At 40.7% G+C, this 54,431-nt stretch overlaps 1 protein-coding gene across 1 annotated transcript; it reads right to left on the bottom strand.

Moving 5' to 3' along the window:
• Positions 1-10,414: 10,414 nt before the first annotated feature.
• On the bottom strand, positions 10,415-54,135 carry LOC309817275 (cytochrome P450 3A28-like). Its single transcript, XM_082645438.1, has 13 exons — positions 54,007-54,135; positions 51,482-51,575; positions 49,578-49,630; positions 46,873-46,972; positions 40,884-40,997; positions 40,534-40,622; positions 39,066-39,214; positions 33,323-33,450; positions 29,329-29,395; positions 26,353-26,513; positions 23,454-23,680; positions 14,489-14,651; positions 10,415-11,379 (listed from the first exon to the last, which is right to left on the bottom strand). Exons 1-13 carry the CDS (start codon positions 54,075-54,077, stop codon positions 11,284-11,286), a joined length of 1,512 nt encoding a protein of 503 aa, XP_082501564.1. The 5' UTR covers positions 54,078-54,135; the 3' UTR covers positions 10,415-11,283.
• Positions 54,136-54,431: the final 296 nt, after the last annotated feature.

The raw sequence follows: 54,431 nt of genomic DNA, 5'->3' as shown, positions 1-54,431 counted from the left end.
AAAACCTTTTATAGAAACTATATGATTTCATCTTCCTCCAAAACACATACTTGGCTATGATGATTTTCTCACTAAGCCTTATATGACCGTCACCTGCCCTATTCACCTCAGGGCTCGTCCAGCTGGTTGGAATCTATCCCAATGGCAATAGGATAGTCATTTTCTGGGAATAAAATGTAGCCAGTACCATGTCCTAACCAATGCAAATAGCCTTGCTCTGCAAGGGGAAATAATAGAAGGCATGATCTTTGTACCCCTTCATTCACAGCCGGGAAGACCTAACAGGAAGCGATGTATATACTAAGATTGTGAAGGAAGACATGTGTGCCTGAAGATCACCCCACACCCCACGTCTCTCATCTAGTCATTTGTGTACTAATGGGCTCGTTACGTACTTTCGAAGCTCTTTTCTCAATGCCTAGGGCACAAATATGACTAAAATCCAGACAGTATTCAGGTTGAAGACAGAGACAAATAGGTAGTTATAGTACAGCCAAGGTAAACTAATTATACAAGTTTCAGAAACACAGTGTCTTCATCAACTATAAATGGCTTATCTTCTCAGCCCTTAGCAGTGAGTCGGAGTTGAAAATCAAATAACACTCAGGGAGGCGTTAGGCTCACTAATAGGTGAACAGGGTGTGAGGGGCTCAGTGATGCAAGAGGCACTGTCAGTCTGCTATTCCTGTCCTTTTATATTGTTTGCCCAGGTGGCTCCTCTTCTGGGAAGCCTGTCCTGACGTCCACTGGCTGAAAGAATTGCCCACCATATAGGGAGGCAGTGCTGCTGTGGAGTGATTTGTGTGTTAGACTCAAATTTCACATGTCACAATCTGGAGTGTACAAACAATGAAAGCAAGATTATGTGTTTGTATTATATCTCTGCTCCCATGCCCTCATTCTTCTCAGTAGGGCAAAACTTGAGCATGCCATTTCAGGGTAACAGGTGATAACTAAGTTTTGGTGGCTTGGGGAGGTGAGTAGACAACTTTTCAGGGTCTCCTAGTATCAAGGGTGGGGAGATAGTGACAGGACATTCTGTCCTGGCCTTAGAGGAGGTGGACACCTCACTCTAGTGTCACTGTATGTTGGTTGGGATCCATGCCTGCTGTGTTCAGGCCACATGTCAAGCCCTGATTATAAAAAAGTCAAAATCTTTGCTCTCATGAAGCCTACACTTAAAGGGGAGAGAGACATAAACAAACAACTTCTCAAATAAGTATTGAGTTACATACCAGGACATGTATTATGAAGTAGAAGAACCCCTTACTTAAGCTCCCTTATCATTGATATAGTTGACTTTTCTTTCTTTCCTTAAACTCTGTTCTCCTTGAAAGATATGAAGGCAACAGAATAAGCAGGACTTGATGCATTGGGAGTGTGTGACCTTGGGCATCCCTGGGTCTGTTTCCTCATCTGTCCGTGATGGAATTTGACCAGAATTCATCTAAAAGGAACTTATTTCAACCAGGTGGTCCCTTCACTGCCTGCCTCTCTCAGCCTCTGTGTCTGTGGAGGATTTTCTAAACATTCCCTCCATTATTCTTCTTCCCTTATATGTCATTGAGGGTCCCCATGTCCCCCAGCCCAGTCAGGAACCAAGGGTTCTTGAGGGCAAGATGGAGAGCCAAGATGGAATAGGATGGACCTGGGAGAATACAACCAACCATTTAGGTCTTGAGCTCTAAATTCTAGAGTGGTTTCTCAACTGGGGCTGCAGAGAGGGGCATATACCACACACACACACACACACACACACACCACACCCACTCATAGAGCAAGACCTAACCTCAGGCAAGGAAAGCTAACAATTCTTTTTTTTTTAAAACATCTTTATTGGAGTATAATTGCTTTACAAAGGTGTGTTAGTTTCTGCTTTATAACAAAGTGAATCAGTTATACATATACATATGTTCCCATATCTCTTCCCTCTTGCATGTTGTAAATACTCAGCCTTCATTAAGTGACTCAATTCCCCGACAAGCCCATGAGGTAGGTGTTGTTATGATCCCTCTTTTACAAAAGAGCAAGCTGGGATGCAGAAAGGTGAAGTGACCACTCAAGGATGCATCACTAATTACTCACAGAGTTGGGATTCTAATTTAGATTATCTAGCTTTAGAGCCCAAGGTCTTAAATTAAACCAGGCTCAGCCTTGCCCAAGAATTTAATGGGCAGCTATCACGAAAGCCCGGATCTTCCAAGAGGGTGGTGACCAGTGCTCTGACCCAAACCAGAGGCAAGGTGACGTCCCCTTGCAAACCCATCGATGAGAGCTGGGGTGAGGTAGGAGAAAATTTTTTCAGACCCACACACATTGCACCATAGAGAAAGCCCCTCCCCCATGCCCCGAAGCAGAAGCACTTCCACAGACTTCACAGCAAAGGGAAGAGGAAGAGGAGGACATCCTCAGGGCTGCTCACTTTCTACTCCATCCTGGAGGGTCTGTTTCCTGATAAACTAGCCACTAACATCTCTACCACCCTGTACACCATATAAAGTTCTTTCATGTCTCTCTTAATTGATCGTCGTGAAAACTCTGTGAGATAAGCAGTATTGGGATAATTTAATTCCCACTTGACAGATGTGGAAATAGAAGCTCAGGGTGGAGAAAAGTCCTGCCCAAGCAATTAAACCATGAATCCAGATCACAGAGCCAGATCTTGCGATTCTAAATTGTGCTTATGGCTTGTTTGCTTAGATTCAAGGGGCCTCCTGAAATAACTTTGCAGGTTATGTCATCTTCCCATGGGATAAATATTTCCTTCCACACATCCCATCATGCTTCCACTCTTATTCCAAATGCTGCACAGCTGGTTGTGACTACAAAAACGATATGCACATCCTTCTACCTGTTACTAAGTTGGGTATTCACTGCAATTTTGGTGTCAGCAGTTAGAGGATGTAGCAAATGGTTCAGACATGTCACAATCAGAATCATTTGGGTTTCCAGGAGAGCAGAAAGTAAAAAGTGATGAAAAGGAGTAAAAAAGGAATCAGAGAATAGAGGCAAATATCGGACAACCATATGGAAAGGAATCAATGAAACAGGAAGTGTAAGATGAAGGAAAAAGACGAGGGTCTTGGGGCATGTTGGAAAAGAAAGGAAAAGCATTGGTCTCTCCTCATTGCTGCAGTAACTTCCTAACAAGTTTGGCTTGACTCTGTGCTGGCCTCATCCAGGGAATTCCCTTCTTAAGCCACCAGACTGGAGCCTGGTAAAACAGATCTTGTAACATTCCTCTGTGGTTCAAATCCCTACAACCACTCCCATCATCCCCAAGATAAAATCTAAGTGCCTCAGGGTAGTATCTGAAGACTCTTCTTCATCTGGCCAAGAGTGGCTCCTTCAGACTTGTCTTGATCCTATCTCCTCATGCATTTGGCCAGAAGGAGAGAAGGGGAGAGGGCATTTCAGGATGTGAGAGTGGCCCACCTCATTATCATTGTTGAGTATGCTTCTCATTTCTTGGTTGAAAAAGACAGGCTCTAAATCAAGCCAGCTTTCTTACTGCTAATAAAGGAGTGATCAGATCCCAGGCCAAGATAGGGATCCTCTGTTTCTAGGGCCAATGTCTCACCCTGGTCTGGTCAACAGGGGGCTGGAGAGCGTGCAAGGCCTCTGGAAAGAGCTATTGGGCTTTGCAGGCACCGTAGTGACCTGTCTTGTACTTGTTAGGGTACATTCCTGGGATTTGAAATTTTTAACTGAGGTAAAACTCATATGGCACAAAATTAACCATTTTCAAGTGAACAATTTAGTATCATTTAGCACATTCACAATGTTCTGCTACCGACACCGCTATCTAGTTCCAAACTATTTCCATTACACCAAAGTAAAATTTGTGCCCATTAAGTGCATACTCTCCACTCTCCTCTTCCCAGGCCCTGATAACCACCAATGTACATTCTCTCTTTATGGATTTGTTTATTCTAGATGTTTCATATAAATGGATTCATGTAATATGTGGCCTTTTGTGTCTGGATTCTTTCATTCACGTTTTCAAGGTTCATCCCTCTTGCACCATGCATCAGTACTTCACTCTTTTGATGGCTGAATACTATTCTATTTATTTATGAAAAAATTAATTAACAGTCAATCTAGGGCTTCCCTGGTGGCGCAGTGGTTAAGAATCCGCCTGCCAATGCAGGGGACATGGGTTCGAGCCCTGGTCTGGAAGATCCCACGTGCCACAGAGCAACTAAGCCCATGCGCCAAAACTACTGAGCCTGCGCTCTAGAGCCCGCGAGCCACAACTACTGAAGTCCCCGCACCTAGAGCCCGTGCTCCGCAACAAGAGAAGCCACCGCAATGAGAAGCCTGCACACTGCAAGGAAGAGTAGCTCCCACTCACTGCAACTAAAGAACACCAGTGCAGCAAGGAAGACCCAAGCAGCCAAAAATAAACAAATAAATAAATAAAAATTAAAAGTTCCCTTAAAAAAATAGTCAATCTAAGAAAGAAATAGAAAATTTTATTCGAGCCAATCTGAGGATTATAACCTGGGAGACAATCTTTCAGAAAGCTTTGAGGACCATTCCAACCATTAGAGGTCAAAGCACAGTTATGTAAGTTTTTGAGTCAAAGGGTTATACATCAAATGACATACTGACAGTTTACACAAGCTAGATCTGCACATTGCAACCCCTTACAAGACTAAAAGGATTGTTATCTCTAAGGGGTTATCTTGCTGGCACCAGAGAAAATTGCTCTTGACCATGAAGCAGGCATTCCTGTGTCTTCTAAGGAGGTCTGGTTAATGCACGTGCACAATGCACTGTAAAGGGGGAGTGTGGCCCAAATGGCAGAGAGGGAATTTTTTTTTTAAAGATTTTTTTCTTTTGATGTGGACCATTTTTAAAGTCTTTATTGAATTTGTTACAATATTGCTTCGCTTTCTGTTTTGGTTTTTTAGCCACGAGGCATGTGGGATCTTAGCTCCCCAGCAGGGATGCAACCCACACCCCTTACATTGGAAGGCAAAGTCTTAACCACTGGACCACCAGGGAAGTCCCGGCAGAGAGGGAATTTAATGTGTGAAAAATTTTTTTCTTGTCTTGCCTTAAAAATAAGTTTGTTTCATCGTATTGTATATAACATATACAACCATTTGTTTATCCATTCATCCATGGATTTTCCTTGTTTCCAACCTTTTGCTTTTGTGGATAGTGTGGCAACGAACATAAAGATACATGTACTGGTTTTGAGAAACTGTTTCCAATTCTGTTATCTCCCCAGGAGTGCAGTTGCTGGGTCATATGGTAATTCTATGCTTACCTTGCTGAGAAGTGGCCAAACATTTTCCATGATTGTTGCACCACTTTACAACCCCACGAGCAATGAATGAGCCATCCCATTTCTACACATTCTCACCAACACTTGCTTTTTACCTTATTTTTTATAGCCGTCCTAGTGGCTGTGATGCAGTAACATTTCTGAAATTTTGACTTTTTGTAACCACAAAATCAAAACATCCAAATGGTTAAGAATCTGTAAGAATTTGCCAAGGATAGAGGGGGAAAGCGGGGAGGAAAGGGTATGGATGGGAACCTGCCCCAGGAGGTCCCTTAGCTTTCTATGGACTCCAGGGACATCTGTGCTCCTGTTGTGTAGACAGCTGGCTAGTAGGGATCCACAAAATGTGGCTGATATGCAGGCGCTGGGTGAGTTATTTAAACCTTCTCAACCTCAGTTGCCTAATCTATAAAATGAGCATTCATAATTATGTCTCTCCCTCCTAAAGGAGCCCAGATCAGACCAGACCCTGGTCTGTGACCTTGAAGGTTTTGGGGCCTGATCTGCAAGTCGGCCTCCTGGTGGCTTTGAGTGAAGAGAACATGTGACCTTGTCCAGCAGATACCTGACCCTCAGCAGACCCTCTAGAAATGTTCACTCTTATGAGCTCATAAACTGTTCAACTAGTGCTAAAAAGGACAAGAATTATAGCGTAATCACAAATTATGGAATGTATCTTCTGTCAGCAAGAGGAGGAGACGAGCTCAAGCTGTAGTGAAAAATCATTAAAATGTTGGGAGTTTGCTGAACGTGAACTCTTCATTTCTTTCCTCCTTATTGTGTTTAAATGGCTCTTTTTACTACTTGGTATGTGTGGAGCCACTGAGTCATAAATGTTCAGGACATTATTTCCTGGATTCTAACTGGGGCTGGAGGTGTCTGTCCAGCTGTGTGAGCTCGGGGCCCTGAGCAGGCCCTCCAGCCCCACTTCGCCCCACCCCTGTAGGACCTCAAAGTCCCCTGGGGTGATGTCCCTCCCACTCTCCTGCTCCTACCCTAGGGCAAAAATTGTTTCTGAAAAGTTTCCAAACTTGAGTTCATTGTTGGCTGAGAAAAGACAGATCCCAAGGGAAAAAAACAAACAAACAAGAAGAATCAAGAGAGTTCATTCCCTCCTTACAGACAAGGTGTATTCAGGAAATTCAGCCAGGACTTCCAGGCAGTTACCAGATCCCTCACCCTGAGCTGCACGTTCCTCCCCCAGTTACTGGGAGTATTGGCTGCTACTGATTAAAGGCTGTCCTGTTCTCTAGAGAATCTCCCCCCGGGCCAAATTGAAGCCACTTCACCTGGGACCTTGTGCCTCCTGGGGGATAAGAAGAGCAGTCTATGATGGGGTACAAAAGGCTGGCCTGTGCCTCCAAGTGGGATCTACTCTGTATTACAAATCTCTTTCAGGCTTCCTGTGGAATCAGTCTCCACAGAGAGCACATCTTCACCCAGCTTTTCCCCTTGCCCACCCAGCTCTCCTCATTCCCTTCCTCTGAGATCACTCTCTCAGTAAACTATTTGTGCCAGAGCCCTCAGGCCCTGCTTTTAGGGAACCAGACCTAAGACAGTGGCTGAGCCCGAGCTAATGTGTGCACAGTGGAATTCACCTGAGGGGCATAGAAGCACTGATATTCAGCCCAAACTCTGTGGGCCAAGCAATGCAAAGAATGGAGGGGCTCATCTGATTTGCCCAAAGCCACTGATTAGTCTAGACTCAGTCCTGGACAGACGGTCCTGGGATTTTAAACTCAGGAGCTCCAGCTTCAGAGCCACTCCTCGGTCACGGTCACGGTCACGGTGTAGTGCTACCTCCTTAGAAAAAAACAAGACAAAGAAAACTAAGGTGAGAGAGGGGGAGAGCTGTATAAGCCAAAAGGTACCCTTGTGACCACCAACCTAAACAATCACAAACTTACCGAAGTGTCTGTTGAAAGAACCATTTTCCTGACCCTTCTCAGAGTGAGTGGCCAACCTCATATTTCACACCCCCTGAGTCTCCCACAGACGACGACATCTCTACATGACCACAATATGACCTCCAAGTCAGGAAGTTAACGCTGACACATCACTGCCGTCTAACCTCAGAGCCCCCAGTTCCCCACCTGTCCCAACAATGTCCCTGTAGCAGAAGGACCCAGCCCTCGAGTTGTGTTTAGATGTCACCCCTCTGTAGTCTCCTTTGTCTGGAACATTTTCAGTCTATCTTTGGTTTTCATGACATTGACTCTTTCGAAGATTCCAAACCAGTTACAGACAAGGAGGAGAATGTTCCTCCGTTTGGGTTTGACTCTTTTCAGGATTTCCTTCAGGTTTGCCTCCTCGGCAGGAATATCACACAGGTGAGATGCGTTCTTCTCACTGAGTCCCATCAGGTGAAGCACGATCAAGTCATCCCATCCCTGATGCTGCTCTCTGATGAGGAAAGGGCTGCCTGCCAGGTTCCTCCACTCTGAAGTTACCCCTTCTGCTCTATGATTAATGGGTATTTTGAGCAGCACTACTCTGAAGCTATGTAAGTTTCCTTGTCAAATTGCAATTTATCCATTAACTTATTTACATATATCTGTATGTACTCATGTTTTCCTATTTTCTTGAATGGCTTAATAGCTCTTACTCTCCTTATTTATTATGATGCTCAAATGGTCTCTGATTTGGGCAGTGGAAGCCCCTCAGGCTGGCTTCTGGGTCCTTTGGACACATCCCCCTCAATGTTTACATTTCCTTGCTTTCTAGCCCAAGACGGTCCATTGTCATCATGTACTTTCCCAGCCCTGGAATCAGCCATTTCTCTAAGGAGCCCAATTCCTTTCAGTGGAAAGTGATATTTATAATCCAAGATCTGAGCACAAGGTATGCTTATTGTTATTAGGGTGTTACTGTTTCTACACTATATCAGTGGAAAGCAGTAGGTGTTATGTGTTTTTGTAGCTACACAAACACACACACGTACCTATCTATCTATATCTGTAACTCTCTCTCTGTCATCTATCTATCATCAATCTATCTATCTATCTATCTGTCTGTCTATATCATCCAGCCTGCTATCATCTATCTGCATAGAAAAGCATGGATTTAATATGACCCTGCAATCCCACCTCTAGGCATATATCTGGAGAAAAACATGGCCCCAAAGGATACATACACCCCAGTGCTCATTGCAGCACTATTTACAATAGCCAGGACATGGAAGCAACCTATTTCCATCGACAGAGGAATGGATAAAAAAGATGTGGTACATATATACAATGGAATATTACTCGGTCATGAAAAAGAATGAAATAATGCCATTTGCAGCAACATGGATGGACCTAGAAATTGTCATACTGAGTGAAGTAAGTCAGAGAAAGAGAAATATCGTATGATAACCCTTATATGCAGACTCTAAAAAGAAATGATACAAATGAACCTATTTACAAAACAGAAACAGACTCACAGACTTAGAGAACAAGCTTATCATTACGGGGCGGGGGGGATAGTCAGGGAGTTTGGGATTGACATGTACACACTGCTATGTTTAAAATGGATAACAGGGCTTCCCTGCTGGTGCAGTGGTTGAGAGTCCGCCTGCCGATGCAGGGGACACGGGTTCGCACCCCAGTCCGGGAGGATCCCACATGCCACGGAGTGGCTGGGCCCGTTGAGCCATGGCCGCTGAGCCTGCGCGTCCGGAGCCTGTGCTCCGCAACGGGAGAGGCCACAACAGTGAGAGGTCCACGTACCGAAAAAACAACAACAACAACAAAAAAAAACAGATAACAAACAAGGACCTACTGTATAGCACAGGGAACTCTGCTCAATGTTATGTGGCAGCCTGGATGGGAGGGGAGTTTGGGGGAGAATGGATACATTATATATATGGCTGAGTCCCTTTGCTGTGCACCTGAAACTATCACAACATTGTTTTGTTTTGTTTTTATAAATTTATTTACTTAATTATTATTTTTTTTTTATTTTTGGCTGCGTTGGGTCTTCGTTGCTGCGTGGGCTTTCTCTAGTTGTGGCGAGCGGGGGCTACTCTTTGTTGCCATGTGTGGGCTTCTCATTGTGGTGGCTTCTCTTGTTGCAGAGCACGGGGTCTAGGTGCACGGGCTTCAGTAGTTGTGGCTTGTGGGCTCTAGAGCGCAGGCTCAGTAGTTGTGGCACACAGGCTTAGTTGTCCTGTGGCATGTGGGATCTTCCCGGACCAGGGCTCGAACCCATGTCCCCTGCATTGGCAGATGGATTCTTAACCACTGCATCACCAGGGAAGCCCTCACAACATCGTTGATCAGCTATACTCCAATATAAAATAAAAAGTTAAAAAAGAAAAGCATGGATTTACACTGATACATTCCGTTTCAATCGCTGACTCCACAGGGTTTATTCTGGTTTTCTCCCTCTCTGAATCAGTGACTCTCTTCTCCAACAGTGAGAATTCTGCCTTCCACCATCCTTTATATATTTACTTACTTGATCACCCCTCCTTTATGTACCCGAATCCATGTTCCATCCCTTTCCACTCATGATACCCCCTCCCCTTACCCTACTTTGGTTCTCCACACCCTATTTAGGCTCTGGATGCTGTTACAGGCCACCCCTATGAGTGGGTATTTTGGGTTCCCACACCCATGCCGGCTGCCATCCCTGTGGATACCCTCTATTCCCTACTTTGTCTCTGACTTGGAGTCACTGTGCCCCCTTCTCTGTTCCTGCCCTGCAGTGTGAGGCTGCCCACGTTCTGTGTCCCACTTACTGGTTTAGGGCTGGATTATCCAGGAGGGCAAGGCAGGGGAAGGAAAAGGGAGGGAAGGGGCAGAAAAGGGAAAGGAAGAGCCCTGGACCGCTTCTGATACCAAATGAAACTGACCAGTGCTTGTAGCCTTTCTGCCCAATCAACTGACCAATCAGCCACCTTTATTCCATGTTCATTGCATTAAGACAGTTGGGAGTCAAGGATGGAATACAAAGAGGTATGAAAACATACATGCTCCGGGACTTCCCTGGTGGCGCAGTGGTTAAGAACCCGCCTGCCAATGCAGGGTCTGCGGGTTCGAGCCCTGGGTCCGGGAAGATCCCACATGACATGGAGCAACTAAGCCCGTGTGCCACAACTACTGAGCCTGCATTCTGCAACTACTGAGCCCGCATTCTGCAACTACTGAAGCCCGTGCACCTAGAGCCCGTGCTCTGCAACAAGAGAAGCCAACGCAATGAGAAGCCTGTGCACTGCAGTGAAGAGTAGCCCCCGCTCGCCACTACTAGAGAAAGCCCGCATGCAGCAAAGATCGAACGCAACCAAAAATAAATAAATAAATAAATAAATAAATTTTTAAAAAGAAAGAAACAAGACATATGTGCTCCAAAAAAGGTAGATTTAAACTATAAAGGTAGATTTAAAAGGCAGATTTCTAAGCACTGGGCAAAGTCACAGTCAATGAACTCTTACCTATTTAATATGTCAACCTGTAGTTTTTAAAAGGCCCCACCCACCAGGGATTGTGATGGTCAAAAGCATTTAGTCCCTGAGTCTCTCTGATTCTGCTGTATACATTCCCCCTAATGTGCACAAAGGCATCAGATAATACTTTGTAAAGAGATATTTATTGACTTGCTCAATGTAATATTTAATTTAGAATATTCAAAATAAAATCTGTGACATAAATGTCACTACTTCAGTCACCACAATCATTCTTATTTTCATTAGAGTTTGTGAGAAATTTTCATTCTGATCAGTGCTCAGGAGGAGTAGATGGTACTAACTGCAGGTGGATGGAGATGGTCCTAGGAGAACCCATGAAGTTGAGTATCCGGCACTTACTTGTCACCTCCTTTATATGACGCAATATATAACACTCCACATAGACAGTGAGAAAGCTAAATGATTGGGCAGAATACCTAATCATCCATCAAGGGCAGTAGGTGAAGCCTATCTTCATTTAATGGTTTTATCACAAAGTAAATAAAGTCTCAGGTGATACAGCTTCCTTGAAGATCAAAGCCCATGTCCTTCGAGAAAGTCAGGCTCCACTTATGTTTGCATCTCTTGACACAACCTTTAGAACAACAGGTTTTTCCAATTGTGTAAGTCCTTGAGTGAGAAATTTCAGGGGGATCTGCAACATTTAAACAAACACATGAGAACCGATTAATGGAGCCCCATCAACAAAAAAAAAAGCAAAGTAGACGAGATACATTATGGACAATAATGCTTTACAAACATGTAAAAGCTACTTTTAGCATCATGTATATTTGATTTTTTTAAACTACCGATTCAATATGTTTGATAGATAGAGGGACAGATATAGGGACAGCCAGGATGTCTATATTCTCTTGATTGAATGTTAATAGTTTGTGTCTTTCAGAGAATTGGTCTATTTAACATATATTATAAAACATATGGGAAAACAGTTGTTCACGGTATTCCCTTTTCATGTCCTATCAGAATTTAACTTCCATTTTTATTGCAATATAGTTGACTTACAGCAGTGCATAAATTTAAGGTGTACAGCATAATGATTTGACTTACATATATCATAAAATTATTACCACAGTTTTGTTAACATTCATCATCCCATATAGATAGGAAAGGAAAAGAGAAAGAAATATTAGTTTCCCTTTGTGAGAACTCTTAGGACCTACTCTCTTATACCATATAGAAATATTAACAATAGTCATCATGTTTTGCATTATAGCCCTAGTACTTATTTATAACTGGAAGTTTGTACCTTTTGCACACCTCCATTCAATTTTCCCTACCTATCTTTGATTCTTTATATTTATTCTATAAGCTGTGTCAAGAGGGATAGTGAAAGAATTCATCCATCATTCATTCAGCAAAATATCTATTGAGCACCTATTCTGTACCAGGCTTGATACAAAATCAGGTTGGCCTGTGTTCTTTATTGATTTAAATTTTAAGCAAAAATACTGTTTTAAAAACATATCAGAGGGGATCCCTGGTGGCGCAGTGGTTGAGAGTCCGCCTGCCGATGCAGGGGAAGCGGGTTCGTGCCCTGGTCCGGGAGGATCCCACGTGCCGCGGAGCAGCTGGGCCCATGAGCCATGGCCGCTGGGCCTGCGCATCCGGAGCCTGTGCTCCGCGGCGGGAGGGGCTGCGGCAGTGAGAGGCCCGCGTACCGCAAAACAAACAAACAAAAAACATATCAGATTCTTAGGCATTATGGCAAAATTTCTCGGAAAAGGATATAGAGGTAATTTTGTGTATGTTGGAACTTACAAGGTAATCCTGCGTAGGTATTACAATTTTAATTGTAAGCACATTCCTCAACTTCTAAAGCTTCCAATCACCTCTCCCAGTAGAATCCACCCAGTTTCATGATGGGAAGAGGTCGTTGTGAAGCATTATGTCTGTTTCTTAACACCTCCTGGCTCCAAGTGTAGCGCAAATGGTGAACTTCTGATGGTCACAGTGTTTGGTCTGAGACTTTTAGCCCCTTTTCACCCAGTTGCTCCTTCAGAGTTGGGGGAACCAACAGTGACCTCCTAATCTCAGTTGACTGAAGGGCAAGCAAATTGTCATGGAGGAGAGAAGCCCCAGCCTGTGGATGCCTGGGTGGAGCTTCAGGGAGCATCTGCCCTTCCCAGGTGTGCCAGAAGCCCTCTTTCTCTCAGGGCTAAGTCCCCTGTCTGTACACACCTACACTATGGACACACAGACGCCCACAAGTAAAATGGAAACCGTCTCTATCCTCCTCTTCCCTGAGAAAGCCTACTCAAGTGGGGTAGCTGCTTACTAAATGTGTGACTCCTAGAAAAAAGCCTTATTACAGGGCCGTGCTTGATATGAATGAACAACGGCAACTGTTCTTTGTGCTCCTCAGAGGAGAGATTCCAGATCTTTCTATATATGTAACACCTTGTATTTTAAAATTTCATATGACATACATATATTTCCCCTGCAGACAAATAGACACACACACACACTAAGCATGAACTTACATGTCATTTTTTTTTTTTTTTTTTTGCGGTACACGGGCCTCTCACCGCTGTGGCCTCTCCCGTCGTGGAGCACAGGCTCCGGACACGCAGGCTCAGCGGCCATGGCTCACGGACCCAGCCGCCCCGCGGCACGTGGGATCCTCCCGGACCGGGGCACGAATTCGCGTCCCCTGCACTGGCAGGCGGACTCCCAACCACTGCGCCACCAGGGAAGCCCTACATGTCATTTTTTTTATATTTTAAAAGTTCAAACTGAACATAATTTGTGTCCCAGAACTCTAAATCAACTGAAAGTCACTCTTCAAGCATTTACCGGATGACTGCAAGGCAGCACTGGGAGTTTATTAAAGGAATAAAATGAGAAGCTAGAGTTAAGGGTATTCTTAGGGGCAAAGAAAACGTAAGAACCAAACTGGATGGTTCCATGGCAAAGTGTTAAGTTAGGTGGTAGGATCCATGATGCCAGCCTGTGGTAACTGATAACAGAGCAGAGGGGAGAGTGGGCTGTGGACTGGGTGGGGAAGGCTCCATGGAAGGGCTTGGGGTTGAACTAGAACTTGAAGGGGGAAGAACAGAATGGGGGCGGGGAAGAGAACACATAGAGTTATTATTAGAAGGTAAAGGGAGCCCATCTTGATGGCAGCAGGACCCCTGGAAGGTGAGGGGGCTGTGGGAGTCCTTCACATCTGGCAGAAATGCTTTCCAGCAGGGGTTCTCACTGTGGCTACACAGGAGAATCAGTGGGGCCGCTTTGAATGCCACACTCCGGGTGAATTATTTTAGAAAGTCTGAGATGACTTAGGCGTCAGGGCTTTTTTAAAGCTCCCCGTCAATTTCATTATACAAGCAGAGGCTGAGAACCAGGTCAGGAGAGCTGCTGTAAGTTCTGGTGGAGAAGGGCATCACTGGAGAGCCATGACTTTTCAGCGTGTGCTCTCATGACTGTGCACACACTTCCCTTCATTCCAGTGGACTTGAAACCAAATTTAAGATGTTTCTGAAGTTCAACACACCGTGTATAATCATCTCATGCTAACTGCATTGACTCTAGATGATCTTTATAGTTGGGGCTTTATAAAGCCACAGACTTAGCCCTCCATGGATGATTGACAATGAAAGATTTCAGATGGCTCCAAACAGATTCTCTGGCTAATAGAATAAATTATTCTTTGAATTGATAACATGCTTAGGTATATAGAGACCCATCAGTTAAAAAAAAAACTCCCAATAAAATGTTATTCATGCAGAAAATTAACTACTGACCTGTGTTTCTTTACAAGGTTTGAAGGAGAAGTTCTGCAGGATTCTGACGAGAGCAAGTTTCATGTTCATGATAACAAATCTCATGCCAATGCAGTTTCGGGGTCCAATTCCAAAAGGCAGGTATGTGTAAGGATTTATGCTGTCCTTGTTCTTCTTACTGAACCTATAACCATAAAAGTAGATGAAAAAAGTTAATGAAACAGAAAAACCACAAGAGCTCCAGATCTGAGGTTTTAACTTAACTCTTGGACCAGTAGCATAAGAGATACCTGTGTGGTCTAGTCATTGAATCCTGCTGTGGTTATTTTGTGTGAGAATGGATCCTTCCCATTCCCCTGACTCTACAGGGGTGAGATAAATGCTGTTTAAAGAAAATTTACCTTTAAACACTAAAATTACATTCAGGGTGGTGAGATGTTCACACTCTGAATGGCAGTTAGGAAATGAGACTGGCTGAAGGAAACATGGGTTCCCATCTCCACGCACACTTATGTAGGTCATGTGCTCATGGGGGAAGGAAGCTGGGGAAACGTCTCTGAGTATTTAAATTGTTATTTTTCAATTGTTTTCCTCTCCTATCCCTTCCAATTCCTTTGTGTCATTCTCTGTCTGTCTCTCTCTCTCCCCCACACAGGGGATGCTTAGGTCAGAATATGTACATGGGCATATGACTCTACTCCAGAATAACCACTGATTTCCTTGTCTATCTGTTCCACTAGCCTATAAATTCCTTGATGGTTAGACCTCTGTTCTATTCAAACTTGACTCCTCGATATTTGAATATGTCAAGGAAAAAATGTATATTTGGGGAAAGTGATAATGGCATTGCAGTTATGTATATTTTAAAGAGGCCCTATTTTTCAAAACATTTTGTAATATTTACAGACACTGTGGCTTAAAATAACATGGAGAAGGGCAGCAGTGGCATGTGAATGGGACAGAGACGTGGGCTGATGGTTGTTAAGCAGGGAATGTGCACATACAGGTACACTGAAAGTATTTCAGGTGGTTCCACCCCTGTTTCTCATGCTTCAGCTAGGCCTGTGCTTTTTGTGCATCACCTCAGGGAGCGCTCGCCTAGTGAAGAAGCTCAGGGTAAAGGCACAGCCGCCAAAGCAGGAGTGAGAGCGAGCTGACGCCGGGAAGGAGACCGCAAAGAGGCCCCAGCTACAGGAGGCCAGAGGCTGGGCCGATGTCGGCCTTCCCCGAGGGCTTCGACCGCGTACCAGCTGAGCGCCGCCCGCCTCATGGACCCCACCCTGCCTCACTGATCCAGTCGCCCTCTTGCCAGAATGAGCTGAAGTCTGAAAATTGCTCAGCAGGACCAGGCACAGCACGGGCCTCTTCTCTTGTGGTTTCACTTGCCAGTGACCACTATCTTGATAATTCCGTGTGGCTGACAGGGTCTTGGTGCTCTGGCCAGGTGTCAGGCCTGTGCCTCTGAGGTGGATGGGCCAAGTTCAGGACACTGGTCTACCAGAGACCTCCCGGCTCCACGTAATATCAAACGCTGAAAGCTCTCCCAGAGATCTCCATCTCAACGCTAAGACCAAGCTCCACTCAATGACCAGAAAGCTACAGTGCTGGACACCCTATGCCAAACAACTAACAAAACAGGAACACAACCCCACCCATTAGCAGAGAGGCTGCCTAAAATCATACTAAGGTCACAGACACCCCAAAACACACCACCAGACGCAGTCCTGCTCACCAGAAAGACAAGATCCAGCCTCATCCACCAGAACACAGGCACTAGTCCCCTCCACGAGGAAGCCTACACAACCCACTGAACCAACCATAGCCACTGGGGGCAGACACCAAAAACAATGGGAACTATGAACCTGCAGCCTACAAAAAGGAGATCCCAATCACAGTAAGTTAAGCAAAATGAGAAGACAGAGAAACACACAGCAGATGAAGGAGCAAGGTAAAAACCCACCAGACCAAACAAATGAAGAGGAAATAGGCAGTCTACCTGAAACATAATTCGAGTAATGACAGTAAAGATGATGCAAAATCGTGGAAATAGAATGGAGAAAATACAAGAAATGTTTAACAAGGACCTAGAAGACCTAAAGAGCAAACAAACAATGATGAACAACACAATAAATGAAATTAAAGATTCTCTAGAAGGAATCAATAGCAGAATAACTGAGGCAGAAGAACAGATAAGTGACCTGGAAGATAAAATAGTGGAAATAACTAATGCAGAGCAGAATAAAGAAAAAAGAATGAAAAGAATTGAGGACAGTCTCAGAGACCTCTGGGACAACATTAAACACACCAACATTCGAATTATAGGGGTCCCAGAAGAAGAAGAGAAAAAGAAAGGGACTGAAAAAATATTTGAAGAGATTATAGTCGAAAACTTCCCTAATATGGGAAAGGAAATACTTAATCAAGTCCAGGAAGCGCAGAGAGTCCCATATAGGATAAATCCAAGGAGAAACACATCAAGACATATATTAATCAAACTATCAAATATTAAATACAAAGAAAAAATATTAAAAGCAGCAAGGGAAACACAACAAATAACATACAAGGGAATCACCATAAGGTTAACAGTTGATCTTTCAGCAGAAACTCTACAAACCAGAAGGGAGTGGCAGGACATATTTAAAGTGATGAAAGGGAAAAACCTACAACCAAGATTACTCTACCCAGCAAGGATCTCATACAGATTCGATGGAGAAATTAAAACCTTTACAGACAAGCAAAAGCTAAGAGAATTCAGCACCACCAAACCAGCTTTACAACAAATGCTAAAGTAACTTCTCCAGGCAGGAAACACAACAGAAGGAAAAGACCTACAATAACAAACCCAAAACAATTAAGAAAATGGTAATAGGAACATACATATTGATAATTACCTTAAATGTAAATGGATTAAATGTTCCAACCAAAAGACACAAACTGGTTGAATGGATACAAAAACAAGAACCATATATATGCTGTCTACAAGGGACCCATTTCAGACCTAGGGACACATACAGACTGAAAGTGAGGGGATGGAAAAAGATATTCCATGCAACTGGAAACCAAAAGAAATCTGGAGTAGCAATTCTCATATTAGACAAAATAGACTTTAAAATAAAGACTATAATAAGAGACAAAGAAGGACACTACATAATGATCAAGGGATCAATCCAAGAGGAAGATATAACAATTGTAAATATTTATGCACCCAACATAGGAGCACCTCAATACATAAGGCAAATGCTAACAGCCACAAAAGGGGAAATCGACAGTAACACAATCAGAGTAGGGGACTTAAACACCCCACTTTCACCAATGGACAGATCATCCAAAATGAAAATAAATAAGGAAACACAAGCTTTAAATGATACATTAAGCAAAATGGACTTAATTGATATTTATAGGACATTCCATCCCAAAACAACAGAATACACTTTCTTCTCAAGTGCTCATGGAACATTCTCCAGGATAGATCATATCTTGGGTCACAAATCAAGCCTTGGTAAATTTAAGAAAATTGAAATTGTATCAGGTATCTTTTCTGACCAAAACACTATGAGACTAGATATCAATTACAGGAAAATATCTGTAGAAATTACAAATACATGGAGGATAAACAATACACTACTTACTAACCAAGAGATCACAGAACAAATCAAAGAGGAAATCAAAAAATACCTAGAAACAAATGAAAATGAAACCTAGAGTCTGTCATACAGAGTGAAGTAAGTCAGAAAGAGAAAGACAAATACCGTATGCTAACACATATATATGGAATTTAAAAAAATGTCATGAAGAACCTAGGGGTAAAACGGGAATAAAGACACAGACCTACTTGAGAATGGACTTGAGGATATGGGGAGGGGGAAGGGTAAGCTGTGAAAAAGCGAAAGAGAGGCATGGACATATATACACTACCAAACGTAAGGTAGATAGATAGTGGGAAGCAGCCGCAGAGCACAGGGAGATCAGCTCGGTGCTTTGTGACCGCCTGGAGGGGTGGGATGGGGAGGGTGGGAGGGAGGGAGATGCATGAGGGAAGGGATGTGGGAACAGATGTATATGTATGACTGATTCACTTTGTTATAAAGCAGAAACTAATAAAAAATAAACAATATTAAGTTTTCCAATCCAAAAAAAAAAAAAGAAAACACGATGACCCAAAACCTATGGGATGCAGCAAAAGCAGCTCTAAGAGGGAAGTTTATAGCTATACAAGCCTACCTCAAGAAACAAGAAACATCTCGAATAAACAACCTAACCTTACACCTAAAGCAATTAGAGAAAGAAGAACAAAAAACCCCAAAGTTAGCAGAAGGAAAGAAATCATAAAGATCTGATCAGAAATAAATGAAAAAGAGCTGAAGGAAACAATAGCAAAGACCAATAAAACTAAAAGCTGGTTCTTTGAGAAGATAAAATTGATAAACCATTAGCCAGATTCATCAAGAAAAAAAGGGAGAAGACTCAAATCAATAGAATTAGAAATGAAAAAGGAGAAGTAACAACTGACACTGCAGAAATACAAAGGATCGTGAGAGATTACTACAAGCAACTATATGCCAATAAAACAGACAACCTGGAATAAATGGACAAATTCTTAGAAAAGCACAACTTTCCGAGACTGAACCAGGAAGAAATAGAAAATATAAACATACCAATCACAAGCACTGAAATTGAGACTGTGATTAAAAATCTTCCAACAAACAAGCCCAGGACCAGATGGCTTCACAGGTGAATTCTATCAAACATTTAGAGAAGAGTTAATACCTATCCTTCTCAAACTCTTCCAAAATATAGCAGAGGGAGGTTGACTCCCAAACTCATTCTACAAGGCCACCATCACCCTGATACCAAAACCAGACAAAGATTTCACAAAGAAAGAAAACTATAGGCCAATATCACTGATGAACATAGATGCAAAAATGTTCAACAAAATACTAGCAAACAGAATCCAATAGCACATTAAAAGTATCACACACACATGATCAAGTGGGGTTTATCTCAGGAATGCCAGGATTCTTCAATATATGCAAATCAATCAATGTGATACACCATATTAACAAATTGATGGAGAAAAACCATATGATCATCTCAATAGATGCAGAAAAAGCTTTTGACAAAATTCAACACCCGTTTATGATAAAAACCCTCCAGAAGGTAGGCATAGAGAGAACTTACCTCAACATAATAAAGGCCATATATGACAAACCCACAGCCAACATCGTTCTCAATGGTGAAAAACTGCAACCATTTCAACTAAGATCAGGAACAAGACAAGGTTGCCCACTCTCACCACTATTATTCAATGTAGTTTTGGAAGTTTTAGCCACAGCAATCAGAGAACAAAAAGAAATAAAAGGAGTCCAAATCGGAAAAGAAGAAGTAAAGCTGTCACTGTTTGCAGATGACATGATACTATACATAGAGAATCCTATAGATGCCACCAGAAAACTACTAGAGCCAATCAATGAATTTGGTAAAGTAGCAGGATACAAAATTAATGAACAGAAATCTCTTGCATTCCTATACACTAATGATGAAAAATCTGAAAGAGAAATTAAGGAAACACTCCCATTTACCATCGCAACAAAAAGAAGAAAATACCTAGGAATAAACCTACCTAAGGAGACAAAAGACCTGTATGTAGAAAACTATAAGACACTGATGAAAGAAATTAAAGATGGAGAGATATACCATGTTCTTGGATTGGTAGAATCAACATTGTGAAAATGACTCTACTACCCAAAACAATCTACCGATTCAATGCAATCCCTATCAAACTACCAATGGCATTGTTCACAGAACTAGAACAAAAATTTTCACAATTTGTATGGAAATACAAAAGACCCTAAATAGCCAAAGCAATCTTGAGAAAGACAAACGGAGCTGGAGGAATCAGGCTCCCTGACTTCTATACTACAAAGCTACGGTAATCAAGGCGGTATGGTACTGGCACAAAAACAGAAATATAGATCAATGGAACAGGATAGAAAGCCCAGAGATAAACCTACGCACCTATGGTCAACTAATCTATGACAAAGGAGGCATGGATATACAATGGAGAAAAGACAGCTTTTCCAATAAGTGGTGCTGGGAAAACTGGACAGCTACATGTAAAAGAATGAAATTAGAACACTCCCTAACACCATACACAAAAATAAACTCAAAATGGATTAAAGACCTAAATGTAAGGCCAGACACTATCAAACTCTTAGAGGAAAACATAGGCAGAACACTCTATGACATCAATCACAGCAAGACCCTTTTTGACCCACCTCCTAGAGAAATGGAAATAAAAACAAAAATCAAAAATGGGACCTAATGAAACTTCAAAGCTTTTGCACAGCAAAGGAAACCATAAACAAGATGAAAAGACAACCCTCAGAAAAGGAGAAAATATTTGCAAATGAAGCAACTGACAAAGGATTAATCTCCAAAATTTACAAGCAGCTCATGTAGCTCAATATCAAAAAAACAAACAACCCAATCCAAAAATGAGCAGAAGATCTAAATAGACATTTATCCAAAGAACATATACAGATTACCAACAAACACATGAAAGAATGCTCAACGTCACTAATCATTAGAGAAATGCAAATCAAAACTACAATGAGGTGTCACCTCACACCAGTCAGAATGGCCATCATCAAAAAATCTACAGACAATAAATGCTGGAGAGGGTGTGGAGAAAAGGGAACACTCTTGTGCTACTGGTGGGAATGTAAATTGATACAGTCACTATGGAGAACAGTATGGACGTTCCTTAAAAAACTACAAATAGAACTCCCATATGACCCAGCAATCCCACTACTGGGCATATACCCTGAGAAAACCATAATTCAAAAAGAGTCATGGGGCCTCCCTGGTGGCGCAGTGGTTGAGAGTCCGCCTGCCGATGCAGGGGATACGGGTTCGTGCCCCGGTCTGGGAGGATCCCATATGCCGCGGAGCGGCTGGGCCCGTGAGCCATGGCCGCTGGGCCTGCGCGTCCGGAGCCTGTGCTCCGCAACGGGGGAGGCCACAACAGTGAGAGGCCCGCATACCGCAAAAAAAAAAAAAAAAAAAAAGAGTCATGTACCACAATGTTCATTGCAGCTCTATTTACAATATCCAGGACATGGAAGCAACCTAAGCATGCATCAATAGATGAATGGATAAAAAAGATGTGGCACATATATACAATGGAATATTACTCAGCCATAAAAAGAAACGAAATTGAGTTATTTGTAGTGAGGTGGATGGACCTAGAGTCTGTCATACAGAGTGAAGTAAGTCAGAAGGAGAAAAACAAATACCGTATGCTAACACATATATATGGAATCTTAAAAAAAATGGTTATGAAGAACCTAGGGGCAGGACAGGAATAAAGACGCAGATGTAGAAAATAGACCTGAGGACACGGGGAGGGGGAAGGGTAAGCTTGGATGAAGTAAGAGAGTGGCATGGACTTATACACACTACCAAATGTAAAATAGATAGCTAATGGGAAGCAGCCGCATAGCACAGGGAGATCAGCTCGGTGCTTTGTGACCACCTAGAGGGGTGGGATAGGGAGGATGGGAGGGAGACGCAAGAGGGAGGAGATATGGGGATATGTGTATACGTAGAGCTGATTCACTTTGTTATAAAACAGAAACTAACATACCATTGTAAAGCAATTATACTCCAATAAAGATGTTGAAAATTTTTCTTAAATAAAGTATTTCATAGGCTTGTGCCTATAAAGTATTCCAGTGTATGTGTCAAATCACACATACTTGTGAATATTTTAAACATTTTCCATAATGGGCTTTTTTCCTAACCTTTGGATTTCTCACTGCCTGGCCCAGTCCCTGACCCACAGGTGAGCATTTATTCTCTGCTTAACGACTGAATGAATCAAAGGGAAGTACAGTGAGTGGTCTCTGGTTCCAGGCTCGTGAAGCTGCAGGACAGGGAGCTACTGAGCTTGGAAGAACTGCAGAGGTTCTCTGGCCCAGAAAACAGAGGACTTGGTCCACTCTGACTCTTCTGTCAATAAGTGCTATGTGTCACCATTGTGCTAGCACTCGGGACACCATGGCAAACAAAACAACTCTTGGCCATCAGGGAGCTGATACGGTGTAATAAAGGTCTAGATCTCAGCTACTGGCCTAAAAAGTTCATTCCAAATTTTGCTTACCATACACTAAAAGGGAGAGCATTAACTCTTTCCAGGGTCCAGTCTGTGCCCAAACCAGATCTTGGCTCTGAATTCCCAGAAGAGGATGCTCAAGACCCGTCCAAGGAGGAAATCTCAGACATGTAGAGAACAGATGACTTCACTTTGGAAAGTCACCAAATACTGAGGTAGAAGGGACCTGACCCAGGTGTGCAGCCACAGACAGAACCAGGGCACCTGTGTGCACATCCGTCCTCAGTGAAGCTGCTTGAACCATCAGGGATGAGACCTCTAGGTCCCCAGCCTGCACTCTCACAATAATGCTAGAGGAAATGTAGCCAATGTTTAAAAATATGGAATGTGGGAACATGGGGTGAATTCAGAGAGCTAAGAGAGAGCAGAGAGAAAGGCTTAAAGGAAATAAAAAGACAGTGGTTAGGTAAATGATGGCATATGCATACAAACATATACACATAGAATGTTGTTTATACTTTACTGTTAAATAAAGTAAGAAGTTCAAAACCAAATAAAGTATAATACCATCCTGTTTTTAAAATCTATATATGCATAGAAAAATGTCCATAAGGATATATATGACATTATTAATGAGGCCTATCTTAAGGTATTAGGAAGGTAGACAGCTATAATTTTCTTTTTCTAGTCTATACTTTGTATAATTTTGACTCATATAATGAACACCCTTAAAGAGAAAAATCTTCCAACAATAAAAAGATATACAAATAAATTATTGCATGATCACCCACTTGTCAACTATAATAAGAGTTGTCAAAATATGCAAGCACCAAAAAGGATCAGGGTGGGTGTTCTTTCCTCAGGATCTTGTACCTTTCAGGACGGAACTCCTCAGGCTCTGGCCAGAGCTCTGGGTCGTTGTGAAGAACGAAGAGTGGCACCACCACTGTTGTCCCTTTGGGAATGAACACCCCATTGACTTCCACATCCTTCTTACAGACCCTCTCAAGTCTACCAGCAATTGGGAATATTCTGAGAGTTTCATTCAACACCATGTCAAGATACTCCATCTGTACCAGAGCCTCGTAGGTGGGAGGCGCCTGGGAAGAGAAAAAGAGATTTTGATAAATTAAGATTTCGGATCAACCTTCAACTCCATCTGTGTAGTCCTATTGAAATGTTAGGAGCTCCAGGGAATAATTTAAATTGGTAGAGGACCTTAGCATTTATAGACATTTTAATATCTATCATGTGCTCTGACCTGCTCAATGGCCCACAGAGGTGTGTAGCGTAGTTATGACTATGGGAGATGTTAGGACAAGGCCCTAAACAGGGCCTGAAATCCTGCACGTTATCGTCTAGTGTATTTTCTTTCTCATGAGAACAAACGTGACCAATAGACTATGACCCTTAGTCTTAAGTGAAATAGGCCAAAGTCACTGTTTCCTTTTGAAAGTGAGGCCACTACGTTTGTACCAAGGAAAGAAATGCATAAAAGAGCAAATCCCCTGCTCAACATAAACGTTTTTAGTTGAAAACTCCTGACTGCTAATTCTTTTCATTATACATATAAAGTTTGGAAGCACTATATTATATGAAAACTCTATAAATAATTTGGGGAGAAACGAGTTCCTTTCTACACCAAATACAAAAACAAAGAGCAAGATTGGGTGCTACAAGGAACACAATTTCAGATCCAGGGAAAGTTACAAGAGGATGAGAACCCTACCCTCAGCCACAGCATCTGTTGCTGGAACAGTCTCCTGTTGTCCCTTCAGGGGTGACTGTAAGGTCTGAAGGTCTAAACAAGCCACTCCAGCCCCAGAGGCCAGCTCTCCTCACACCACAAAGAATTCCACTTTTGGCAGAGATCTGAGACCAGTGGGGGTGACACGTGGCTGTCACATGGGGTTATATTTAAGGGGTAACATTGTAGAGGGTAAGAGTTGGCTCAGGATGGGCTTCCCTGGTGGCACAGTGGTTGAGAGTCCGCCTGCCGATGCAGGGGACACGGGTTCGTGCCCCAGTCTAGGAAGATCCCACATGCCGCGGAGAGGCTGGGCCCGTGAGCCATGGCCGCTGAGCCTGTGCGTCCGGAGCCTGTGCTCCGCAACGGGACAGGCCGCAACAGTGAGAGTCCCGCGTACCGCAAAAAGAAAAAAAAAAAAAAGAGTTGGCTCAGGAGACAGACACCCTTGGCACATAGGTTGGCGTTTTCACCACTAGGTACACGACTAGTATGTGAAAGTATTTCATCTCTCTGTCGCTCAGGTTTCTGAAATGTTACAAGGAGATAATTAGAGTTGACACTTCATAGGCTTGTGTGGCAGAGACACTCACTGCTCACCCAGTATCCACGTAGTCCCTGTATTTCCCAGCCCACTGGAAGTTACAGGAAACCAGCTTTGCAAATGGGCTGTGAACTGAGGCGATTATGTCAGTTTGGGGACAAATCATTTGAAAAGCCAGTGAGCAACGTTCAAGTCCCTTATTCCCCAGACAACAGGAAGTCCTCATGCTCCAGATAAGGCAGCTACAGGAAGGTGGAGCCTCTTAGCCTGTATCCCCGAGTAACGCTGTGGAGCCGAGCTGCCCGCTCCCATCCTCCACTAACAAGCCATGTTGTCATGTAGATGTGGGTTAGAAGTAAACCTCTGCTCTGTAAAGCCACTGAGATTTGAGGGCTAACCTGTTACTGAGGCATAACCTAGCTTCTCCTGACTTATACAGAATTTTATGAAGGTTAGATTCATTTATAACTAGAAAGTACTTAGATAGACATATATCGTAAGAAGCAAATGTTAGCCAATAGTGTTGTTATTGTAAGTATTATTATAAAAAGGGGAGAACACAATGCTTTAGCTAGCCTGTCTCTTAGTGACCTTTTCACCTTATTGCATCAAAAGAATCCCAATGTGAGATTTACCAGAGAAGACAGATCATCTCTAACTTAGGTAGGCACTACAATCTATCCTTATCTTGTATTTGAAGGACTCAGGATTCTGAAAGGTGATAAAACTTGTCTAAAACCACAGCCAGGACTCAAACTCACGTCCTCTGTTTCCTACTTTAAGCCCTTTGTTGTTACAAGGCTCCTCCTAGTCTGCAGTGTACCGAGGGCGGTAGACTGAATTAATGGTCCCAGTTCTCCAGTCCTTCCTGGGTCCATGCCCTTTGTCAATTAACCCAGTAGTGCCTCCCATTCTGACTCAGGTTGGCCAGGTGACTCACTTTGAACCAGTGGAAAGTTGGCTAAGTGTGGTGCTTGCAGAAATTTGAAAGTCACCCACATGATTGGGCTTCCTGCTCGTGCCATCTGCCATTGCCCTGAGAAGCAGACATGTGGAGTATGAGACACATGTGGAGCACGTGTGGAGCTGAGTCACCCCAACTGCATAGCCAAGGCCAGCCTACATCAGCCAACACCCAGAACCAAGGAAGTCCAGCCATATCAACAGATAACTAACTATGCAGACACTGGAGCAATAAATGCTTACTGTTAGATGCCACTGAGGTACTGTGATTTTTACATGGCATACTGTAATGTATGATATGCCAGTACCAGCATTTTTTCCACAGTACCTATATTCCTGTGTGTACCACACATAACCTATGTTTTTCCCTTTGTTTTGTATGCTTTAGATCCTTCCTAAATAGCACAGGTTAAAGATGTGAGGCTCATGCTTTTTGCAAATATATTCTAAGAAGTGATGAGGAGGCATTCTTGCTAAGGCTTCACCTTCCCCCTCTCTCTCCAGGTATCATCACTCACCTTATTGGGGAAAGTTGCATCAATCTCCTCCTGCAACTTTTGCTGGACATCAGGGTGAGTGGCCAATTCATATATAATGAAGGAAAGAGAAGTGCTAGTGGTCTCGTAGCCAGCAAAAATAAAGATAATACTTTGGGCCGCGAGTTCTGTGTCAGAGAGAACTAAAAGGAGAGGAGGGACATTTTAGATAAATCACATCAATATAAAACATCACAGTTTAGATGATGAGAAATCCAAATGAAACTGCCAAATCCCTAGCAGGAAAATGTAAAAGCAATTGAAAATTAAACTGGTAGTGCTTTGTGTTCTCATGTCTTCCTTAAAGAGCCAGAAAAAAGCAAGAACTGTCTGAATCCAGTTTTCCCCAGTGTCTATACTCTCCTTGGCCCCTGCTGCTGACTATGCCACCTCCCTCACGGCACAGCTGGGTAATTTCAAGAGACAGCAATTTTGTCTGACTTACACAGTACTATTAGTATGTCCCTTGGATAATCCTAAAAGTGCTTTAGCTGTAATTCATATGGGGTAACATTCTCTTCCAGAATAATTTAAATTATTCTAGCTAAAGTAAAACTTGATTCTTTGGCAGATTTTACAAGACTGAGGCTATATTATAGGGAAAATGAAGTTACTTTTTATCTAAACATGTTTGTGGGAACTTAGAACAACATAAGGCTGTTTTTACTCAAAGTGTGTTGATGGACCATGAGCATCACCAACATCTGGGAACTTATGAGAAATTCAGAGTCTTCAATCCTAAACTAGAACTACAGAATCAGAACTTTCACGATATGTGATGATTTGCGAGCAAAACCTGGCCTGAGAAGCATGGATTATACATTTGACAGGCATCAGGCAATGGAAGACCTGGGGCATAAGTCTTCTCTGGGGGATCTCAGATATGTACAGAAACTACAGAGATTGACTAAAAGCTAAAAGAGTTGTGACTGACCCTAGTCTAATCAATGGCATTAAAGTAGCAGAAGGAAAAATGTCTCCCTAGAAGGGTATTAGTCAGCACGCAATATAGAAAAATAGGGGCCAGGGAGTGGAATTAGCAATGCTTATTCAATCATGGCCTGAATGTCATCTTCTCAGTACACACCCCCTCTCTTTGCTCTCCTTTAGCCTCACTAAACAGCCCATGTAATTATAAATAGGTCTCTCTTTTTATTTTCTCCCAAGAGACCAAGCGTGATCAGGCTCTTATCTATTTGATGGGACTGAAGTAGGACCTTTAGTTACTTAGAGCACTCAGATCAACGTGGTACCTGCCCCAACCAAGCAATTCACACACACACACACACACACACACACACACACACTACAAAATGAGTGTGAAAAAGATCTACACATAGTTTTAGATATATTTATAGTGGTGTGCTGGCATCAGCTCGTCCCTGCTCAGGAACAATTTTTTAAAATTCAAGAATCTTGTGAGACGGTTGTCAAACCATTCATAGCTTGAAATTAACCACATGGGAGTATTCATGTCATGGAATAAACTAAAGATCAGGGACTTCTTGTTTGAAAGAGCAAGGCTGTTTGTATCACTGGTTATGGGTGATATAGAAATCCTTATGTTCATCAGTCTTGTATAAATATATCTGATGTTCTTAACTTTGTCCATTGAGAGGATAGAAGCAAAGAAACCCTAGTAGCAACGAGCCTTCCTAAGATCCCAGATTTTGATTTCTAAATACCATTTCTCACTAAAGGGAACCAGAGTTCCTTGGGAAAAAATGGCTGATTCCAGGGCTACTCAGGGGAAATAAAAGAGAAACCTGGACTGTCTTACATCAGAAAGTGAGGAAGTTCCCAAAAACTGATAGATTAAAGAATACTTGATACTCTGTGTGCTGTAATGGTGGATATAGCTCATTATACATTTGTCAAAAACCCATGGAATGTACAACACCAAGAATGAACCCTAAGGTCAACTATAGACATTGGGTGATAATAATGTATTAATGTACGTTCATTGATTGTAACAAGTGCACAACTCTGGTATCATCTTTTGATAGTGGGGGAGCTGTGTGTAGTTGGGGTAGGATGTATATACTGGAAATCTCTGTACTTTCCACTCAACTTCGCTGTGAACCTAGCTGCTCTAAAAAATAGTCTGTTAAAAAAAAAAGATTTAAAAAGAAGAAAGAAGAAAAGAAAAGAGAATACAAGATCGCACTTGAGAAAGCTCCAGTGGACAAAACTGAAAGAAACTGAAAATCAAAATGAAGAATGATGTAAGAGAGTAACTTTTAGTTATACATGAGATCATGCTGATATAAATAAACAAATAAATGATTGGGGGAGAATGGAGAGCTCTCCCTACAAAAGAACATCAATTCATAAATACAGAAGAATGATGGAATTAGAAAGTCATCATATTGCAACCACCACAGTAACAATGGTTTCAGTCAAAAACCATCCATGGATGGTAAAACTAGTGGGTGACAGTTTGAAGAGAAACAGTATATTTCCAGTCTCAAAGGCTTCTCCCATAAGGTACTTGTTAATGACAAAGGAAAAAATTGAACTTTACAGTATACTAAGCTAGCGAACACAACTTTAACCAAGTGTTCCAAGTTAAGGGGCAACCAACACTGGGGCAATGTGACTCTTGATGGGATGAAGTCTTGATGCAAATTTCCAGGCAGAGGTTCTGACTCACTGGGTCCAGAGGAGCCTGAGAATTGACATTGGAAACAAGTTCCCCAGAGGCTGTAGGTGATCCACAGACCATGACTGACTGATGGGCATGACATCCTTGTTATACTTGCCCTTCGAGCTCTGAACAAAGTTATGCCTGCATACACCTATGAAGTATCTCTGGCTACCATTTCTATCTGACCATGTGTCTTCCTTCAACTTGGCAGAAATCCCCAGCTGCCTGGAAAACTTCCTGCACATTTTCAAAACCACCCCCTAGCTCTGCGCCCCACCGACAGTGGCCCCTCTGAAGCTCTCCTTGGTTACCTTTATGGGTGTCAATTTCTTTGGAATTCTGGGAGTTAATCATCAGCTGAAGAAAATCCACTCGATGCTGGAAACAGAAAGAGAAATGTCAATGGCAGAAAGTTACTTGTGAAGACAGAAGTAAATCAGGAGTGCATATTTCACACTTCTTTCCTGAGAATATGGCCCCTTAAAGAGCAGAAGGCTGACCAGTACTGACTAAGTCCTCAGTGACCAAAACATCCACCTACAAATCTTAGAGAGCATGATGTTTCCCTGAGAGAAACCCAGCCATCATGTCCAACTGCTTTTTGGTCCTCACTCTCTCCGATCTTTGGTTTCTCTGGTTTTTGAAACAGCTTCTTAACTAAAGAGTTATCTGCTCTCTCTCCTGTCATACCTGTTTGCTTAGGAAAAGATTCATGACATCAGTCCCTGTTTTCCCTCCAACTTTAATTATTTTATTTATTTAGTTAGTTATACAGCAGGTTCTTATTAGTTATCCATTTGATAGATATTAGTGTATATATGTCAATCCCAATCTCCCAATTCATCACACCACACCTGTGAAGCCATCTGGTCCTGGGCTTTTGTTTGTTGGAAGATTTTTAATCACAGTCTCAATTTCAGTGCTCATGATTGGTCTGTTTATATTTTCTATTTCTTCCTGGTTCAGTCTCAGAAAGTTGTGCTTTTCTAAGAATTTGTTCATTTCTTCCAGGTTGTCCATTTTATTGGCATACAGTTGCTTGTAGTAGTCTCTCATGATCCTTTGTTTTTCTGCAGTGTCAGTTGTTACTTCTCCTTTTTCATTTCTAATTCTATTGATTTGAGTCTTTTTTTGCGGTACACGGGCCTCTCACTCTTGCAGCCTCTCCCGTTGCGGAGCACAGGCTGCGGACATGCAGGCTCAGCAGCCATGGCTCACGGGCCTAGCCGCTCCGCAGCATGTGGGATCTTCCTGGACTGGGGCACGAACCTGTGTCCCCTGCATTGGCAGGCGGACTCTCAACCACTGTGCCACCAGGGAAGCCCGAGTCTTCTCCCTTTTTTTCTTGATGAGTCGGGCTAATTGTTTATCAATTTTGTTTATCTTCTCAAAGAACCAGCTTTTAGTTTTATTGGTCTTTGCTATTGTTTCCTTCATCTCTTTTTCATTGATTTCTGATCTGATCTTTATGATTTCTTTCCTTCTGCTAACTTTGGAGTTTTTTTGTTCTTCTTTCTCTAATTGCTTTAGGTGTAAGGTTCGGTTGTTTATTTGAGATGTTTCTTGTTTCTTGAGGTAGGCTTGTATAGCTATAAACTTCCCTCTTAGAATTGCTTTTGCTGCATCCCATAGGTTTTGGATCATCGTGTTTTTGTAGTCATTTGTCTCTAGGTATTTTTTGATTTCCTCTTTGATTTGTTCTGTGATCTCTTGGTTATTAAGTAGTGTATTGTTTAGCCTCCATGTGTTTATGTTTTTTATGTTATTTTCCCTATAATTGATTTCTAATCTCATAGCATTGTGGTCAGAAAAGATGCTTGATGTGATTTCAATTTTCTTAAATTTACTGAGGCTTGATTTGTGACCCAAGATGTAATCTATCCTGGAGAATGTTCTATGCACACTTGAGAAGAAAGTGTAATCTGCTGTTTTTGGATGGAATGTCCTACAAATATCAATTAAATCTATCTGGTCTATTGTGTCATTTAAATCTCGTGTTTCCTTATTAATTTTCTGTTTGGATGAACTTTCCATTGGTGTAAGTGAGGTGTTAAAGTCCCCCACTATTATTGTGTTACTGTCGATTTCCTCTTTTATAACTCTTAGCAGTTGCCTTATGTATTGAGGTGTTCCTATGTTGGGTGCATATAAATTTATAATTGTTATATCTTCTTCTTGGATTGATCCCTTGATCATTAAGTAGTGTCCTTCCTTGTCTCTTGTAACATTCTTTATTTTAAAGTCTGTTTCATCTGATATGAGTATTGCTACTCCAGCTTTCTTTTGATTTCCATTTGCATGGAATATCTTTTTCCAACCCCTCACTTTCAGTCTGTATGTGTCCCTAGGTCTGAAGTGGGTCTCTTGTAGACGGCATATATATGGGTCTTTTTGTATCCATTCACTGAGCCTGTGTCTTTTGGTTGGAGCATTTAATCCATTCATGTTTAAGGTAAATTATCTATATGTATGTTCCTATTACCATTTTCTTAATTGTTATGGGTCTGTTTTTGTAGGTCCTTTTCTTCTCTTGGGTTTCCCACTTAGAGAAGTTCCTGTAGCATTTGTTGTAGAGCTGGTTTGGTGGTGCTGAATTTTCTTAGCTTTTGCTTGTCTGTAAAGCTTTGGATTTCTCCATCGTATATGAATGAGATCCTTGCCAGGTAGAGTAATCTTGGTTGTAGGTTCTTCCCTTTCATCACTTTAAGTATATCATGCCACTCCCTTCTGGCTTATAGAGTTTTTGCTGAGAAATCAGCTGTTAACCTTATGGGAGTTCCCTTGTATGTTCTTTGTCATTTTTCCCTTGTTGCTTTCAATAATTTTTCTTTGTCTTTAATTTTTGCCTATTTGATTACTATGTGTCTCAGCATGTTTCTCCTTGGGTTTATCCTGTATGGGACTCTCTGCACTTCCTGGACTTGGGTGGCTGTTTCCTTTCCCATATTAGGGAAGTTTTCTACTTTTAATCTCTTCAAATATTTTCTTGGGTCCTTTCTCTCTCTCTTCTCCTTCTGGGACCCCTATTAGGCAAAGGTTGTTGCATTTAATGTTGTCCCAGAGTTGTCTTAGGCTGTCTTCATTTCTTTTCATTCTTTTTTCTTTATTCTGTTCTGCGGCAGTGAATTCCACCATTCTGTCTCCCAGACCACTTATCTGTTCTTCTGCCTCAGTTATTCTGCTATTGATTCTTTAGTGTAGTTTTCATTTCAGTTATTTTATTGTTCATCTCTGTTTGTTCATTCTTTAATTCTTCTAGGTGTTTGTTCTTTAATTCTTCTAGGTTTTTGTTAAACATTTCTTGCATCTTCTTGATCTTTGCCTCCATTCTTTTTCCGAGGTCCTGGATCATCTTCACTATTATTTTTCTGAATTCTTTTTCTGGAAGGTTGCCTATCTCCACTTCATTTAGTTGTTTTTCTGGGGTTTTATCTTGTTCCTTCATCTGGTACACAGCGCTCTGCCTTTTCATCTTGTCTATCTTTTTGTGAATGTAGTTTTTGTTCCACAGGCTGCAGGACTGTAGTTCTTCTTGCTTCTGCTGTCTGCCCTCTGGTAGATGAGGCTGTCTAAGAGGCTTGTCTGCAACTTTAATTCTTAATGAATGACCACATAAATTAATCCCCTGATATTTTCAGAGTTCATTGGCAGCTTTTGTAGAAGCATCTTCAAGCCCTTCACCCTTCCAGAATGCTACACATTCTTCAGTGACATCCTGAGTACCCAGCCCTGTCCCCTGACCTGCAGACATACTTGTGCTGGCCTCCAGCCCTCATGAAGGCAAATCTGGGTTAACCCACTTGTGGCTTCATTGGCCTTAGAAGACTCCTGTCCACTCCAACTATGAGTGGACTCAGCTTTTAAAATGACTACACTGCATCAGGTGCCTGACAGGGCCTTCCATTGGACAACCTGTGAAATAGGAAGCTTGGAACTGAAGTGATTCTTTGCCAAGCTAATATTTGGTGAAATACCAGTGAAATCATTTTTAATCAGTAACTTTTATCCCTTAACCATTTATTGAAAAAAAGTGGTAAACTCCTTATCTCAATAATATTTATGCAGTGACATACTAATTGGCATGCCTATTATTATATTTAAATATTGCTCTCTGGCTCATACTCTTATTTCCTTCCCCAACTTCCTCCTTATTCATTCCTCCCAAATTTTAGAGCCCTCTGATTCTAAACTCTATAGTTTTCTACCTACCTTTAAAAAATGTAGAGATATGCATAAGGAATAGGTGTACAGCTCAATAAATTATCAAAAAGTGAACCCCCTCATGTAACCACCACCAGACTTTACCATTTGTTTATCTTTGAGGCGACTCTCTTTCATCCTTTTTACAGACTTCGTTAAAAAATTCACAGAACTTTTTGGAAACAGAGTAATATTTAATAGTTCAAAGACTGGGATGAGGAATGGAAAGAATACTGTAGGGAAAAAGATAAAAGGAAGCACAGTGAAAATGCAAAGTTTACTTGGAGCAATCATAATTTGCTCTACCAATCAAAAAAGTAAAACCACCAGGATACTTGATCATGACCCATTGCCTCTATGACCTTTGCTCAGACTTTGAAGCCAATGACTGAGCAAGGCCAAGTCCACATATAGGGGCCATCACTACAACAGTGAGATCAGTGGCCCCTTCTGCATCTTTGGATTGACCAAAGGAACTGGATTACATTCTGGGACCTCATGGCCTTTAATTCTTGGACTAGCATCTCTTTGGATAAACCAGACTGTAATCTGTTACTTCAATTAATTGTGCAGTTTAAAAAATAATAGTCATGATAGAAATAATATGGTGTGTGTCTTTCCACCACAATGGAATGTAATTAGAAATCAATAACAGAAAGAAAATTGGGAAACACACAAATATGTAGAAATTAAATAACACACATTTAAATACCCAATAGGTTGTAGAAGATATCAAAAGGCAATCAGAAATTACTTTTAGATAAATAAAAATGAAGACACAATATACCAAAACTGATGGGATGGAGCAAAAGTGGTGTTCAGAGAGATATTTATGGCTATATGTTTAGATATTAAAAGAACAGAGATCTCAAATCAAGAAGCTAAATTTCCACCTTAATACACTGAAAAGAGAAGAGCAAACAAAACATAAAGTAAGCAGAAGGTAGAAAATAGTAAAGATAAGTGAAGAAACTATAATGAACAGGAGAATAAAAAACAATGGAGAAAATCAGTGAAAACAAAAGTTGATGTTTTGAAAAGGTTTTTTAGATAGATTGGCCAAGAAAATAAGAGAAAACACTCAAATTTTTAGCATCAGAAATTGCTACTGACATTTTAAAAATGAAAAGGACTATAAAGAAATCTACATATACTCAATAACTTGTAATAACCTATAGGAAAAGAATCTGAAAAAGAATACATATACAGGGACTTCCCTGGTGGCACAGTGGTTAAGAATCTGCCTGCCAATGCAGGGGACACTGGTTTGATCCCTGGTCTGGGAAGATCCCACATGCCTCAGAGCAACTAAGCCCCTGCGCCACAACTACTGAGCCTGCGCTCTAGAGCCCATGAGCCACAACTACTGAAGCCCGTGCACCTAGAGCCCGTGCTCCGCAACAAAAGAAGCCACCACAGTGAGAAGCCCGCACACCACAGTGAAGAGTAGCCCCCACTCGCTGCAGCTAGAGAAAGCCCGTGCGTGGCAACGAAGACCCATCGCAGCCAAAAATTAATTAATTAATTAATTTAAAAGAAGAATACATATACGTGTGTGTGTCTGCATAGCTGAATCACTTTGCTGTACACTTGAAACTAACACAACATTGTAAATTAACTTTATTTCAAGACAAAAAAGTAATCTATGAACAACAGTATGGCAATAAATTAGACAATTTAGATAAAATGGATGGATTCTTAGAAAGACACAAACTATAGAAACTGACTTAAAAAGAAATAGACAATCTGATATACCTATAAGAAGTACAAAGTTTTAGTTAGTAATCAAGAAACCACCCACAGTTTGGCAAAGAAAAGCTCATGTCTAGATGGTTTCAATGGTGAATACTACCAAATATTTAAAGAATTAACACCATTTTTTTAAACAAACTCTTCCAAAAAGTGGAAGATGTTGGAACACTTCCAAATTGTATGAATCTGTACTAAAACCAGGCAAATTGGATAAGATGGTTCTTTGGGACACTAGTCCACCATCTTCCTGGTCTACTGGTTTTCCTAATAAAGTCACTATACTTTGCTTCAATCAGTCAATCAAGCAATCAATCAATTAATCAGTCATTCAAACCAGCACAAGTAAAGAAAGCTACAGACCAACATATCTTATACCATGGGTGCACAAATCCTCAACAGAATACTAGCAAACTGAATCTAGCAACATATAAAAAGTGATATACACCATAACCAAGTGGGCTTTGTCCCAAGAATACAAAGTATTATAATAAACCATGTCAAAGGAATAAAAAACGATGACCACATGATCATCTAATAGATGCATAAAAAGCATGTGACAAAACCCAACACTCTCTTGTGATAAAAATACTCAACAAACAGGAACAGAAGGGAATTTCCTCAACTTGAGAAAAGGCATCTATGAAAAACTAAGCTAACACTATACTTAATAATGAAAGACTGCATGCTTCCCCTAAGCTTAAACTTTCCCTAAGTTTAAGAACAAGACTAGGAAAATCATAAAGACAGAAAGTAGACTGGTAGTTACCAGGGGCTGGGGGCAAGGAATAACAGGGAGTTATTGTTTAATGGGTATAGAGCTTCAGTTTCACAAGATGAAAACAGTTATGGGGATGGACAGAGGTGATTTTTACACAACGATGTGAACGTATTTGATACCGCTGAACTGCACACTTAAAAAATGGTTAAGATGGAAAAAAATTGTTTATCATGAAATATATCAAATACAAAGTGTAAATAAAATACATATGTATAATTTGAAGAAGGAAAAAAAAGAACAAGACTAGGAAACCTCTCTCATCACTTCCAGTCTAGAGGTTCTAGCCAGGGTAATTAGGCAACAAAAGGAAATAAAATGCTTCCGTATAGAAAATGAAGTAAAACTCCTCTACCATCAGATAACATGATCTTGTATATAAAAAATCCTAAATAATCCACTAACATCCTATTAGAACTAATACACAATTTCAACAGGGTTTCGGGAAACAAGGTCAATATACAAAATCAATTCAGTTTCTATACACTGTTATAAATATCCCAAAAGTGAAATTAAGAAAATAACTCTATAATAACATAAAAAAAGAATATTTAGGAATAAGTTAACAAAAGAAGTGCAAAACATCTACCCTGAAAACTGCAATATTGTTGAAATAAAGAAAATCTAAGTAAATGAAAAACATCCCATGTACATGTATAAGAATACTAAACATTGGCAAGACAGCAACTCTACAGATTTAACGCATTCCCTATCAGAATTCTGGCTGGCTTCTTTGTAGAAATTGAAAAGCTGAATTTAAAATTCATATGCAATTGCCAGGGGCACAGAAGAGCCAAAACGATCTCGAAAAAAAAAAAAAGAATAAAGTTGTAGGACTCGTACTGCTGATTTCAAAATTTATCATAAATCTATAATAATCAAGGCAATGTCATACTGGCATAAGAATGGACATATAGATAAATAGAATAAAATTTAGACTCTGGAAATAAATCCACTTGTCTATGGTAAACTGCATGTTGAGAAGGGTTACAAGACCATTCAATGGAGACAAAATAGTCTTTAATAAAAGGTTCTGGGATAACTGGATAGCTACATGCAAAAGAATGAAATAGACCCTTACCTTACACCATATACAAAAATAAACTCAAAATAAATCAAAGACCTAAACATATGAGCTAAAACTATACAACTCTTAGAAGAAAACCAATGGGTAGATCTTCATGACCTCAGATTTGGCAATGGATTCTTAGACATGACACCAAAAGCACAGAGAAAAAAAGGAAAATAAAGAATTTGTGCATGATGAAAATTAAAAATTTTGCACTTTAAAGCAAACTATCAAGAAAGTGAAGAGACACATACAGAAAGGAAAAAAAAAAACTTTCCAAATCATGTCTGATAAGGGACACTTACCTAGAATATATAAAGAACACTTACAACTCAACAACAGAAGTATTGAATATAATCCAACTATAAATGGGCAAAATATTTGAATAGACATTTATCTAAAAAAGATTGTGGGGAAACAGTTTGGCAGTTACTTATAAGTTAAACAGAGTTACTATATAACTCAGCAATTTCACCTCTGACTACATACCCAAAGAATTGAAAACAGGTATTTAAACGAAAACTTGTACATGAATGGGCATAGCAGCACTGTTCATAATAGTCGAAAGCTGGAAATGACCCAAGTGTCTGTCAACTGATGAATGGATAAACAAAATGCAGAATGTCCATATAATGGGATATTATTTGGCTATACAAAGAAATGAAGTACTGATATATGCTACAATTTAGATTACCCTTGAAAAACATCATGATAAGTGACAGAAGCCAGCCACAAAAGCCCACATATATGATTCCATCTATACGAAGTGTCCAGAATAAGCAAATCTATAGAGGTAGGAAGTAGATTAGTGGTTGCTTAGGGCTAAGAGGAGTGAGAGGTTATAGTTATCAGGTACAGGGCTTGTGAGTTGACAGAAATGTGCAACAATTGACTGTAGTGATGGTTGCACATATCTTTGAATGTACTAAAACCCTTTTTTTTTCAACTTTACTGAGTTATAGTTGAGATACAGTACTGTATTAGTTTGGGTACAGCATAATGACTTAACATACGTATATTGTGAAATTAACCCCGTAAGTTTAGTTAACATTCCTCACCTCATATAGTTACAAAAAAATATCTTCCCTTGTGATGAGAACTTTTATGATCGACTTTCTTAGTAATGTACAAATATATCACACAGCAGTGTTAACTATACTCACATTGTACATTACACTTTCAGTACTTTTTATGTTACAACTGAATATTTATACCTTTTGACCACTTTTATCCAATTCTCCCACCACTCAACCCACACCTCTGGTAACCAAAAATCTGATCTTGTTTTTCTATGAGTTTGGTTTTCTTCTTCTTCTTCTTCTTTTTTAGTTTAGTTTTTTTTTTATTCTACATATAAGTATTTGCCTTTCTCTGTTTGACTTATTTCACTTAACATAATACCCTCTAGGTCCTTCCACTTTGTTGCAAATGGCAGGATTTTCTTCCTCTTCTGGGTGAATAATATTCAATTGTGTGTGTGTGTGTGTATATATATATGTATATGTATATATATATATGTATATGTATATATATATATATGGAGACTCAAGTCCTAGAAGAACCTGGCTTTCTCATATATACATATATATGTATATATATACACACATATATATGTGTGTGTATATGTACACACATGCACATACAATATCCAGTTGTGTATATTGAATGTTGTATATATTTTGCCTGTCCATTTCATCTGTTGATGGATAGGTAGGATGTAAAAACCAATGAATTATACATTTTACACTAGTGCATTATATGGCATGTGAATTGTATCTCAATAAAGCTATTATTTAAAAAAGAAAGATAGGGCTTCCCTGGTGGCACAGTGGTTAAGAATCCACCTGCTAATGCAGGGGACATGGGTTCGAGCCCTGGTCCAGGAAGATCCCACATGCTGCAGAGCAACTAAGCCCATGCACCACAACTACTGAGCCCACGAGCCACAACTACTGAGCCCGTGTGCTACAACTACTGAAGCCCACACGCCTAGAGCCCATGCTCCACAACAAGGGAAGCCACCACAATGAGAAGCCAGCGCACCACAACAAAGAGTAGCCCCTGCTTGCCACAACTAGATAAAGCCTGCGTGCAGCAACAAAGACCCAATTCAGCCAAAAATAAATAAATAAAAACAAAAATAGTTTTAAAAAAAGAAAGATAAAGGAAGAAAGGTGGAGAGGGAGGAAAGGAGAGAGGGAAGGAGGGATGGAAGAAGGAATAAAGAAAAAGGAATAAAGTAGTCCACATACTTATTGAGAGAATTAATGGAGAGAGGAGATTAAATTTTAAAATCTTCTTGCTATATTTCACAAAGGGATCTTGTGGGTTGTTGAGGGAATCAATGCTCACTCCAAATGCTGTGCCAGTAATCACATCCATGCTGTAGGCCCCAAAGAAGCTGAGTAGAGAAAGATATGAACAACTAAAGTCAACACCTCTTTACTCTCCTTACTCAACACATATAACAAGAAGTGCATGTAAAATCAGATGCCCAGACAAGGCAGGTAAAGAGCCACACTCTTTCAGAACCACCTGTTGGACCATGGAAGAGTCTGTGCTACTATCACTCACTCATGAGGTGTGTCTGAGGTGCCAGTGATGCAGCTGGCCCTGTGCCAGGAGGGATGGGGACACTAAGGCAAGTTAGACATCCCCCCCACAAACTCAAGGAACTCAGTCATAGAGGGATAGACACCCGTAATCAGACAGTAGTGTTTTGACTACAGGCAATAATAAGTGTATAAGGACTGTGTCTGAGCAGAACCAAGGGTATAAATTTAACACATCCTGGGGGAGTCAAGAAAGGGGACGTTGATCTGGGTCTTGCCTCACCATAGAACGTGCACTTAGAGCTGATTCCTCTTCAGTGAATTACAGAACAGCGGCACCCTGTTCTGAGTTGCCAGGAACATCATCCCTCACTGTCTTACACCCCTGCTAAGGATCCTGAAAGACCCACACTTCCTCAACTTCAGTGGTCTGTGGTTGACCTGAGGGCAGACTCATTTCTGTGAAATGTAAGAACTAAAAATATTTCTAGTTAAAAAAATAATAAATTACTCCAAATTTGACTTAGGGAATCCCATAGCTAAGTGATCTTATGTCCTCAGTTTTCCCAGGACATTCTCAGTTTATACCTGTTGTTACAGCAGAATTAAAAAAAAAATCTCAGTTTAGACAACAAATGCTATGATCACTCTACCCATAGCCTGTACAGGGCCTTCTCTCTTTTGAGGCTGAAGGAAGAACAAATGGTGGTTAAGAATTAATATTTAGCCTTTTCCTCAGGAAAACTGTGAAGAGATTTAAGTTGTTTCAAGTTCCATACTGTAACATTCCTGCCCAGTGCACTGCCTGCCAATATGTATGAAGAGCCTTCCCCACCTCTGCTCCACACCCTCTACACTTAGTACTGTGCACAACAATGTTTCTCCTTTCTAAACTATGTGTTTTTGTCTTCCAGAATATCCAAAGTGACAGTTAAGCAGATAAGTTCACCCTGGCTCATGTACACAGGAGAAGACCCTTTCTCTCCTGGCTGCCCTGCTTTCTTTGGCGAGCCACCACTCATTCTGGGGTGGCCCATTGGAGTGGTACCACCACATACTTACTTCTGTCTGGTCACTACAGTAACTCAGCAGTGTGAATCTGGCTCCATGGCAGGCAGCTGGAGGGTCTCAATGGAGCTCAGGTACCAGCAGCTTCACCCCTACTTACTCTTTCATGTTGATGGGCTTGCCTTTCTCTGCTTCCTTCTTCAAGTTCCTCACCAACATGTCTCCAATCTGGCTAATGATGGGGAACATCTAGATACAAAGTACAACATCACCTGAAGTTAAATGCAGACTCAAGTCCTAGAAGGACCTGGCTTTCCCAAGCATGGAGCAGTAAGTGGCATTTTATAAGGAATCTTAAAATGTCTCTTCTAGGATGTAAAGATAAAAGACCATCATTAGAAAACTCAAATTCAGCAGACTTCTCTTTGGAAAGGGACTATGATATTATTTTCTACCTGTCCCTAGAGTCATTCCTTAAGTTTCTAGTTGAAAGTCCTCTTCTTTTCTTACCTCCTTGAGCTTTCCGCTGGTGAAGGCTGGAGACAGCAATGTTCGTATCCTCTTCCATTGTTCATCCTCAGACAAAGAGATGGCATTTTTCATAATTCCCACTGGACCAAGAAACTAGAGTCAAAAGCAAAACACAGAGTCTTATTGGCACTGTCTCAAGGTGACTGACCAGATCTGGGAGCCTATTCTTGAAGCTCCAGAGAAATAGCTATCTGGAGAGGGCAGACAGCAGAAGCAAGAAGAACTACAATCCTGCAGCCTGGGGAAAAAAAACTACATTCACAGAAAGATAGATAAGATGAAAAGGCAGAGGGCTGTGTACCAGATGAAGGAACAAGATAAAACCCCCAAAAAACAACTAAATGAAGTGGAGATAGGCAACCTTCCAGAAAAAGAATTCAGAATAATGATAGTGAAGATGATCCAGGACCTTGGGGAAAAAATGGAGGTAAAGATCGAGAAGATGCAAGAAATGTTTAACAAAAACCTAGAAGAATTAAAGAACAAACACCTAGAAGAATTAAAGAATGAACAAACAGAGATGAACAATAAAATAACTGAAATGAAAACTACACTAAAGAATCAATAGCAGAATAACTGAGGCAGAAGAACAGATAAGTGGTCTGGGAGACAGAATGGTGGAATTCACTGCCGCAGAACAGAATAAAGAAAAAAGAATGAAAAGAAATGAAGACAGCCTAAGACAACTCTGGGACAACATTAAATGCAACAACCTTTGCCTAATAGGGGTCCCAGAAGGAGAAGAGAGAGAGAAAGGACCCAAGAAAATATTTGAAGAGATTAAAAGTAGAAAACTTCCCTAATATGGGAAAGGAAACAGCCACCCAAGTCCAGGAAGTGCAGAGAGTCCCATACAGGATAAACCCAAGGAGAAACATGCTGAGACACATAGTAATCAAATAGGCAAAAATTAAAGACAAAGAAAAATTATTGAAAGCAACAAGGGAAAAATGACAAAGAACATACAAGGGAACTCCCATAAGGTTAACAGCTGATTTCTCAGCAAAAACTCTATAAGCCAGAAGGGAGTGGCATGATATACTTAAAGTGATGAAAGGGAAGAACCTACAACCAAGATTACTCTACCTGGCAAGGATCTCATTCATATACGATGGAGAAATCCAAAGCTTTACAGACAAGCAAAAGCTAAGAAAATTCAGCACCACCAAACCAGCTCTACAACAAATGCTACAGGAACTTCTCTAAGTGGGAAACCCAAGAGAAGAAAAGGACCTACAAAAACAGACCCATAACAATTAAGAAAATGGTCATAGGAACATACATGTCAATAATTACCTTAAAAATGAATGGATTAAATGCTCCAACCAAAAGACACAGACTTGCTGAATGGATACAAAAACAAGAACCACCCGCCCAAAAAAACACAAGACCCATATATATGCCGTCTACAAGAGACCCACTTCAGACCTGGGGACACATACAGACTGAAAGTGAGGGGTTGGAAAAAGATATTCCATGCAAATGGAAATCAAAAGAAAGCTGGAGTAGCAATACTCATATCAGATGAAACAGACTTTAAAATAAAGAATGTTACAAGAGACAAGGAAAGACACTACATAATGATCAAGGGATCAATCCAAGAAGAAGATATAACAATTATAAATTTATATGCACCCAACATAGGAACACCTCAATACATAAGGCAACTGCTAAGAGTTATAAAAGAGGAAATCGACAGTAACACAATAATAGTGGGGGGCTTTAACACCTCACTTACACCAATGGACAGATCATCCAAACAGTAAATTAATAAGGAAACACAAGCTTTAAATGACACAATAGACCAGATAGATTTAATTGATATTTGTAGGACATTCCATCCAAAAATAGCAGATTACACTTTCTTCTCAAGTGCACATGGAACATTCTCTAGGATAGACCACATCTTGGGTCACAAATCAAGCCTCAGTAAATTTAAGAAAATTGAAGTCATATCAAGTACCTTTTCTGACCACAACGCTATGAGATTAGAAATCAATCACAGGGAAAAAAACGTAAAAAACACAGACACATGGAGGCTAAACAATACATTACTAAATAACCAAGAGATCACTGAAGAAATCAAAGAGGAAATCAAAAAATACCTAGAGACAAATGACAACAAAAATACGATGATCCAAAACCTATGGGATGCAGCAAAAGCAGCTCTAAGCGGGAAGTTTATAGCTATACAAGCCTACCTCAAGAAAGAAGAAAAATCTCAAATAAACAATCTAACCTTACACCTAAAGGAACTAGAGAAAGAACAACAAATAAAACCCAAAGTTGGCAGAAGGAAAGAAATCATAAAGATCAGAGCAGAAATAAATGAAATAGAAACAAAGAAAACAATAGCAAAGATCAATAAAACTAAAAGCTGGTTCTTTGAGAAGATAAACAAAATTGATAAAGCATTAGCCAGACTCATCAAGAAAAAGAGGGAGAGGACTCAAATCAATAAAATTAGAAATGAAAAAGGAGAAGTTACAACAGACACAATAGAAATACAAAGCATCCTAAGAGACTACTACAAGCAACTCTATGCCAATAAAATGGACAACCTGGAAGAAATGGACAAATTCTTAGAAAGGTATAACCTTCCAAGACTGAACCAGGAAGAAATAGAAAATATGAACAGACCAATCACAAGTAATGAAATTGAAACTGTGATTAAAAATCTTCCAACAAACAAAAGTCCAGGACCAGATGGCTTCTTAGGTGAGTTCTATCAAACATTTAGAGAAGAGCTAACACCCATCCTTCTCAAACTCTTCCAAAAAATTGCAGAGGAAGGAACACTCCCAAACTCATTCTATGAGGCCACCGTCACCCTCATACCAAAACCAGACAAAGATACTACAAAAAAACAAAATTACAGACCAATATCACTGATGAATATAGATGCAAAAATCCTCCACAAAATACTAGAAAACAGAATCCAACAACATATTGAAAGGATCATACACCATGATCAAGTGGGGTTTATCCCAGGGATGCAAGGATTCTTCAATATAAGCAAATCAATCAATGTGATACACCATATTAACAAATTGAAGGAGAAAAACCATATGATCATCTCAATAGATGCAGAAAAAGCTTTTGACAAAATTCAACACCGATTTATGATAAAAACTCTCCAGAAAGTGGACATAGAGGGAAACTACCTCAACATAACAAAGGCCGTATACGACAAACCCACAGCAAACATCATTCTCAATGGTGAAAAACTGAAAGCATTTCCTCTAAGATCAGGAATAAGACAAGGATGTCCACTCTCACCACTATTATTCAACATAGTTTTGGAAGTCCTAGCCACGGCAATCAGAGAAGAAAAAGATATAAAAGGAATACAAATTGGAAAAGAAGTAAAACTGTCACTGTTTGCAGATGACATGATACTATACATAGAGAATCCTAAAGACTTTACCAGAAAACTACTAGAGCTAATCAATGAATTTGGTAAAGTTGCAAGATACAAAATTAATGCACAAATCTCTTGCATATACACTAATGATGAAAAATCTGAAAGAGAAATTAAAGAAACACTCCCATTTACCATTGTTACAAAAAGAATAAAATACCTAGGAATAAACTACCTAAGGAGACAAAAGACCTGTATGTAGAAAACTATAAGACACTGATGAAAGAAATTAAAGATGATACCAACAGATGGAGAGATATACCATGTTCTTGGATTGGAAGAATCAATATTGTGAAAATGACTATACTACCCAAAGCAATCTACAGATTCAATGCAATCCCTATCAAATTATCAATGGCATTTTTTACAGAACTAGAACAAAATAATCTTAAATTTGTATGGAGACACAAAAGACCCTGAATAGCCAAAACAGTCTTGAGGGGAAAAAAACGGAGCTGAAGGAATCAGACTTCCTGACTTCAGACTATACTACAAAGCTACAGTAATCAAGACAATATGGTACTGGCACAAAAACAGAAACATAGATCAGTGGAACAAGATAGAAAGCCCAGAGATAAGCCCACGCACCTATGGTCAACTAATCTATGACAAAGGAGGCAAGGATATACAATGGAGAAAAGACAGTCTCTTCAATAAGTGGTGCTGGGAAAACCGGACAGCTACATGTAAAAGAATGAAGTTAGAACACTCCCTAACACCATACACAAAAATAAACTCAAAATGGATTAAAGACCTAAATGTAAGGCCAGACACTATCAAACTCTTAGAGGAAAACATGGGCAGAACACTCCATGACATAAATCACAGCAAGATCCTTTTTGACCCACCTCCTAGAGGAATGGAAATAAAAACAAAAATAAACAAATGGGACCTAATGAAACTTCAAAGCTTTTGCACAGCAAAGGAAACCATAAACAAGACCAAAAGACAACTCTCAGAATGGGAGAAAATATTTGCTAATGAAGCAACTGACAAAGGATTAATCTCCAAAATTTACAAGCAGCTCATGCAGCACAACATTAAAAAAACAAACAACCCAATCCAAAAATGGGCAGAAGACCTAAATAGACATTTCCCCAAAGAAGATATACAGATTGTCAACAGACACAATGAAAGAATGCTCAACATCATTAATCATTAGAGAAATGCAAATCAAAACTACAATGAGATATCATCTCACACTGGTCAGAATGGCCATCATCAAAAAATCTACAAACAATAAATACTGGAGAGGGTGTGGAGAAAAGGGAACCCTCTTGCACAGTTGGTGGCAATGTAAATTGATACAGCCACTATGGAGAACAGTATGGACGTTCCTTAAAAAACTACAGATAGAACTCCCATACGACCCAGCAATCCCACTAATGGGCATATACCCTGAGAAAACCATAATTCAAAAAGAGTCATGTACCAAAATGTTCATTGCAGCTCTTTTTACAATAGCCAGGACATGGAAGCAACCGAACTGTCCATCAACAGATGAATGGATAAAGAAGATGTGGCACATATATACAATGGAATATTACTCAGCCATAAAAAGGAATGAAACTGAGTTATTTGTAGTGAGGTGGATGGACCTAGAGACTGTCATACAGAGTGAAGTAAGTCAGAAAGAGAAAAACAAATACTGTATGCTAACACATATATATGGAATCTAAAAAAAAAATGGTCATGAAGAACCTAGGAGCAAGATGGGAATAAAGATGCAGAGTTACTACAGAATGGACTTGAGGATACAGGGAGGGGGAAGGGTAAGCTGGGACAAAGTGAGAGAGTGGCATGGACATATATACACTACCAAACGTAAAATAGATAGCTAGTGGGAAGCAGCCGCATAGCACAGGGAGATCAGCTCGGTGCTTTGTGAGCATCTAGAAGGGTGGGATAGGGAGGGTGGGAGGGAGGGAGATGCAAGAGGGAAGAGATATGGGGACATATGTGTATGTATAACTGATTCACTTTGTTATAAAGCAGAAACTAACACACCATTGTAAAGCAATTATACTCCAATAAAGATGTAAAAACAAAACAAAAAAACAGTAAGGGATTTCATGAAGTGTTTTAGTATGGATAAAATAATAAACTATAAAAATACAAAAAAATTGCTCTACTAAGACCCTGATAAGAGGAAAAGACAAGCTACTCACTGTGACTAAAAAAGAATGGCTAGAGAGAGATTGATGGGGAAGTAACATTTCTATACATTGATTGTGGTGGTAGTTACACAAATCTACATCTATGATAAATTTTCATAGAGTAACACACACACACTCACACCAAATGAATGCACATAAAACTGATAAAATCTGAATAAGCTATGTGGATGGTATCAATGTCAATTTCCTACTTTGATACTGTACTATAATTATGCAAGATATTAACCTTTGGGGGAAACAGGATGAAGGGTTTCCTTCACAGCACCTTTCTGTATTTTTCTCTTTTGACAATATCCTGTGAATTTATAATTATTACAGAATAAATATTTAATAAATAAATAATATTTAAACTTAAAAAATGGATGCTTACCCTCCGGTTTGTGAAGACAGAATAACATTCTTTCACTAGCACTGTTTTGATCATGTCTGGATCTGTGATAACCAACAGAGGCTGTTGACCTTCATAACACCTGTGTAGGGAAAAGAGATGTGATTAAATTTAATGATCCGGTTTCTGCAGCTGGAGTCACAGCTTAAGTCCAGACTCTCATCCTGACATTACATAATCCTTACTCCTAGAGATCATGGTTAGAAATGACATTAGAACATTTGTTAAGTCTAGGTGTTGTTTACATGGGTATTTCCTATGCCATTCTCCATAACTTTTATAGGTTTAAAATATTTCATTATCAAAAAGGAAGTTAGCTTAGTAAATAACTGAAGGCAAGTAAATTGTCTAAAAATGAAAAAATAATTAATTAAGGAGCGTCTACCCACTCATTTCTGAAGATATATCAAAAGCATGAAAAAGGCCTATGAAACTTATAGACCCACTGATCATAAATACATAAAATGTGTCTGCAAATGGAAGAAGATTTGGAATACTCCACAAGTGAGAGTGGGATTATGAAAGATTTTCTCTGCTCTATTTTCTAAAATTTGCTTTCTAGTTCATAATTTTTAAAAGGAAATATTATATTAACTAATAAGGAGATATCCTTGGTAGCGTCAAGTTTAGAAAAATTTGAAACAAAGGGACAAAGAGAATAAAGAAATTCAGAAGAGCATGTATAATTCATTTTAAAAATATTTTCTTTTCATTACTTATATTTATTCTTTGACATGGGTCCCAAGTGGGCCTCAGGCTCCGTGTAGGTGACAGCCATTAGCAGCAGGGCAGGCCTACGTTTGACCCACCTAACCACATAAAGCCAACTCCTCAGATGTGATACATCCCAATTTGGCCTGATCTCCTGACTGTCAGGATGCCCGTTCATGGGAATGCGACACTGGCATGAGGTTGACTCTAAGTTAATCACACTGTCTTCCAGCATTTTGTTTCCTCTATCAATCGTTTGCAATGGCTAGAACACAATGGAAGGTTTTCTACATGTTACCTATTATTCCTCTGACTTCACACAGGAATTTCAAATGGTTTTGTGATCCCATATAAAAATGGATGAGAACCAGTGCATTATTTCCCCCCTCCCCCAAAATTCTAAAACTCAGAGGGTTTAAGTGGGTGTCATGTGCATTTAGTGTTGAAGCAGTGACGGAAGGGATTGAAGAGGCACTTTATCTGCTCTTCCATCTGACTGACCATATTACTTGGATGATTCCCTTTTTCCCATCATGTTTTTTCAAAAACACCTGGGTGGAGAAGGGATAGTGGTTTGGGGTGACGCTTTATATTCAGATGTCACTCCAGCCTTAGTATTTCTTTTTTTTTTTTTTTTTTTTTTTTTTTTTTTGCGGTATGCGGGCCTCTCACTGTTGTGGCCTCCCCCGTTGCGGAGCACAGGCTCCGGATGCGCAGGCCCAGCGGCCATGGCTCACGGGCCCAGCCGCTCCGCGGCATATGGGATCCTCCCAGACCGGGGCACGAACCCGTATCCCCTGCATCGGCAGGCGGACTCTCAACCACTGCGCCACCAGGGAGGCCCCAGCCTTAGTATTTCTTATACTACCAGTTAAAATTCAGATTTTTGGCCCCATCCCAGATCATATTGATTTGGTATGCTGATGGGTGGGGTCAAAGTTCTGTATTTATAACAAGTTCTCCCAGGTGGTTCTCACTTACACCCAGGCATGAGAACCATTTTCTAATGAGAGAACTGGGATCCACCATGAAAAAGTGACTCTATCCAGAGCTCACAAGTATTAAATGTTGGAGGGGCAGTTGGAGCTGGTCCAGTAGTGATCCACGGCTATGTGTTCTGTCCACTCAATCACATTGACTTTTGGGGCCATGGCAACTCAGCAGGGCCCTATGGTTTCTGAGGACTTGATCAGAGAAGATGAAGAGTTTCAGAGAGGCAGAGCCTTCTCCCACTTCCTTTTGGCAAATAATCACTACATTACACCTCTCCTGCTGCTCTCATCAAACCTACAAAACTCCTAAAATCTGTGAGCCCACATGACACTCTGGGTTAGATATATCCCACATCTCTTCAAAGTCAGAGAAAAGTAGTAGATAAAACAATAATTGAATACAATTCCATTGGAAAGTCTTGGCTGAAAATTAAAAAAAATAATAATAACAAAAAAACCTCCGTACTTATAGAGAATGTAAAAAGCTGAGCAGAAATTGTTTCCTATTGTCTTTACCTGTAACCCCCAGCTCTTTTTCCAAAAGGACATATTAAATGCAAAACTTAAATAAAGGAGTCTTGGCTTTTAATTAAAAGTGAATCATGTGGGAAAGGGTAAAAAAATGCATTTATGGGCACATGTTAGAATGTTCTGGAATAATGCATTTTATGCAATTAAATGCAACCTAAGGAAAGAAAAATGGAGAAGGGGGGAAGAGTGACTCTGGACAGAAAGAGATGCTAGGAGTCCCTGGGCCTCAAAGTCTGGAGAAAAGTGATGACCTGCAAATCTCCAGGCCTAATTCAGACTGTAGACCTGGACACCTGGCTGACACCAGGGATCCCTGGTAGAAAGAACAAGACTCCAAAGCTTTACAATAGATGACTTCATCCCAAGAAGCTCTGGACTGATATTGTCTTCCATGCCACAGGGGGGCGCCACATCATAACAAGTCTATCCAATGGAACTTTCCAGAATACTCACCCCCATATTTTTCCATACTTTTTAAAACATCCATTGTCAAACTCCCAAATACCCTGCAAGGAGAAACAAAATTAGATTATTAAACTAAATGTATTGAACCCTACCTCTTTTGGGGACAAAAATACCTTGAAACCCATGAAATCAGGCTTACTATTTTCCACTGGCAGTTGGAAGGAAGTTCTTATTCAGAGACTTCTTAGGGGAAATGAAGGAAAAAAAAGGAGATATTGGAACAGAGAATTTTAAATCACTCTTGCCTTTTCTCTATTACAGATACTAAATGCTTACCTTTGCCTGTGAATAATACTAAGTACCTCCTTGTCTTTCGTGAGAAAACTAAAGTGAAGGGTAAGTTAGATCGGCCTGTACACACTTTCATCTCCTTGTTAAGCAGCCTTTTCGTTTATCTCATGAGCCCTCTCTAGATTTCTAGAAGAATTAGGAAGTTAAAGACACCAGTGACCTTTTTAGTCCAGCAGATTTAAATAAGTCTAAGGGGTGTGTGTTGATGAGAAAATAAATGAGTGAATGAATGAATGACAAAGTAGATCACCTTCTAGTTTTCCAGCTCAACACAGAAAAGATGGAGAGTTACCACAACTACAAACAACAACACCAATTTAAACACTTGCCCTGAATTTTCCCTCTGTTGCTTAAAGGAAAAAAGTCTTCCTGTTACTAAGTTTCTGCTGTGATATTTGATGGTTTACCTATGAAAGTGAAGGTCTCAGAAACATGGGTCTTGGAGTGCATCTACTAAGGAGTTCATCCAGGAAAGGTGGAAAATAAATTATTGCTTTTTCAAAGAGAAAAAAGTTCATGAAATTCATAGGCAGTAATGAGACAATGAAGACCTCAGTTGGGAGAATCAGGATCTGAGAAACAAGCCTTATGTCTGCAGGAAAGGAAATCTGAGCCAGAGAGCAGCCTGCACACAAGGCTGTGCCCCCTGGACACATGGATGTAGCTCATGACCTTCATTTCAGGGGCCAGGCCCTGGGCAAGGCATCAGAGCTGGATTAATATCAAGGCTTGGCCAGAATTCATAGTCCATATGCCACCTAGTACATTCTATTGAGTTCAGTTCAATTTTTAATAATTTTGTCAAATCATATCCTTTCTAGTGATTTTGTATATGTGATTCTGCCTTACTTTTTTTTTTTTTTAAACCCCACAACTTATTTAGTGGTTAAATACCTGAAGTAACTAGACAACCACCATCTTGTCTCCGTTACACCTACTCACTGCTCAGATGCATCCATAAGGTGCTTTCTTTGGAGGCACAGAAGTAAAGCAAAAAGCTCTTCTTCCACCCCTCGAAACACAAAAGATGTCAGGGTTAGCAAAAATGGAGTAGAACCACAGAAATAACTGCAGGCGTTAGTAGTTCTTGAGATAATTCAAGTATGTGCAGATTACCCGACACTGAATACTCAGGCTGCGTTAGAAACTGAAGTTACCAAGCAATCCAGGAGGAAGAAAAAGATGCTACCCAGAGCTTACGCTACCAACGGGAAAGCCTGACTGTAGTGTACGCAGCTTAATAAGCCACGACCAGGCACCCTCTTCATGCTTTTCTCCTAACACTAAGGGGATGGTGCCTTCCTGGGAATCTGCACCTGGCAGAAAGAAAATCCTCTTCACAATACCCACCAGAAGGAACATCAAGTCCTGTGCTGAATCAGCTAGAGAGCTGGGCTGTCTGAGGCGGCAAAACCTGAGGCTCCTAAACAGCTAAAAATAGAGGCGTGTTGTAAAATTGGCCATGTGCTGAGTGGGGCCCATGATATTTCTGGAAAGTGTGAAACCTCAGAACTTCCTCCTGAGGAGGGACAGTTTTACTATATTATTCAGCTGAGATTTGCCACCATAAGAAACAAAGCTGGAGCTCAAACAACACACACCTTTCGGTAGGACAGAACATTTCCAAAATAAGGCAGAGGTCTCGGCCCAGGAATCCCCAGCTTCTTAAAAAGTCCATGTGAATAAGTCCCATATCTATAAAATGAAAGAGGAAACCAGGTCACAGGAATTGTGGAATATTGGTGCTGGAGCTGGCCAGTCACTGACTCAGAACTGGAACAGTCAACCTAAGGAGATAACATGTAGGCAATAAATAATACCAGCAGCTCCAAAAGCAATCATTACATTCACTCATCATCTCCTTGCCCACCACCAATATGAGACCCATAAAAGGTAATGATGATTAGCTAAAGGCAGCTGAAGTCTTCATGGTTCCAATCTTAGAGTGAATACTTTATAAATGTTTCTAATTTGAGTGGTCCTGAGAGGTTCAGGCTGGAATTCTTCCAGGGAATTCATTCATATTTATTTAGCAACTTGACTCTTAGATGATTTGGAGATTCTCATTCTAGGTAGAAAGGGAAAATTTCTTTTTCTGTTCCAATAATGAGGTTTTGCTTAACTTCGTCTGCAAAATAACAGTTATTGAGAGCATACTGTGACATTGTTCTTACAATTTGCATGGAGATTTTTATGCTTTTCTTTCCCTCTATGTCCTGACCCCATTTTAGGATTTAATTCTTCTTAAGTCCAACTTCATAATCAAGCCTTAGAGAATAACAGTGTCCTTATTTCTATAAAATACAAACTGTGTTCAAGGCTTCCTTTGGCATCATAGAAATGTGAGCACCTTTCAGCTACACTCAAGTCTCTGTTGTCAGGCAATTTGCTTGACTTGCCCTACAGAGAAGGGTGACTGACTATATGTTCCCTGACTATAACTGTATAAGTGAACCAGTGACTAAAGGATCCATTTCCAGACCATTCTTTCTCAAATGGTATCTGGTCCTCCAAGCTGTGATACTCACCTGCTAAACACAATACCAGGCACACTCATGTTTTTCAAGATCCTCAATCACAGATTAGTTTGTTTACTGCCTCTGTGCACCAACTACCTCAAAAAGCCATTAAGGCTGGTGCTTCCTACAGCTGGTGTACATGAAACTCATCTTCATGTGTTCTCTGTGGAATCCCACAACTGGGGGGTTTGAAATCTTGCAGGTCTTCTCAGTCTGGTGTTTCTGAGAATTGACAGAGTGGAGGAAAAGAGAGGTTGAGGGGAAGAGGTTGCTGGTAATGGTTTTAGTGATGAAGCTGCGAGGCCACCAAAACTAACTCTGTAGGGGCAAATTAGAAAGGTATGGCTGAAAAGTGTGCTATGTATAAATGCTTCAACATGCTCTGCAAGCACTTTTAGCTAAAAGTGGGCCTTGCAAACTTCAGGTACCTCCCTGAAGATAGCAAAAGAGGCATTGTGCAACACAGAATGAATAACCATAAAGTGTTCCAGAATGTTTGATTAAGACTTTTTTCTTCTTTGAAGCTTAGTTTTTAAGGTCTTACAGGTTCCAAATATTCTGTACAAATCCATCAAATCTTATGTGATAAAATAAACCCCAAAACTGCCTGAAAGAAACTGTGCTTGAAGAGGCAGCAGAGGCACTTTGGCCAAGCCCAGCTGGGTGTTTAGATCCTTCCTCCAGAAAAGCTGGTGGAGGTGTGAGCACCAACTTCCAAAATGGGAGTGACTTGGGCTATTCCAACCCCAGTTCCTTCCATCACCTTCACAACCAAGGCAAATCAATTTCCCTTTCTGAACTTTCAATGTGTTACATGAACTCTCACATTTCTATGCTGATGCTAAAGCTCTCAGAGACGAGAGGAAAAGCTGAAAGAAATGAATATAATTTCAAGATTTCTGCCAAGTGTCCTCTCCTCTAAAGATTTCTCATTTGGGGGTAGATAGTTCTGCATAGTACAGGGTGGGGGAATTGAGCCTTGGAAGAGGGTGCCATAGGAGGGACACAGGAAAGGGGGAAGAGCTGATCTGAAGTGAAGGGCGATCAATTTCCAGCCCCTGGGTGACAAGGTGCCCTGTGTAAATGACATCTGGGGAGGGAGGGAAGGAAGCAGGAACCCCTGAGTGACACAGGGGCCAATCCTTCTACACAACTCTTGCAGCTGATACTGAACCCAGAAGGTGAAGGTCATGAGACAAATCCCAAGTTACTTCATGTCTCCAGGATCCCCAGAGCTTGGAAAGGGGATAGCACCCCACTGCACAGGGACCAGTTGTTTTAAATCTTCCCCTGGTGGATTCTGGTTGATTAGTCTGGGTCCATGGAAACTGGTAGTCAATCATCCCCAGGAGCAAATAATGTCACTAAACCCTCCTAGCTACAGAAGATAAAAACTTGCGGGGTGGTGGTGGTGGGGGGTGTTGGTTGGTTACTCGTTCAACAGAACTGGGTTAAGATCGATAATAACCCCTTTGGTGTTTGTAGCACCCACAGCTTAAGCAACTTTCCCTCCATTAACTGATCCTCAAAACAGTAAAGGGAAAGTGGGACCTGATGAGCACCCCAAGTCCAAGGTTACAGAGGCGATCAGAATCACAGATACTCACAGATAGAGGAGTACCAGGCTGGTAACCAGAAGAACCCAGGTTTCCACGGAAAAGCTTGGGATCAGGTCCATGGCCACTTTCCTCAGTGATTCTCTCCTCTGAGTTTCTTTCCAGCTGCGTGTGTTACTCTTTGCCTGCCTGCTTCCTTTCACACCCAGTGACGGTTCATTGAGGCTGAAATGTTTATGTCCTGGGAAGGGGGTGGAGCTGGAGCTGCAGCCAATAGAAGGGCTACCTGTGCTCCACCTGCATGAGCCCTCCCTGCCTTGATGATTGGCAAAGCATCACAGACAGTCCAGTTTAACCTCCCTTGACTTCATATTCGGTGGCCATTCAATAACAACTCAATCAGTGTTATCAGTAATTTCAAAGGTTACAGAAACTCAAATAAAACCACTAGCCACAAATATCCTCTAAACTGCACT

This window comes from Mesoplodon mirus (genome assembly GCF_964341445.2).
Source record: "Mesoplodon mirus genome assembly, chromosome: 15".
In the NCBI taxonomy this organism is placed as follows: Eukaryota; Metazoa; Chordata; class Mammalia; order Artiodactyla; family Ziphiidae; genus Mesoplodon; species Mesoplodon mirus.
This window is presented reverse-complemented; position numbering and strand designations above follow the sequence as displayed.

Coding starts and splice junctions, on each gene's coding strand:
- LOC309817275 (XM_082645438.1), bottom strand. CDS start 54,077: ATGGACCTGATCCCAAGCTTTTCCGTGGAAACCTGGGTTCTTCTGGTT. Junction 46,973..49,577: donor AAGTATGGAAAAATATGGGG/GTGAGTATTCTG, acceptor TTCCCTACACAG/GTGTTATGAAGGTCAACAGC. Junction 33,451..39,065: donor TCCATTAATTCTCTCAATAA/GTATGTGGACTA, acceptor TTTTCCCTACAG/TATTCTTTCCATTCCTCATC.